At 46.1% G+C, this 63,018-nt stretch overlaps 1 protein-coding gene across 1 annotated transcript; it reads right to left on the bottom strand.

Moving 5' to 3' along the window:
- Nucleotides 1-3,825: 3,825 nt before the first annotated feature.
- Nucleotides 3,826-62,035, bottom strand: Scarb2 (scavenger receptor class B member 2). Its single transcript, XM_036201189.1, has 12 exons — nt 61,541-62,035; nt 40,493-40,650; nt 23,150-23,297; nt 21,608-21,796; nt 20,891-20,982; nt 16,828-16,947; nt 16,089-16,258; nt 13,526-13,644; nt 12,099-12,172; nt 10,132-10,183; nt 7,576-7,734; nt 3,826-5,402 (listed from the first exon to the last, which is right to left on the bottom strand). Exons 1-12 carry the CDS (start codon nt 61,655-61,657, stop codon nt 5,364-5,366), a joined length of 1,437 nt encoding a protein of 478 aa, XP_036057082.1. The 5' UTR covers nt 61,658-62,035; the 3' UTR covers nt 3,826-5,363.
- Nucleotides 62,036-63,018: the final 983 nt, after the last annotated feature.

The raw sequence follows: 63,018 nt of genomic DNA, 5'->3' as shown, positions 1-63,018 counted from the left end.
GGGAGGCAGAGGCTGGGGGCGGATCTCAGTCAGTTAGAGGCCAGCCTGGTCTATAGACTGAGTTCCAGGACAGCCAGGGCTACACAGAGAAACCCTGTCTCGAAAAACAAAAACAACTCACCAAGTAAAAGCTTCAAATAACAAAGAACTCTCCTAGAGAAAGCATGGACTTAGCACAGCAGCCTCCTAACTGATCCCACAGAGTTTATCTTATGTTGACTCCCTTAGTTCATTCTCCCCTCACCCACCCTCCCAGGACACTTCTGTTTACAGCCTTCAGTAACTCCCCATTGGTTTTAAAATAAGGCAAAACACCAAAATCCCTAAAGTGGCCTAATAAGCCCCAACATAAATGTTTCTTCCTAGCCTCAATGCCCACTGTTCTTCCCTTCCTGAGTCCCAGCCACATACCATAGCCCTGTGCAGTGTTGTAACTACTGTCCTATTGCTTTGAAGAGACACCCTGACCAAAGCAACTTACATAAGGAAGCCTTTCATTGGGGGCTTGTTCACCGTGTCTGTCCCAGAGGGTTAGTCTATTATCATCACAGCAAGCAGGCATGATATTGGAACAGTAACAGAGAGTTTGCATCTGCTCTACAGGCAGAGAGACAGACAGACACTGGGCTTGGTGGGCTTTTTTGGAGCTGAGGATCTAACCCAGGGCCTTGCACTTGCTAGGCAAGCACTCTATCACTGAGCTAAATCCCCAGCCCTTGGTTGGGCTTTTAAAACTTCAAGCCCCACCCCCACTAAGGCGTCTGCTCCTTAAGGCCAGTCTTTCTCAAACAGTCCACTAACTGGGAACCAAACATCCAAATAGATGAGCCTGCGGGGCCATTCTCATCCAAACCATCACAGGCAGGAAACCTGTTCCCTCCTGCTCCTGGGCTCATCCCACTCCCTCTATGTGAAATGCCCTGCTGTGCCCAGGGCCAACTGCTAGTCACATTCTCAGATCGTCAGGAATCATGGCTGGTTGCCACTTACTGGTGGTACGACCAGTCAGTCACTCTCCCCCACTAGACTGTAATTCCATGTGCGTCTTTCATGTGTGTAGTGTGTGGTATAAGATGGGTACACATTTAAACAAATGCACTGTTGTGAACTTATAGGTATGACATAGCAAATGCAGGCTGTGGCATCACAGTATAATTATATGAAATGTCTGGAAAGGCAGATCTCCACACATAGAATGTAGATGAGTGGTCGACAGGACTGTGGTGGGGAGTGTCTACAAACTAGGCTAGATCTTATTGAGATGAGGGAAATGTACAGTTCAGTTGACTAAGGCCATCGCATTTGACATGTCACATAGTGAATTTTATAGTGTGTATAGTGTATCTTAAAGGAGTTTAAAATCTTTTTACATTTCATAGGTGAAGAAATGAGGTTATTACTGGAAAGGAGATTTTTATCTTCTGCTAAGTCTATGTACATGTGGCTCTTATTATAGATTATTCTTTAAATATTGTTCCTAGGCATGTTTTAACACCTTATTGGTCTTTTGAATATATTTTCTGGATTTTTTTTTTTTCTTGAGACAGGGTTTCCCTGTGTAGCTTTGGTGCCTGTCCTGAATCTCGCTCTGTAGACCAGGCTGGCCTTGTACTCACAGATATCTGCCTGGCTCTGCCTCCCGAGTGCTGCGATTAAAGACGTGCACCACCACCGCCTGGCTTCTGGATTCTTATAATCCTAGATTTGAAACATTTGGGCTAGGTATGATACATAGGTCTATGTGTCTCTGTCTAGCTTTAGGTAAGAAGTCAGTATGAGGAGCTTCCCTTGAGATACAAGTAGCTAAAACTGGGTTTAGGGTTCCTAGAAAGGACAGATACTAGGGACCGGGGCCCTTCACATAGGAGAACATCTGTAACCCTAACCAGGAGACTTTAGGATGGCTCTGGCTCTGCTCTGATTTCAGGAGGAAGGTGTAATACCGGGATGGGAAGTTTTAAAGGTAATTGGAATCTTAGGATTAATAGCTTCAATCTAAATGTTCCCAGAACTAAAATAGGTCTGATCTCCTAGCCCCATCTTTGTGGACTATGAGCATTTCAGCTGGTGTGGTTGGAGGCAGCCCAAGGTAAGGACGTCAGTGCAGGTATATGGTGTGGTGTGGAAGAAACAGTACTGGGGAACTGGCAGGAAAGACCAGGAAATAATAATGGCTAGGAGAAAGCAGTTCCCACCTGGGGAGGGAGGGAGGGAGGGAGGGAGGGAGGGAGGGAGGGAGGGGAGAGAGAGAGAGAGATATCGAGATCGATCCTCCTCGGTCCTACTAGAGATCAGTCCTAGACCAGGGACCCTGAGATGACCCTGAGGCTGGGACACTGGTCAGAAAACTGCTGGCCCTTCAGTTTAGGGTTGCCTTGGTGTTTGTTATTAACTCTCCCTCCATTATCAGGGGCTTCCAAGTCTGAAGAAAACCCTGAAGCAGAAAAGCAGGGCAAAGGATCTCCTTGGAGTGAGCAGCCCCAAGCTTGTGAATTGGGGATGTATCAGCAGAGGCAAATTTCTCAAATGAAAACGCCATCCAATGAGAGACAGTTCACACAGCAACTTCATATAAACTTTTTATTATTATTATTATTAGTGAAACATTTCAGTGGTATGGGTAGAAATAAAACCAGGTCAAGAATTACAAGAAATGAGCCAACTGTGTAAGGTACATAAAGAACATAACGATCATCCTTGTTAAAATCAGACACAAGCAATCTACACCAGTAACAAGGCTCAGAGGGCCTTTTGAAGAATTCATACCGCAAACAAGTTAAAAATCACCCCCCTTAAGTGAAAACCCCAATAGGGGTTAGTTGGGCAGTGCTTGTTCCATTTGATATTAGTGATCTCTGTAGAACACGAGGAAGTAAGGTCTACTGGGCAGAGCCTGGCACCTACCCAGAAATGCCCAGACCCTTCTTACCCTGTGCGCTCCCCCTTCCCTGCCATCCTGTGGTGTGAGAACCCTGATGACTGGCCCCACAGCCTTTGGGACCCTTCCAGGAGGGTGGTCTCAAGGGAATGAACACAGAGAACAGCTTGCTATTTCCAACCCCACATAAAAGGGTACATTTGTTGTTATTCAGCCTATAATCCCGACTGCGGCTTGTGGGTTTGCCATGGGTCTTTTAGAAGGAAATACCAAACGTGATTTGAGCCATCACTATTAGTAACCATGGCACTAATAAAGGGTTCATCTGCCTCCTTTTCTATGTGAGGTTCAGTCTACTATGTGCATCATTAACTGCTGTCACGTCTGTGTTTAAAAAAAAAAATCTCCTCAGAGATGATTATATCCTGAAAATAGGAACGAACCAGTTAGTATGCACTAGCTTACCAGTTCATTAGTGTGGATAAGTAGTTGCATAAAGACAGTCAGGTGTAGTGCACAGCTATAATCTCAGCTCTTGGGAGGCTGAGACAGGAGGCTAACCATAAGTTCAAGGTCAACCTATGCTACATAGTGAGTTCTAAACCAGCCTGAGCTACAGAGTGAGACCCACCTCAAGGCATGAAGACCAGGACATGCTAATTACCTAGTTAAATATTGATATTAAAGTCTAAAGGTATTTGTCGTTGTTAAGGATCAAGTATTTTCAATTTAGCCTTCACATTTTGGTGGTTTGGGGTATTTAATATTTCTACCTTGATTGGTAGGAAAGGTGAAAGCTTAACAAACTGTCCCTTCAAAAGGGGGGACACAGTAGCCAGGCATGGTGGCTCACTGATCCCAGCACTCAGGAGGCAGAGGCAGCAGGATCTCTGTGAGTTCAGTGACATTCTGGTCTACACAGTGAGTTCCAGAACAGCCAGAGCTACATAGAGAGACTCTGTCTCAAAACCCCAAAATAAAAAAGAAGGGAAACATCACATATTGCTTTAGTGTCAAGAAAGGAAAATTTGGGCCTGTATATTAAAGCAATATTTTTACCTCCAAATATGTATATGAAATCTCAGGGTTTTTTTTGTTTGTTTGTTTGTTTTTACAATTTTTTTGTTTACATTGAAATTCAGTTTTCATGAAATTATATAAGAGGTTGGCCAGCCAACATATAGGGTTCCTCATTAAAAATCAATGGCGGGCTCTGAGAATCAAAGACAGTGCCCTCCACGATGGCTGAGGTCTGACGGCTGTGACGCCGCTCTCCTTCAGGGACCTTCTGAAGAGAAGCAGTAGCTGGCTTCCTTTCCAGACACCTCATCTGAAGAACTTCCTGTCTAACACTCTAAACACTTGTCAGAAAAGTGATTGTCACAGGAAGCAGAGAGCACTTAGTGAGTGACGGTGGGCCACAAAACACTGGCTGGGACTAAATCTAAGGGATGAATTCAAAATTTTCCAAGTCTCGTCCAGACAAAATGCCTTCCTGGATCTGTATGTAACATAAGCTATGGGCAGATGGACTTTGAGACATTTATAGTTTTACAAATACAAATTCAGTATTTGGCAGTCATTCTGTATCACCATCCTATTTGGTAGATGCCGGGGGCATACGAGCTATTGACTCCATTCTCCCAGACGCATCTCCATCAAGCCAGCTTGGACTGAAACTAGCAGTTAGCCTATAAATGCTATAACTCACACTGAACTCTAGTCTAAATGGACCATCTGTCTGACTTACCCTCACCAACGTTGCTGGGGCATCTGCTTGCTCTACAAAAGCAAAACTTCAAAATCCTCAGAAGCTCAAAGCTATCTACTTACAGACACCACCCCACCCAAGCCCTCTCCCGAGTGACTCCTGCCCACTCTAGAATAGTCCAAAGACAGTTACTTTCCTGAAGGGATGACACACTGGAGGGTAGAGCGAAATGCAGCATGTGATGTCTCCAAGAAGGGAAGCAGACACGTTTGTGTGGTGCATCATATGAAGCTATCACTTTACCCTGGTGCTACATGCTTTCTCTCGTGGAAGGAGTTGAACGGAGAATAGGAAGCCATACATACATATGTATATATATTTTGAACACAGTTTGGAGAACGAAGCATACTGAATCAGGTCAGGCCAACAACTAACGTTAACAAGCGATGCAGACTTTGTATCTACAATGGGGGTCACAAAATCCTGCAGCTCCCAGAGCCCAACCACAAAGTTTCTACACAAGTTTATTAGATACTTCCTAGACACATTAGAACAATTTCAGAGGCATGATTCTATAAAGCATTCCGGTCGGTCATGTCACCCTGCCCACTGCCCTCCGTCCAGGAAGCTCTCCTCACTTGCCAGCATTTCAGCTTCTCCCTCCTCTTGACAGGCCAGGAGCCTGTGAGGAGGATTCAGGGTTTTCCCTGTCCTGGTCCAGATCAGGGCAGTTCACATGTTCTCTCACCAAGCTCAGGCGACAGGTAAGTTCATTTAGGTTCGTATGAGGGGCGCTCTTTCATCTGCCGTTCCCTGTGACAGGCAACAGAGATGCAGAGGTTAAACGTTCACGTCGGGAACTTCTGGCCTGAAGTGAAACGTTTAGGCGAGGTGGGGATGGAGAAGGTAGGGGGAGAAGCCGGTCGGTCAGAAGGCAGTTCCCTCCACTCTCAGCTGCCTTTGCTCTTTACGGCTCTAACCTGACCTTGTTAGAGGACAGTTCTTCCTCTCCAGCCCCTAATATCAGACCTGCAATCTCCTCTCTGCTCAGGACTCCAACCCTTAGCATCCTGGACCAAAACAGCCTGATTTGTAACCTACCTGGGAGCAGTGTCTCAGAAGCTGAAGATGTTCACTAACACTCAGGAAAGACCTGAAGATGGCTAATGAGTGCTAATTAACATTCATAGGTCTGTTTATATCTAGGAAAGTTCCCTGGCAGATCCATAGGCACCAATGGTAAGAGTGCCTTATCGCTAATTCAGGCTTGCATCACTAGCATGAGTGAAAGTGGTACACCGGCTGGGTTATCCAAGCCAGTACCACTCATACAGTTTCAACCAGTTTAATTCATCTCCTATTCACATTGCTCCGACAGTTTAGCAGGATGACGGAGGGAGAAATATGTTCTAAAAGCAGACATTGCTGAGCATTTAAGAAGGGTGCCTAGGCCAGGCCTGGAGGTTCAGAGCTGTAATCCCAGGCACCAAGAAGGCTGAAACATGAGATTCACAAGTTCAAAGCCTGGCTGGACCACAAAGCAAGTTCAAGCCCAGCCTGAGCAGCTCAGAGCCAACTCATCTAAAAAAAAAAAAAGAGTTTGTTTTTAAGGACTAGGCATATGTCTCAGTGCTGGAGTGCTTGCCTGGTGTATGTCAGGCCCTTGCTTCAACTTCTAGTTCCACAGAAAAGAAAGGCTTCTACAGAAGAGCATCATGAGGTATTCAGACTCCTGGTCACTTGAGAGGCTGATCTGAGCTAGTTTATCCCATTCTTTCTGGAAATAAATGATTCTCATGTAGCCACCTGTTACCATTGCTATGGGATCTCAACCACAGCACCTTCAGATACAGCAGGGATACTTTTTTTTTTTTTTTTAAAGATTTATTTATTACACATACAAGTGTTCTGCTTGCATGTATGCCTGCAGGCCAGAGGGCACCAGATCTCATTACAGATGGTTGTGAGCCACCATGTAGTTGCTGGGAATTGAACTGAGGACCTCTGGAAGAACAGCCAGTGCTCCTAACCTCTGAGCCATCTCTCCAGCCCATACAGCAGGGATTCTTAACAAGCATGTCACTGCCCCTTTGCTCTACAATATTAGAATTATTTTATCATAAATAATAACTAAGTTTATTGAGTAACATTGAGCCTCCTCTGTGCTTTCTACATTGTCTGATCATCTCCAGAAACTCACAAGGAGACCCTATCATCATTCTATTTTACAGATAATAAATTGGGGGCCATCCCAAGTGTCATATAGACATTTAACAGCAGAACTGGGATTTGAACCCAGGCAGTCTAGCACCAAAGCATTATTCTTCTTTCAAGTTATTGTTTTCAAAGATGTGAGATTACCTCCTATGAGACATATCCAGGAATTCCAAACCCACCAAAAGTGCCTCAAATACCAAATGGCACCCTTCTATCACCCTGTCTTTCTCAACACACACCAGCCCTGACTACTACTTGTCCATTGGTAACACAACCACAAAAATCAGTGTTCCCCTCCTCCATAAAACCCCCAAATCTAACCAAAGGAGCCAGCTGACACCTCTTCAGTAAAGATTATTAAGAAATTCCTCAGATAAACTTATCAATAAGCGTGGAATATTCCTTTACACTATGTGAATATATGTTGCTGTGATTGGTTCAGTGAAGAAGCTGACTGGCCAATAGCTGGACAGGATAAGGTTAGGGGGAAGAGCCAAACAGAATGCTGGGAAGACCAAGGGCCAAGTCTTGAGCAGATGCAGAGAGAGGCAAGGTGGGCATGCCATACTGAGAAAAGGTACCAACCCATGTGGCAAAGCATAGATGAGAAATATAGTTTAATTTAAATGTAAGAGTTAGCTAGTAACAAGCCTGAGTTACTGGCCAAACATAATTAATATTGAGTCTCCCTGTTGGTTATTTGGGAACTGGTGGGCAGTAAAGAAAAGTCTGCCTACAGACAAGAGAAATTCTCCCAGCCAGCACTTACCTCATCCATGGACGCCTGTCCTCGGCATGCAAGCCATGTGAACACCAAGCCAAAGAACACGCCCAGTGCCATGATGATGTAGGGTATGTTGGTGACTATCAGAGTCGTGTTAGTCACGGACTTCAATCGATTTGCAGTCTCTTTGTCAATGAGAACACTCTGGAGGGGGAAGAAATAGTATCTTGAGAACTAGATAGCCTCTGTGTATGTGTGCATTTCAAAGAATATATTAAATTTGATTATATTTTATTTTTTAAAAATATTTATTTATTTACCATGTATACAGTGTTCTATTTGCATGTATCCCTGTAAGCCAGAAGAGGGAGCCAGATCTTATTACAGATGGTTGTGAGCCACCATGTGGTTGCTGGGAATTGAACTCAGGACTTCTGGAAGAACAGCCAGTGTTCTTAACCTCTGAGCCATCTCTCCAGCCCAATTATATTTTATTTTTAGCAAGCCAGATACACTGAAAATTCACTTAAAATCAGACTAACCAAAGAGGGAATTACTCATATATTTTCTCTTGAAGACAACTATAACTCAATATCTTTTCTCTCTTTACCAATTTATGTTAAGAAATGCTGAGATAATGTGTGTTATGGTTAGAGTATGAAATGTCCCCACAAGTTCATGTTTTAAATGTTGAACACCATCTTGTAGTACTGTTTTTGTTTGGATTTCATTTTGAGATAGGATCTCATTTTGTAGCCCTGGCTAGCCTCGAACTCACTATGTAGACTAGGCTGGCCTTGAACTTGTGGCACTACTCTGGAGTGCTGGGGTTACAGGTGCTGCCATGCTGCACTTCTTTTGAAGATCATGGAGCCTTTAGAACAGGGAGGCCTGGCTGGAGAAGGAGCTTCCTGATTCACTGTGATGTGAGAAATTCAGCTGGGCGCCCATCAACATAGCCTCCCTGTCACCATGGACTGAAGTCCTTCTGAAATCATGAGCCGTTATAAACCTCTCTAAGTTGCTTCTGTCTCAGTGACACAAAAGTAAATAATATAATAATATCCTCTGCTTGGCATCAGGCAGTTACTGCAAAATGCATCTCAGCATTCCTTCATTCTAGAAGTGTCTCTGGCTACCTCAGGCTTCTGTTAACTCTCCCTAGAACCTCATCTGTTGTCTTTGTCACCAGCATTAACTGTTTACCTGTTTATGTGAGTTCCTTTAAAGCAAGACATCTCAGCCACCTCCTCCCTGGGGAGAGCACCCAGTACACAGTAGGTGCCTAATTAATACTGGATGACTGAATGAATGGGTGAAACTCTAGGCAGTACCATTTCTCTCCTGAGTCCACACTACGGTCACCAGTCTCAACAAAAAACGGCCCAAGTGAGTTGTGGTGCTAACAAGAACTGAAGAGCGAATTTCTAACAGAAAAACGCTCCAGAACAGCATTTTAGTATGAGAACAGATCTTTCGTCACTCAGTGTGATGGGTGAGGCACCAAGAAAGCACGTCCCTAAGATGTCAACAATCCTGCGTAGTTTGCACTGACCAGAGGATGGGGTAGGGGGGCAGTTCTGTGGCAGGTTTTTCTGTAACTGTCCCAGAATGTCAGAGTCGGGGCTTCTTCCTGACAGCAGTCTCCAGTGCCACTTCCAGGCCTAATCTTGCTCTTTTCTCCCTCTTCTCCTCCCTTCCTTCTTCAGACAGGATCTCACCTGCCCTGCCTCTTCTCCAGTACCAAGATTAAGGGCATGTGTCACCATGCTTGACCTTGATAGGTAATTTTAAAAGCATTTTATTTGTTTGTTGTTGTTTGGTGGCGGCGGTGGTGGCAGTGTGTGTGTGTGTGTGTGTGTGTGTGTGTGTGTGTGTGTGTGTGTGAGAGATGGAAGTAAGAAGGCAGTTGTCGGGGTTGATCCCCTTATCCACCCTGTGGGTTCTGGAGACCAAATTCAAGTTCTTCAGCATTGTCGGCAGGCTCCTTTACCTGCTGAGCCGTCTCATCGGCCCCTGACACGTGACTTTTACAGCAGCCTGCTTAAGCTGTCAGGGCTGCAGTGGAGGCCAAGGCTTCATGGGACAGAGCTTGGAGTGCCTTCCTCACCTCTGCAGCTCGTTCCCCACATAAGCAACACCCCAGAAGGGCATTATTCAACTGCTCTTGAGACAGAAAATGTCCAAATAAACTCAGACGCAGGCCCCTCCCACGAGTGTTAAAGAGAGCTTTTCCGGGGCAGCTTCTATTTTAAAAGGTCACCTTTGAGCCTGGAGAGATGACTCAGCAGTTAAGAGTATCACTGCTCCTGCAGAGGACCTGGGTTCAGGCCAGAGAACCCCCAAAGAGCAGCTCACGACCCCCTGTAACTCTAGCTCCAGGGACTCAGATCGTGTGCTTTTCTGACCCTGTGAGCACCTGCATTTACACTCATGTGCACACACGAACACACATAATTAAGAACAAGTCTTCGTTTTAAAAGAGCCACCTTTTCCTCTTTTCATGACCTGAATGGCACACCACTACAACAATAAACATCATAATGGAAGTATCCCAAGCTTGGGCTGTTTAAACATACTTCCTCCTCTTTCAGGACTTACCTCATTGAGATACATCACTGGGAAAACCATAGTCCTAATGTCTCCTGTTTCCCTACAAAGGCAAAGGATGGCATTATTTCATAGACATCCTCCTGAAAACACCTCTCAATTGGAGAGACATGTTCACACGAAAATTACAGTACACTTAGTTCACTCAGTTACCTAGAATTGACTGTGGGCTTCTCAGTTGCCTTCGAAGACACATATACATCAGAAATCAAGACCATAACATTATCAAGCAGCCATGCAAAACTGCATGTCTATGTGGTATTTTATCAAAGCATAAGATAAGGAATACAACCATACAAGGAGCAGCACTCAGTGGGAGCCCAGAGGTTTCCTAGTGAGATCTGAGCTCGCTTTACCCAGCAGGGCTGCATCAGGGGCTGTCTTGACCACGTGCAGGGTCACCAGGTGTTTGGGACGGTCTGCACTTGGCTGTGCTGGGGGGAGGTCTTTTGCTCCACCCCTTGGCATTTCTATAAAAAGCCCTTTAGAAGGGACAGAAGGGGCTGGTGGGTTTTGACCCAGGCCCTCCCGAGGCTGTCCTGTGTTTCTACCTGTCTCTCTCCCTCTATATTTCTATCTAAATATTTCCCACTTCTCCCTGCTCAAGAGCACCCTGGGGGAAAAAGTAGGAGCAGGCCCTCCACAACTTGGGAAGTTTCTAGGCCACCTACACCTGTCTCTGCAAGAAGAGCCACTGACCACTGTTTGCCCACTCTGTACTCTGTAATTTAGGGGCTTTATTTTATTCAATTCCTGCAGCAGTCACATGCCACGGCTCTCATTATGTACAGGGCGAAAGAGGTGAAGACTGCTAATAGAGACTAGGTAAGATGCCCAAGACCACCATGAGTGAGCAGTGGAACCAAGACTGTCATTCCCTTTTGAGTCTAAGGTTCTAGCTAACTACTATAATATACCCCTCAAAAATACACACACGGGTGCCAGAAGACATCGCTCTAAACCATGTTTGCTTCTTAGAAGGAGCCCATAACAAGATTAAATCTGGAGAGTTCAGTGGGGAATATATCATTACAGATGGGTGGATAGATGGATGGATGGATAGATAGACAGATCAAATTAGATAGCAGGCAGATGAATGGACACATAGACCGACAATGCATGTGTGGTTTTATGTCCTTGAACTTGTGATCTTCCTGACTCAACCTCCTGGGTAGTTGGGATCACAAGTCTGTGCTGCCAGGCTCAGCAAGACCTTTGATTTACAGTGAGAGACTCTTACATTGAAGGGATCCCCTGTCACCCTCACATTCTTCTCTGGGAACTCAAGAGCAAAGTATATATACATATCTGGTACTGTCCACATTAATAATATATGGGTCACTCAGTACCTACAGAAGGTTTGTTAAAATGGTGTTTTTGATAAGTATTTTCTCAGATCTAAAAAAAATCCCACGGGCAAGTCTGGGCAGGAAGCTGTACTTGGGGGTTCTTACTATGGAGTTGCTTGTGATGAATGTGGAAAGGAAAAGCTGGTTTCAGCCTACTGCCCCTGTCCGGAGGAGAACTTGTAGCGGTTGAGCCCACGCAGAAGCAGAGAGAGTACCAAGAAAAGATATGGAGACCAGGGTCAGGAGTGGAGGGCATTGCTAGGGGACTGGGTAAAAGCCATTCCGGATCCACGGCCTCACCAAATGTGAGTCCCAGCAAGTCACTCAAGTGCTGTGTCTCCGTTCTCTCGGGTTTATGACGAGGACAGTGGGAAGATGTAAGCTGACACATGTAACGTGCTGACTGCGACACCTGACCCACGGACAATACCGCATAACGAGTGATTAGTACAAGGCCAAGGTACTGTGAAGATTGAGACCGTGCCCCACCAGGGACAGACAAGTTGAGGAGTTAGAAGTGGGCTCTACTCGCCCTGATACCATCTATGCCTACCCGAAAGTCACTAGGCAAACCCCACCTCTACCTCTGTAGGAAGACACAACACTTACACGAAATCATCCAGTTTTTTCACGTAAGTGTTGATTTGGAATCTCTTGGCTGCTCTTAAAATAATTCCAGTCAACTGCAGATAAAGAGAGAGAAAAAAAAAATTAGTATTTTTTCCCCAGCCACATTTTCAACGGAGTGTGCCTCTGTGGTTCTGACCCACAGGGACCCTTTGCCACGTTTGGCAGGCGGAGTGAACAAGGGAAAACTGGTCCCCACAACAGAACTACAAGTACTGATTGTACTGGGAGGCCTGGCCTTTTGGGGGGTGTGAACCCCTGGGAATCTGCTAAAGTGCAGATTCTGATTGGTAGATCAGGGTGGAACACAAGACAAGGCATTTCCAGTAAGTTCCCAGGAGAGTGCCACTTGGCAGGGCAAAGCATGGAGCACCCCATCAGAGGCCACAAATTTTATGCTGGCTATGGACACGTGGGCAGTTGTCCAGAGCTAAGGGGAGGATGGCTTCCAAGACTGGGGCTCCCTGGGCCAGAGTACAGGAAGCGTGAGGCAGAGCCGCAGATGTGTGCTGAGGGCACAGGACTTCACCTACCCCTTGGTGACAGGCCTGCTGTTTGGCTGACGAGAGGGAACTCAATGGCTAGTAGAGAAGAAGTACAGTCCCACTCGAGGATGGGGCTGCAGCTTAGTTGCCACAGTACTTGCCTAGCACTCAGGAGGCACGCCATAGCCCAAGCTGGCCTCGAACTTGCGATCTTCCTGCCTCAACCTGGGTAGCCGGGATCACAGGTCTGTGCCACCAGGCCCAGCAAGACCTTTGACCTTTTCATTTAGTTTCTACAGTGAGAGACTGTTACACTGAAGGGATCCCCTATCACCTCAAAATTCTTTTCCGGGAACCCAAAAGCAAAGTATATATATGTATGGTACCATCTACATTAATAATGTACCGTCTATGTTAATAATATATAGGACACTCGGTACCTAAAGAGGTTTGCCAAAAGCTAATGAAGCTGATCTGCCCATTTAGAGCTGTGCATTCTAACAGAGTACACAACTGATCTGTAATTCTGAAGGTGAAAAGCATTTGTGTCCAACAGCAGACTGACCAGGTTACATGGGTCCGGCCTCAGCTGGTTTTGGTGACTGAATTTGTACTGCTGTTTTTATTTTGTTTTGCTATGCTGGACTGCACCTAGGGGCTCACGCAGGCTGGGTCAGTGCTCTATCACTGGGCTCCCCTGGCCCACGGTCTTCCTCAGCTTTCTTTCTCTCCTTCGAAGCGGGTTTGCTGGTTTCTGCAGACATCATCCACAGAGTTAGGACTTCCCATTAGAGGCTTGGGGCCACAGTGCACTCGATCTCCTTCCGCCCCCTTGAATATCCTCAGGAGGCAATGTGTCTCTCGATGCTTTGCACTAAGAGAACCTGCGAGTGTCCAACAAGACACGAGGAAGTGTGTACTCACAGGATTAATGTCCACAAATGTCTCATGCTCTTCCTTGTTTGGGCGCATGCCTTTAATGGCAGAAACGAACTTCTCATCAGCTTGGTAGAAGTGCGGGAAAGACATGAAGATGGGTACACCTGCGTGGTAAGGGACAGAGAAATGAATGGGGCTGGTGTTTTTGTTTTTGTTTTTTGTTTTTTTTCCAGACAGGGTTTTGCTCTGTAGTTCTGGTGCCTTTCCTGGATCTCACTCTGTAGACCAGGCTGGCCTCAAACTCACAACGATCCACCTGCCTCTACCTCCCTAGTGCTGGGATTAAAGGCGTGTGCCACCACTGCCCGACAAATGAATATACAGTTCCTGACCACAAAAATTGGTTCCTAAAGGGAAAAGAAAAGCCAAGCTCACTCCCTCTCCGTAGCTCCTGGTCCAGTATTTACACTGCATTTTCCGCCACCTGATGTGTCCCACATAACTTTACTGAATATCTTACACCACAGTCCTGGTCACATTTATACATAAACGGTTACTGAAGCTATAAGTGTGCCTATTTGTCTGTGTTAAATAAGGCTCCACAACACTCTAGAAAATGAAAGCCCTTATCCTCATTTTGCATTTGAAGAGGCTGAGGTTCCCAAATGCACCCAAATTTCCCAGGCACTGGTAGCTGTGCAGGAAGTGTTCTCCCTGGCTGAGAAGGTCCCTCCTCAGAGCGTACCCAACTGACTATGAAGTTTGAGCTGTTGTTGCTCTGTTTGGGGTTTCGCTGTTCATTTGAGACAGGGTCTTATTCTGTAGCTCAGGCTGGCCTGGAACTCACTCCATAGATCAGGTTGGCCCAGAACTCTCGGAATTCTTCCTGCTTCTGCTTTCAGGCGTTAAGATTAAAGGTATACACTATCATGCCTAGGTTTTGATTTTGAGGAAAGAGAAAAACAGACCGTTTTACAACAATGGACCTTGTTCTCCTGGATAGCATAATGTAAGAACAGTTTAGAGTCTCCCCTGTTGTTCACGGTCGCACATGCCCGTCAGCCCGGCATTTGGCGGGAGGGTTAGCAGTTCAAGACTGGCCGTGCTCACAGTTCTGTTAACTTCTATGCTTCCTTGCTTAGAAGACACATTGAAGAGTGCCATTCCCAATTCCCGGTCAAGCTGAGTTAAGCCCAAACAGGAGCACTGGAAACCTATTCACAAACAACAGGCAGGCCTGGACAAGTCTCAAGCTTTGTCCTTATTTGGATATTATCTTGAGCTGCTGGCTGTGGGGCTGGCTCAGTGGCCCAGGCTTGGCATGTCCTATCTTCCCTGTCCCTGCTGTAAGGAGCGTTGAAAACTGATTGTCCCTTGTGTCCTCAGAAACTGCCTGCTCAGTTCCAAGAAGCAGGGACCGACGCCTAGTTCATAGTCGAGTTATTAGGACAGACTGCCATGATATTTGCTCGACCTTCTCAATAAGACGAAGATATTAAGTTGTGCCCATCGTCCCGGGACCCAGAAGGCTGAGCCATAAGGATGGAGAGTTTGATGCCAGCCTGAGCTACTCAGTAAGACCTTCCTCAAAGCAAACAAAGCCAAGAGCAAAAACCAGAAAAAGAGGACACTGCACACCTGTCAGGTAGGGCCCAGTGGGTAATTCTCCTGTGACATCTCACTGTTGAAGTGGACCTTTGGGACTGGAGAGATGGCTCAGCAGTTAAGAACACTGACTGCTCTTCCTGAGAACCAGGGTTTGATTCCCAGCACCCACATGGTAGCTCACAACTGTCTATGACTCCAGTTCCAGGGGATCTGACACCCTCACACAGACATACATGAAGGTAAAATCACCAACACATATGAAATAAAAATTATATGTAAGTATATGTATATGTTATAATTAATATATATTAAATATAATAAATTAAATATAAATATACTACAACATATGCATATATTATATATAAATTAACCTTCAAGACAAAGAAGACCCCTTTTGTCGGCTGCGGCATTGATGATTCTCTCTCATTCATGGAAAGGAACAGAGAGCTGAGGTATCAGGAAACGAGAGGGAAAGCAAGATGCTCAGAGGGTAGCCGGAAGACCCCAGGTAGCTCTTGGGAGCCCACATAAAGGTGTGAAGAAAGAGCTGACTCTGACATTCACCTGTGCTCCATGGCATGCGTGTGCACCCATTATACACATTCCAATAATAACACATTCAAGTCAAAGAGAAAAGAAACACTGGGAAACCCATGATAACAGCTTAAAACTAAATCTGCTTCAGAATCTTTGGGAATCTTAGCCAAGGCGTGTGCCACCAAAACTAGAAATTTTAAAATTTTTTGACAGGTATCATCATTATTGTTGTTATCATCATCATCCCACACACGTGATAGCTACGTAGCCCAGGCTGGCCTTGAGCTCACTATCCTCCTGCTTCTGCCGTCTGGTACTGGGATTGCAGTCATATGCCAAAATATTATTTTTGAAAGGTTGGCCTTGCACTATAGATCAGGTTGGTGACAAATTCTTTGTTGCGCACCCCGAATCTGTCTTCATTCTAGACGCCTGTAACCATGACCTCTCTAGAAGGTCTTACCATTCTTGCAGATGCTGACATTCAACACTCCCGAGTCCATGCAGTTCCCTTTGGGTATACAGAAGCCAGCATTTTCGGAGGTATTGGCTAGTATTTCTGCAGGCACCTTATACCGAAAAGCAGGTAATCCCTCCACACTCTCAAAACCACTGAAAGTTATATGTACCGACCTGATAGGAGGGAAGAGCACAAAGTCAGTGTAGGAATGTGGCTTACTGGCAGAATGCTTGCCTAGCACCCGTGGAGCCCCGAGTTCAAATCCCAGCTCTGCACAGACAGGGTATGGTGGCTCACATCTGTAATTGTAGCACTGGGGGTGGGGGGTGGGGGTGGAAGTAGGAGAGTGGGAAGATCAAGGTCATCAGAAGCTGCATCAGGCCTCTGGCAGGTTTGAAGCCAGCCTGAGATGCATGAGCCCCTGTCTCCAATAAATAAATACATACATCTATAAATAAATAAGAAAGACAGAAAGAGGGAGGAAGGGGAGGGAGGGGCGGGGAGGGGAGGAGAATGGTTAAATAACGTGCCCAGGGCCACACAGCTGCATGTACTAGTGTTAAGACCAAATCAACAGCTACCTTGCGGAGCCCATGCTGTGAGCCATGACACGCCATTCTCTCAGTGTGCCTCCGGCATGTCACAGTACGTGTGCATTCCCATGCTCGATGAGCGATGAGCGTACTCACTTCCATCCCGCACCCTTTGGCCTGCAGTCAAAGACCGTATATAAAGTTCCTACCTGCAGAAGTCAGACGGGAAGGCGTAGAGGACTTCGTCCTTGCTTATCAGCGGATGAAAAGAATCCCCATCTGTCCCGTTGATCATATTGCACTCGTCTGTGGTCCACCAGTCCAGCGACCTAGGGTTGAGAAGTACAAGAAAGACTAAAGATGGACTGTAGCATCTCCTAATGGTCAGGACTTTGCAGGTCTTAGAGGGGCTGGCGACCTCAGCATCTTATCCATAAGCAGGCACAAAAGTGCCAGGAACTAGAGCACAGGAAGAAAAAGTAGGCTCCAGACCAAAACCACTTTTGATAAAGACACCAGCCACAAATTCCTGTTTCCTTCCTCCAGAAGAAGTGCATCCTGCACAGGTGTTTAGAAACACTGATCTAGGGACCAACAAGATGGCTCAGTGGAAAAAGACCCTGGTCTGTAAGACTCACAGCCAGAGTTCAATTTCTGGAACCTATGTAAAGGTGGAGGAGAAAAACCAAGGCCACATAGTTGTTCTTAGACCTCTGCACTCACATCGGGGTACACTCCCCCCCCATCCCACATCATATACAAACACAACAATAGAAACACTGGTTTCCTTACGGCAGTAACCCAGGCAGGCATTAATAACAGCCTTGCTCATAGCTAGGCCAGGGACAGCTGGGCTTTGGATAGATCTATCCCGTTCTTTAATATTCATGAGAGACCATTAACTACTCTCTCAATAGTTCTCACTTCCAACAATAACAGACTTGCCTAGCAGCACTACAAGAAATGCTAATACTGAGTTGGTGTCTCACACTGGAAGCACAGTTGAGATAGCATGCTTGAATACTGGTACATGTAGTGGACTAGACGGTCACAGTCCCTCCAGGTTCTTATGTTGAAATCCTGCCTCTGTGGAGTGATCAGGCCATGAGAGGGGAGCCTGACATAAGACTAGCAACCTTAGATGAGACCTTAGGGACCAGCTCAGCCCTTCCTCCACGTGGATGAAGTTAAAGAGAGAAGACGCCCCTATAAGGAACTGCATCCCACTCCCCACCCCCCACCCCCATCATGAGAAGACAGCCCCTGTTGTAAGGAACCACAAATCATTTTTTAATTGCAACATGAAGGACAGAAAACAACATCACACAGAAGTTCGAGGGAATTCAGGCTAATTCCATAAATGTGTGCTTAGCATCACAAAGTGAACCGGTAACATTCTTAAGAGTAACGGAGGACAGAGGCTGAAGAGATGGCTCAGGCTTTAAGGACACTTGCTGTTCTTTAGAGGATCTGGGTTAGGGTCCCAGCACCCAAATGATGGCTCACAACCCTCTGTACCTTCAATTCCAGGGACTCTAATACCCTGGGGCCTTGTGGGCATCAGAATCACACACAGTGCCCAGGCTCACATGCAGACAAAGCAGTATAAAATAAACCTCTTTTACACAGAAAGCAGTGGAACTTAACAGTGCAGCTTAGTGTGTATCTCTTGGCTGATGTGCATGAGGCTCTGAGTTTGGTCTCTAATACCATAAAAAAAAAAAAAAAAAGAGGTAAGTGGGTGGCAATATTAAAAGGAAAAAAATGAAACAAAACCAAGAAGACTGAAAAAATAGAAAAAAAATGGATAAAAAATGTTTTGGAAAAAAATCAACAGGAATAAAACTCTAGACTGTAGCTGAAGAGAAAAACTCATGAATCAGAAGATAATTCTAGGGAATTTACATAAATACAAGATCCAAAAATGAAAATTTTAATAATCAAGACACAGAGACTGGATAACGAGGAATTCAGGGGCTACAAGGTGAGGAAACAGAACCGAGGCAGATGAGCACAGTGACTAGTAACCAGACGCTACTGGCTGGGACGCACGCACGCACGCACCTACACACACACACACACACACACACACACACACATGCACCTCCACACAATCATCAAGCAACCTGCTGGCAAGCTGGGACCCTGACTTGCTTGCATCAGGCTGAACTTAAGCAACGGAAATCAGTTACTTCCTTACCAACGCATTACTAATTCCTTATTTCCATTCCAGTGTATCCTGAACCAAGGGCAGTGGGCTGATCTGGTCCTCTAAATGCTAGTTTAGGGAGAATCTCTTATTATCTTATGCCTTGGTAGAGTTGGACTTAGATATGATTACAGTCAGATACATTATGGGATGGGACATGAGAGAAGAAAAGAGGTCAAAAAACAATCTATCAATCAAGATAAAAAACAAAACAAGCAGGGTGGTGTGGCGCACGCCTTTAATCCCAGCACTCGGGAGGCAGGGGCAGGCGGATCTCTGTGAGTTCGAGGCCAGCCTGGTCTCCAAAGAGAGTTCCAGGAAAAGCGCAAAGCTACACAGAGAAACCCTGTCTCGAAAAACCAAAAAAAACCCCACAACACCCACATATACTGTGATCCTTAGCAATCATACGACTTCCTGAACCAAAAAAGAAAAGTCCCAAACAATCATCTGGGTTTTTGTGTGGCCTTCTCTCATGTGGCCTTCTCTCATGTGGCCTTCTCTCATGTGGCCTTCTCTCATGTGGCCTGCTGAGTCTCTAAACAACATCATTTCATGCTGGTCATTTTGCTTTGAATAAAGTCTCCTTGCTATTTTGCAAATCTACATGTGCTTATTTCAACGCTTGGAATAAGATACCAAGAACCTGGAGTCACTTGGCCTAAATCCCAACCACTTGTAGCAAGACTCTGGCATATGCCAGTCAAGTGAACAGCTAATTGCTGAGTTTCCCCAAATCTCGGAAAGACTGAGGCCTCAGATTAGAGATGTGCCCCAGTGCCAAACAGAACCAAATCTGGATGCACTTCTGTGAAACCGCGGAAGGTCAAAGGTAGGACAAATGCTGAGAGCCCATGGAGAGCCGCTGTGGTGCACAGATGCAATCCCAGCACCGGGGAAGCCAGGCAGAGAGGGCGAGAGCTCCGGGCCAGGCTGGGATACAAAGTGAGAGCTAGAGTCATCCCCAAAACAAAGGAGCTGTGGGCATATCTCAGTGGTAGAGGCTTCAGCACATACAAGGCCTGAGTTTAAAGACCAGTACTGCCAAAAACAAACAAACAAATAAAAAGTAAGGCAAAAACATAATAAAATAAAAACCATCATAGCACATTTCTTTTAATCACAGCACTCAGGAGGCAGAGGCAGGTGGATCTCTGTGGTCTACATATGAAGTTCCAACCCAGCTTGGGCTACATAGTTAGACTATATCTCAAAAGCAAAATCAGGGTTGGGGATTTAGCTCAGTGGTAGAGCGCTTGCCTAGCAAGCGCAAGGCCCTGGGTTGGTCCTCAGCTCCAGAAAAAAAAAAAAAAAAAAGGAAAAACAAAATCAAGGTGCAAAGATGTGTATGTTAAGAAACAGGTAAGATTATTGTCTTATTTGGAAGGAAAAATGAGAAAAATGAAAAAAAATATTAATCACAAAAGTCGAAGCATAGAAAAGAATGTAAAAACAAGTTCAGACATGTCAAATAATATATCACAAATGTACCTATAATTATATCATGAATATAAAAGACTGAGCCACCTTATTATTGTTAAAATGCTAGAAAATAAGTGTTTGGGTATAAAACAAAAATTAGTTAATAAAATGTTTTAATTTCAAATATTATAATACAGACTTCAAATGAATTTCATCTTTAGAAAAGGTAATACAAACAATCCACACTCGTGAAGTTAAACGAGAGATGGGCTGTCCCCTGCCACCACATGAACACTGGTCTGAAAGTGTTTGACTGTGGCAACCACACATTATTCCACAACTACTCTGTGGCTTTTAATTCAGATCTGGTGGTGGTAAAGCCCACAAATCATCAATACCAATTCTCAGGGTATTTTTACCCTCATCTTAATTTTTAAAGAAATAATTTTAAGAACATTTACATTTTTATCCAAAAGACAAACACCAACTTCTTTCTCACTGCTGGCATCAAATTCAGACTTTGTGTATGGTTGGCAGATGCTCCACCATTAAGCAACATCCCCAATATTAAATTGGGGGAGGCATATTCTGTTTAAATGAAAATTGAAAAAACTTACACCAGAAAATCTTATTAGACTTACGTTTTTCCATTCCACTCCACAATTTTTGTAAAGTTGAGGTAATTGTCTTCTCCGGTTAGAAAAACATAGTCTCCGTCATTAGTTCCATTTTTCTGAAAATGAGTGAATATCCCAATTTTTAAAATGATAAAACATAAGCACTAAAATAAAAAAATACTTTTGAAAGACTGTGATAATCTGAGTATACTCTGATCCTCAAATTCCTGTGAAAGCTGCGTTCTGTGAGGCGGGACATTCTAGGGAACGTATTCCGGCTGCTCTCCCAGAATGAAGGAAGCAATGCTGGTGAGACCCGACTTCCGGGCCCCATTCTCTCACAGAAGTCGTATTTAAAACTTGCTGATAATTGTCTGAACAGCCTCTAGGTTTTGTAAACCCTTAAGGCTTGCCCTCTGCAAGAGAGGAAGTGAAACGCTACTGAGCATTATGCATTGAGCACGAGACCCTGAACAGTCACGAGCCAAAAGATGAGCGAACTGCTCCACACCTCCCTTAATGCTTTCCTCCTGGGGTTAATTTTATCTGTTACCGACTGTTCATTTTACTACAGTTCCCCCCCCCCCCCCCCCACCCCACCCCACCCCAGAACCACTCTCTGATTTTTCTCAGACTTTTAGAAATATTTAGAACTCCAGGCAGTTTGGGTCTTCACCTACAAGAAAGCCAGATTCAAGATGCACTCTGTCTTGCGTGCCCTCTTCCCATTGTGAACCTTACCTCATAGAACAGGCCAAAGTTAGGGGAGACGTCAGATTTGAAAATATGGATGAGGGACAAGATCTCATCCTTGTAGCCCCAGAGCAGTTCATGCACGGTGTGGGTCACAAACAGCTTCTGCTGGTAGGTTTTGAGCATGGCCTCGATGATCTCTCGGAGGAGGGGCAGCTGGGCCAGTTCCACAACGGTCTGCAGAGCAGAGGCAGGTTAACCAGTGACCCCTCCAAAACACTCACCTGTCTGTCTCTCTTCCTGCCCCTCGGCAGAATGGGCCAGAATCGGAGATGTAAATGTTTGCGACTCATCAGAAAATCCAATCCCTGTCTGTGTGGAGTAAGAGATCAGTGACAGCCCTTTCTGTGTGTGTGTGTGTGTGTGTGTGTGTGTGTGTGTGTGTGTGTGTGTACTTCAAGGCCTTGCACATGGTAGACAAACCCTCTACCATTGATCTCTATCCTGAGCCCCAGTCCTCGTTTGTAAATTTTGAGATGGTCTCATTTTGAGACAGTCTCACTAAGTTGCCCAGGCTAACCTTGAACTCACTCTGAGCCCAGTCTGAGCTTTTTAATCCTCCAGTTTCTGCCTCAGAAAGGATCTGGGATTACAGGCTGGGACCACCAGTTCAGGCTTTCGATCCATTTAATTGTAATGGAATTTAGAATTCCCATTCACAGAGATCTTATAAACACATTGAGACCTTTGGCCACGAGGTGGCTCCACTTCCCCTAGAGCAGATTGGTGGCTGAGCCTTTAAACTCTCTACATCTTTAGCAGCAGGACAAGGCAAGATTGATGGCCCTGGGTCCATCAGTGTCAAGGGGCAGACACTTGAGTGTGGGAGCCTCAGAGGAAGTTGGTGTAAGGGATTAAGGAAGTTCCCCAGAGAGCTAGGGATGTAGCTCCCTGGATAAAGCAGCCCCTGGCTCCCCACCCAGCCATTCAGGAAGTCCAGAGTTTGATCCCCAGCACCAAATTAAAAACAAACAAACGAACAAACAAACAAAGCCAGCCTGGGCTACAAGAGATCCAGTTTCAAGAGAGGAGAACTCTAGGTCTCAGGATGGCATAAGTACCCAAAAATTCGCTACTTATTTGCGTAAATGCTAATCCTGAACACAAAGGAAAAATCCCAGAGACCTAATCTTTGAATGACTTTTGAAAGGACCTTGTTTTACAGACCCGAGAAAAAAGTCTATATCTATATACTTAATAAAATACATAGCCATGAAAGCACTGCCGCTGGAGCATGTCCATAATTCAACCACTAGGCAGATGAAGGAGAACTGATGTAGCAAGCTGGAGGCCAAGAGGGCCACACACACAAACAAATCAGAATCTTTGTGTATGTCCATTTTTATTTGTTTGTTTGGTTATGGTGGCACTGGGATTAAATTCAGGGACTTCTCATGCTAAGCAAGATGAGCCCCCCCCCCAATAATATCTACATTTTATCATAAAATAATAGCTTTTAAATTACATAGAATCCTATCAGGCTTGCCATTTTTCCTTCTGCAAACCCAAGATACTACAAGGCCTACTTACCAACAGAGGAATGTTTACTGTCCTAATCAAGTCAACGTTAGGGTCGCCAACTGATTGGTTTCGTTCAAAAACATATGCCTTATTGCTGACAGCAGATATGGTGGTTCCATTCCCTCCGAACTGGATGTTTGCCTTGTTTCTGAGTTCCCTAAACAAACAAACAAACAAACAAACCATTATTTGAAAACAGATACCACGCTAACAAACAAGACCTTTCCCTCAGTATTAAAGTTACATTTTTTCAAAATGACATTTTTTAAAAAATGATTATTTACATAGGCTGTTGATATTCAGCCCTTCAAACTACAGATTAGAGCTGAGACACTGAGAGGGAATGAGGTCTAGGACACACTTCTCAAAACCTACTGTTCCCACTTTCTTTTTTTTCTCTCCCTGAATCAGAGAGATATAATAGTCAAGCAATAAACTCTTTCCCGAATTATAACTTGGTCCTGAAATATTTTCAATTCTGTTCACAGGTTCTATTTGTTTCAATCTGTATACTGGTGGCCTTGATTCCAACTTGAATTCTGTTCTAAATTTATTTTAAAAACTGAGGCCACAGGTGGGCAGTGGTGGCATACACCTTTAATCCCAGTACTTGCAAGGCAGTGGCAGGGGGATCCCTGTGAGTTCGAGGCCAGCCTGGTCTATAAAGCAAGTTCCAGGACAGCCAGAACTGTTACACAGAGAAACCCTGTCTCAAAAAAACAAAACAAAACAAAAAAATTGAGGCCACGGCTAGACATGTTTGTTGGCACATGTCTGCAATCCTAGCACTCAAGAAGCTGAGGCAGGAGGATCACTGACAAGTTTGAGGCCAGCTTGGTCTACAACGTAGCAAGACTATCTTAAAAAGTTATTAAAAAAAAAAAAAAAAGTGAGGCCTAAGGAACTGAGGGTATAGTTGCAATGGGGGGGGGGGCGGGGTGTTGTAGATCAGAGAGACAGAGACAGACAGTGACAGGTAGAGATGAAGAAATGAACTGGGACCAACATAGGAAGTTGAAGCTTATTCCTGTTTCTGTGTATAGTTCAGTTTAGTTTAAGTCAGTTCCCCAAAATGAGGCATTATGAAATCCCTTAGAAAGAGGTTGGTGTACAGTAACAATCACTGACATGACAAGTATCTGAGGTGATGGATATGCCTTTTACTCAGAGCTAATCTTTAAATATTTGTACCCCATAAATTACTGTGTCAATTAAAAATACATCTCTCAAAGTGCTTGGGCTGGGTGGGTGTGACGGTTCATGCCTGTGCTCCCAGCACTCAGGAGGCTGAGTGAGAGAGAAGACTGAGAGATGGAAGCCAGCCTATACTATGTAGTGAGACCTACCTAGTCTTCTACAGTGTGAGACTTGGTCAAAAGGGAGTGGGCAGGGCTGGGTGCATGGCCCTAGAGTGAATTCGAGGAAGAACTCACTGAAGGCATGAAGTGCAAGATGTATCAAAGGTAAAGATAACATTTTAATGCAATTTTTTTTTTTTCTAAATTTGGTGGGGCTTTTTGTTTTGTTTTATTTGAGATAGGATTTGACTCTGTAGCGCACACTGGCCTCCAACTGGGGGCAATCCTCCTGTGTCAGCCTCCCAAGTGCTAAGATTACAGGCATGTACCACTACATCTATCTAGAAAATCTTTAGTTACATATGTAGTTAACAAACGCCATCTAAGAGTCTATAATCACATACAGGTCAGAAGGCAAGCAAGCGGATGGTATTTCAAAAATCAAAACAAATGGCCCCGCCACGTAGTTCTGGCTGGCCTGGAACTCACTCTACAGATCAGGCTGTCCTCAGACTTGCAGTGACCCTCCTGCCTCCGCTGCCTTCTGAGAACTTAGGTACAGCTGTGCCCCCCTGCGCCTGATACTTTCTAGGTTTAAAGTAATAGCTAAAACAATAACAAAGGCATATGTAATAAACAGGCGAACACAAGAACAGAAGACTAGACAAGCCTTTGAAGGTTCTGTAGCACAAGGCTCTGCCCTGTGTACAGTAGCCGTGAAGATCTGACCCTTGCAGGGCCCATCCCAGGGCTGGAGAGAATCCAAATGTGAAGCCAAGCAGTGTCTGACAAAAGCCAGTGGGGTGTAACCAACGAATGCCTGTAACACAGGCCAAAGTGAAATCACTCTGCGAGAGAAAACAGTCACATGCCTTCTGGGAATATATAATACATCCGGTGGAGATGGCTGTGTTTAAACACATCTACAGTCTGAAGTTCAGAGCTTTGCAGGCACTTCTGCTGTTGAGTTCCAGCCCGCTTTCTTCTGTGGCAGCCTGGTTTCCTTTCCTCTCAGTCCTGGACCACTCAGGGTGCTAAGGGCCTGAGTGGAGCACGTCCTCTGGGCTCTCCATTTGGACCACAGTGCTTCAACACACATACATCCTCAAGGCCCTAGCATCCTCTTGGTGAGGCCCGTGGGATCTGATAAAGCGCACGCTCCTATGACTTAGATCTTTAGCTTATTTTGGGGGTTATTTCGTTTTGTGTTTTGAGACAGGGGTTCCCTACATAGGCCAGGCTGTCCTTGAACCAGCAATCTTGCCTCAGCTTTCTAAGTACTGGGGTTCCAGGTGTGTCCCCCAGACCTGGCTTGTAGCGTGGATCTTTAAACCCTGCCATGTGTCCTAAGCTGTTCCTTTTGTCTTCTGTTAGCCTACTTTACATCCTTCAAACAGGTTCTCCTGACTCCTATCGAAGAGATACTTTCCCTTGCTTGGGATCAAACATTCCTCCTCTGGAAATCACAACCTAGTCACTGGCTGAGAAGACAATTTGGGGACCAAGCGGGTTTAAAGTCTTAGACACCTGACCTCATATTAACTGCTCATTCACGGAAGTTAATTCAAAGTGATTGTTAGAAGACAGAGAAAGAGAGGAGATTTCCAAGCCAAACACTTGTTCAGCCAAAGCTGGTTCCGACACAGAAGGCTTCACCAGGCCCCCTCCTGAGTGTGCCTATGTTGAGGTCAAGGACAAACCTTCTTCAGGGGACTTGTGATGGTGGTTACTGAGTACCCACACTGATCCCCATCTCAGTGAGAAGGCAGAACAGTGGCCGGGTAATCACCAATTTGAAAGCAAAGGCAGCTGGTCCAGGGGGCTGAAACTGTCACTCAGATAGTCCGAGAAGCCCAGGGCTCAAAGTGGTCGTTTCCTGATGTCAAAATCAGGGTCTCTGCTACAAATGTTTTGCTTATTTGTCTTCTCTCAAGTTCATGAGCTTAAAGGCCTGAATGATCTCCAGGCTAAGGCCCGCTTCACTTAGATTGATGTATATAACATGGGCTGAAGAGATAACTTTTATTGTGTTGCCTTTATTGTTTACCCTGTGGAAATCTGACGTCTAAGGGGCAACTGAGACCAAAGATGCCATCAATGTAGGCCTGTAACCTGACTTGGTTTCTTAATAAAGTTCAACAGGTCAAAGGTCTTCTAATATTACTCCTGTGGGACGCTGACTCGGTCGGTCTACTCATGATTTCTCTCAGCTATGTGGAGTCCTCCACCCACCATGCTACGGCATCACCGACTCCTGGCCTTCACAGAACTTGGTACATGAAAAAAGGACAGTAAAATGTGGGGAGAGGGAGGAAGAGGGGATGGAAAGCCTTCCTCTCAAAACAGCATGTGACAGGCCAAAGAAAGCAAAGTTTTGCTCTGGCAATGCTCAGGCAGGCAGGAAGAAGGGGTGGTGACAACACCAACCAACCTGCTTAGCAACACGCATGTGCGTGTACACACATAGACATGTGTGCCAGCCACCAGCTGATCAACAACAGTCAATGTGAAGCAGTGAAGCTAAGGTGCTGGTAAACTGCAGACTGACAGCAAGGAAGGATCAGATTACCGTCAGCCACATTAGAGAAGACCCAAGAACTATCCAGAGACACAGACAGCAGCTCACACCAGAAACAAAGGCAACCGTGGGCCTAGACAACCGATCAAGGAATTGTATTTCCAATCGCCTGGTACAACTGCCCTGTGCTTCAGTAGATGACAACAATCTCAGACTACAGTTTAATGTAAATCACCATGGCACCATGGTGCATCTAGTCATGAGAGAGAGTCAAGAGTGGGAGCCACATCTGTAGTCCCTGCTCTGGGGAGGCTGAGGCAGGAAGATTTCAAGTTTGAAGATTACCTGGGCTATATGGTGATACTTGTCTCAGAAAGAAAGGAAGAAGAGGGAGAGAAGGGGGAGGGGAAGGAGGGAGGGGAGGAGAAAGGGAGTGGATGAAAAGCCTAGTGTGGTTCTTGCATGTAATCTCAGCACTACAGAGGCTGAGGCAGGAGGATTACTTGGACCTAAGAATCCAGAAGTTTCAGAACTTCTGGGCCACACAGTTTATATATACCAAAGCTCTATTAAAAACAACATCAAAAACCAAACAAAGAAAGAAACAGGGGAGGAATGAGAGAAGCCTGGCACCAGTGGAGGCTTCCACCATAGTCTCCGACTCGAGAGACTGAAACGGGATTGCTGTAAATTCTAGGTCAGCCTGGGCTCCAGAGCGAGACTGTCTCTAAAGCAAACAAAAGAAGAAAATGTTTGGGCTATACCCCGTAAACTCCCGAATCCCACAGGAAGGAAGAACACTTGGAATACAACCGAACCATTTTAATTCACTGGAAAGCTCAACAGCTGTGCATCCAGCACCTCGGAGATGCTGGATAAACTAGGCTGTGCAATGCTGTTAGGAAATCCTTATCTTGGCTAGGGATGGGGACACAGCTCAGTGTTGCAGGAGCATTTTCCGAGCATGCCCGAGGACAATCCACAACACCACAAGGAAGGCAAGCAAGCGATACCCTTACATTTTAGTCCTTTGCGTTCATCCATCCATCAGGTTCTCCATCGAAATTCACCGTGATTCGGTATCAGTGACGGAGCTCACTGGATAGGCGTGCGGTGAGTTCCCGACTCGGGTTTCTGTGCTCAGCCCTGTCTACACCGATACTTGGCTGTGAGACTAGGAAGTCACTCCTCATTTCTCCCTCTTCATCTTCTTAAGACAAGGCCTTACTACATTACTCGCTCTGTAAGCCAGCTGGCTTCCAACAGTCAGCCATCCCTCTCCCTCTGCCTCTCAGGGCCCCCCCCCCCCACCCCGTAGTACCTGCTCCTCGTGGCTTCTGTTTTTATTTCCTCCTCTGTGAAGTAGGGAGGACAGTGTGCCTATCTCACGGAGTTGCTGTGAGAATTAAGTCATAGAAATGTAAAGTTCAGCTGGAGCACCCCAGCACACACTAAGTTCTCGGGAACATAATGAGTCGTTACCATGCAGCATTACTGCTTGTACTAGGCTCTGGAGATGGGGGATGCTACCCCCTGTCTCCTGTCTCAAAGAATCCACAGGGAAGTACCAGAGAGCACCATTTAAGAAAGGATGCTAAGTGCAGACACCTTTTCCACCTGTTGCTCTCAGTTTCTTTGTTTGGATACCCAGTAGCTGGACGAATGGATCACGTGGCATAGCTCTCTTTTTAGTTTTTAGAGGGACCGCTATATGTTTTCCATAATGACTATTAATTTACATTCCCCCAAAAGTAGGAAAGTAGGAGTGAGATTTTTTTTTTTTTTTAAGGCAAAATATGATAGAAGCGGAGGCAGCAGACAGAGATGGCTCAGTGGTGGGCCTAGGCCGGCCTCCAGCATCTGTCAGGTGACTCACAGCTACTGTATCTCCAACCCCAGGGGATCTGATGCCCTCTTCTGGCCTCTGCAGGCACCCACACACCCGTGGTATATACTCACAGAGACACATACACATAAATACAAATAAATCTTAAAAGTTAAAAAAAAAAAAAAAGGCTAGACGAGCTGGGAGATAGTTCAGTCAGGAAAGCGTTTGCCTTGCAAGCGTGAAGACCCGATTTCAATCTCCTGAACCCACATAAAAATGCAGGCCACAGAGGCAGGCACACATTTGTAACCCCGGTGCTGGGGAGGCAGACACAAGTGGATCCCTGGGGTTCACTGACCAAGGAGCCTTGCCTGATGAGGGGGTTCTATCCAGGACAAGTGGGAAAAGCTCTCTCAAAAAGACAAACCCACTTCCAATTTATCATTCACTTCATTTTTTTTTTTTTATTGCTGTCAAAGCAGCCATATGAGCCTACAGTGGAGAGGGGCAACATGAAAGATGATCTAAGGAATAAGAAAAGACATTACCACGAGATACTGTACATTTAACACACACTTAACAAAACTAGGAAGATCAACTGAGCAGGTCTCAGACACATTATTATTATTATTATTATTTGCTTGTTTTTTTGTTTTTTTGAGACAGGGTTTCCCTGTATAGCTTTGCGCCTTTCCTAGTACTCACTTGGCTGGCCTCGAACTCAGAGATCCGCCTGCCTCTGCCTCCCGAGTGCTGGGATTACAGGCGTGCGCCACCTACGCCCGGCTGTTTTTGATTCTTGAAACAGTAAGTAATAGGGAAAATATTTGACAAAATAGTAAGTCTGCCAAAGGCTGAGAAAGCCACAGGCTATCAGAGATGTGGAGAAATTTCAATTGAGGGGCTGGAGAGATGGCTCAGAGGTTAAGAGCACCAACTGCTCTTCCAGAGGTCCTGAGTTCAATTCCCAGCAACCACATGGTGGCTCACAACCATCTGTAAAGAGATCTGGCGCCCTCTTCTGTATACATAATAAATAAATAAATCTTAAAAAAAAAAAAAAAAAGAAAGAAAGAAAGAAAAAAGAAAAGAAATTTCAGTCGAAGGTGTTACTGAGCAGAAGGCTCCTAGGGCAACTTAATTCTGACCACTAGAGCCCCAGCTTCAGAAAATGCAAATGCAGCACCGCATTTCTTAAACCGGACAGACTGGTTCTTCATATGCAGACCTGCCAGGTCTGCCAAGAATATTCAAACTCTGAATGCAACAGCATGCTAACCGGCTGGCTGCAAACTGTTGGACGAGCCAGGCCTCTGCAGCCCCAGAAGCTATCCCCCTTTTCAGAGTTCCCACCACAGTGGCAGCATCACCACGACCTCCCACAAAGTGCCCCAGGCCTCCGGCACACCGTGGGCAAGAGTCAGCTGACCTGAAGGTGTTATTCATGCCTTTGGTCGCAGAAACAGACAGGTCTCTGTCAGTTTGAGGCCAGCCTGGTCTACATAGTGAGTTCCAGGACAGCCAGGGCTACACATTAAGACCGTATCTTGAAAAAACAAAACACAAAGTCAGCAGACCTGTACAAGGAGGGAACGCACCGAACTACCAAACGCTGCGGCAGGTGCTGTGGTATGTTCTGTCTGTCAGCCCACAGGATAGGAGCACAATCAAGTCACAAGTGGCATCGGGGCCACCTGAAGACCACAGACAGCAAATGCAGACAAACAGGCTCCACCAAGAAGTTTGATTGCTCCCTGAAAAAGCCGTGTTTATCTCCAAACCCAGATCTCAGGGCGCTGAGCCAACCTGCGTTTGCAGCCCTGTTCATAACAGCCATTCACCCTCAGGACCTGGTCCCGCTCACATCTATCCTTGACTTTCCCTGACTGGGTCCTGTGGTCCCAGCTGAGCTACTCATATCCTCCAGTCTTCGTTAACTTCTCCACTTGTATCCTATGGCTTCTACAGCACAGTCGATAATGTTTCACTCACTTCTTCCATGCATATTCAGAGATGTTGAATATTCAAGATGAAAAGACCCAGCCCCTGTTCTTCACAGGCCTTCCAATATATCAAGAAATCAGATACGTATAGCCACTTTTCATATATTTGTATTTGTGTGTGTGTGTGTGTGTGTGTGTGTGTGTGTGTGTACTCCTGCAGGCCAGAGGTGGATCCTGGGTGTCTTCCTCAATTACTCTCCCCCTTATATATTAAGGCAGGGTTTCTCACTTGAACCCAGAGCTTGCCAGACTAGCAGGCTCTTTCCAGAGATTGTGTCTCTGCCTCCCAGCAATAGGATTACAGACCAGCCATTATACTTACTCGGTGTTTGAGTGGGTGATGGGAATCTGAATTCTGGTCTTCAGACATGTGGGACAAGCACTTTTCTCACCGGACCATCTCCCTACCTTGTTTCTCACACAGGGTTTCACATAGCCAAGGCTGACCTCAAATTCTCTATAGACTTCAGCACGACCCAGAACTTCCTTCTGGTCTTCCAACCTGCCGCTTCCTAGTGCAAGATTGCAGGTAGGCAACATCACCCTGGTTCCACAGAGCGCTGAGGACTGAATAAGGCAAGCACCCTACCGCCTGAGCTCAGGCTACGTCACCAGCCCCTAGAAGCAATGACTAAAATGCACTTCGTCACTGTTGCAATGGGCACACACACCACAGAGAGAGCATTTCCAGTCAGAAGGAGTCTCAGGAGGAACAGGCATGCTTAGCAGGAGAGGTGTCCTCACTCCCAACTGAGACATTGTAAGATGCCAGCTTACGAAGTGTTGGGGGGTGGGGCTTACAGATGACAGAGCATGGTGATAACCAAGCTGTGATTTGGCTGCTGTGAGACACTTATTGTGCTCCTGGAGAACTGGAAAATCAACTCTGTCCTTGAAGTGCCTGAGGTCTCCTGTAAAGCACCTTCTAAACAGAGAACCAAACAGAAACCAGAGGGGAAGGTCAAGGGCGCTTGTATTTAGCCCTTGAAATTTTTTTTCAAGGATTTCATTTACTTTTATTTTATGTGTCTGTGTGTTTTGCCTGCATGTATGTCTGTACACCATGAGCAGTGCTTGCAGGGATCAGAAGAGGGCACAGGATCCACTTAGGACTAGAGTTACAGATGGCTGGGAGCCCTCATATGGATGCTGGGACTCAAATTTGGGTCCTCTGCAAGAGCAACAAACGCTCTTACCACTGAGCCATCCCTCCAGCCTCCACTTAGTACCTTTGTTGTCTGCGTTTTTGAGGCGGGGTCTCACTGTGTATCGCAGATTGACTTGAATATACAACCGTTCTCCTGCCTCAGTTTCCCACGTGCTGCGAGTAGAAGTGTGAACCACAGCAACCAGTCTGAGGGAGCTGCTCGTGAAACCTGAGTGTTAGGGAAGGACAGCACGCCTTGAGATGAATGGGGTCGGGGTGACTCCAGAAAGAAGCAGCTGCCTTGAGCTGTGCCCCAAGTCTGTTCACTGAAGCCTTAATTGAGATGAGCATGAAAACTGGGTTCTGTGCTTGTCTTAGGGTTTCTATTGCTGTGAAGAGACATCATGACCATGGCAACTCTTATGAAGGAAAACATTTCATTTTAGTCCATTATTGCCATGGCAGGAAGCAAGGCAGCATGCAAGCAGACATGGTGCTAGACATGGAGCTGAGAGGTTTTGTTTTTTGTTTTTTGTTTTTCCGAGACAGGGTTTCTCTGTAGCTTTGGAGCCTGTCCTGGACAACTCTGTAGGCCAGGCTGGCCTCGAACTCACAGAGATCCACCGGCCTCTGCCTCCCGAGTGCTGGGATTACAGGCGTGAGCCACCACCGCCCAGCGAGAGTTTTTTATATCTTGACTCACAGAAAACAGGAAGTGGTCTGTCTCACTAGGAGTAGCCTGTGCATCTGAGACCTCAAAGCCCGCCCCCACAGTGACACACTTCCTCCAAGGCCACACCTACTCCAACAAAGCCACACCTCCTAATAGTGCCACCTAAAACTTAACCAGCAGAGGCAGGAGGATCTCTGTGAGTTTGAGGCCAGCCTGGTTTACAGAGCGAGATCCAGGACAGGCGCAAAGCTACACAGAGAAACCCTGTCTGGAGGGGGGGGTGTGTGTTAACAAACATAATGTCTGCATTCAGAATTATTAATATTTCATGTCTTCCCTTTTCATACTAAGTCTTTCAAATCTCATGTACATTTTTCATTTATATATTTCAGGGGTTTTTTTGGCAGGGCGGATAGGGTGCTAGGGATTGAACCTAGTAACACTTCGTGTATGCTAATGTAAGCACCCTACCACGGGGCTGTAACTCTAGCCTCTACAGGTTTCAGTTATTCTAAGCAGTGTGTCCTGGATTGGCCCCCTGTCACTACCCCACCTGCTGGCAGTTGAATTCCAGCCTGCAAGGCAAATGCTTTGCCACTGAGATCCACCCCTGCCCCTGTAGCCACATTTTTATGTGTTTGCGGTTAGGACTGACAAGCAGGACAAATCTCAAAAGAGGCGGTCTAAAACTTTGCAATGCTAACATGTCAGTATGCAGTCCTCAGCCTGCGTGATACTTCAGTTAAAGTGAACCAGAGGAGCAGGTGAGGGCCTTAGACTAGGCCACAAAGCTAAGGGGTTAACACTATTAAATATAATGAACTATTCTTCCTGTGCCCAAGCTAACAAAAGCTAAAAGGTAAACTCAGGATGATCAATTCAGGGAGCTGTTATCTGTGATAAACAACTGTCTGAGTCTTGACCCACATGTAACTGACGGTAAAATTAAAGCTAACAGCAATGGAACACATATGTTTCTTTGTGGGGCGTTTACCCACCAACCCCACAGCTCCCCAGAGTTTTCTTGAGTGTGAGCAGCAGGAAATATTAGATAGAAGGATTTATAGTGCGGAGATAAACAGATAGAAAATACAGGATAGCCCCAAGAGGGCCTGGAATCATTTCCAACAGGCCCTGACTGGCTCTGCCCCAGGGTATTTATAGAGACGCCAAGGGGTGGAGCAAAAGACCTCCTCCCCCAGCACAGCCAAGTGCAGACCATCTCAGACACCTGCACTCAGGCCCGTGGCCCTAATCATCCTCTGTGCGGACCTGCTGGGTAAAGCCACCGAGGAACCTGAAAACGGACTCCCACATTTCTTCATGTTGGACTAGGAAATACTGCAAAATTCTCACACCCAAGACTCATGTGCTCTGGGCTGCCCTTCCTCAGAGGCTCTTCCCTATATAATCCAGACATTTGGGTCACCCACCCCTTTGTACCTTTGGCCTCCTGGCTGCTGCGCCTGGTTCCCCTCTCTCCTCTCCCTGCCCCTCCATCTCTCCCCACACAGCCCAGCTCAGCCTGGTCGTGTCCACTCCGGGCTCTCCCAGAGAACTCTGAACCCTGGCTCTGACTATTCTCTCCCACATATCTACAGTAAACTTTCTCCTCCACCATACCTAGGAGCAGTCAGTCCTGTCCTGTCCTTTCTTCTTTTTTTTTTTTTTTTCATTCAATGCTGAAATATATTTGGGGGTCTCATTGTGTCAAATGAAATATAAATATTTTTATCTGTTTCTTTTTACTTTGCTAGATGTGGCTACTAGGAAAACTTTCAGACACCTGTGTGGTTTATATTAAATTTCTATTAGAAAGCTCTAACTGGAGAATAGATTCTTTGTTGTTGTTTCCTTCCTTCCTTCCTTCCTTCCTTCCTTCCTTCCTTCCTTCCTTCCTCCCTCCCTCCCTCCCTCCCTCCCTCCCTCCTCCTTCCTTCTTTCTTTTTTTCTTTTTGAGACAGCCTCACTCTGTAATCCAGGCTGGACTTGTGGCTAGTCTCCTGCCTCAGCCTCCCTGGTGCTGGGATTGCTGGCATGTGCTGAAACACCTGGCTTAGACTGTAAAATCCAAGCTAAGGAGAGCAGGGCTAGGTCTGGGTAAGTGTTCCCAGAGGCCCTTTAGGTCTCATCCTGCACAGTGGAGCTATGGGAGAAGGAGGAGACTTGAAGCTGGAGGGGGAGGGGGGGACCTGCAGGTCACCGGGGGCTTGCCTTTGAAGAGAACATGAGACCCAGCCCCCTTCCTCCTGTGCCCACAGCAGTGGAGCCAAGCAGTCCTCTCAGAGACCTCCCAAAGTGTGAAATCTTGTTCCTCTACAGTGTTTGCAAAAATAAAAATAAGAGGCTTAAACACAGAGGACACCAAGCCTCTACAGCCATGATTGTCACACAGGGAGAGTCACTATGACCCCCAGCAGGGAAGTGAAGGGAATACTATCAATAAAAAAACAGACTCTGTAACACTGGCCTGTAACCCCAGTGCCCCTACAGTGAGATGAGGGATGGAGAATCTCTGGAAGTTTGCAGGCCAGAGAGTTGTGCAGGAGTGGCCAATAAGAGACCCTGTCACAAATAAGATAAAAGGCAGAGACTGGCACCCAAGACTGTCCCCTAACCTCCCCACGTGCACACACACCAAACAGAAAAGACTCTATGGTTTAGAAGCAGAAGGCATGCTTCTTTGTTGATACTCAAGCAAGATGGAGCAGCTGGTTTGGTAACTGCTGTAACTTTAAAGTTGGGGGAACAGCGTTTCAAACAGCTACACTCAGTTACACACTAACACTGCTGCACACCTTTACACATGAAGGAAAATGCCTGTGACAGGCTGTGGGGGAGAGGGAGCTTCTCTCAATAATGTCACAGAGCACAGTGAAATTTATCTGAAGAGCCCTGAGGGTCAAACACACCTGTAAGATGTTTCTGAACTTTCCCCAAGAGCAACCGGTTAAGACCATCATAAAACTGGGATCTGGGTGGGCCTGGCAGTGCCGCACACCTGTAATCCCAGCACTCGGGAGGCAGAGGCAGGAGGATCTCTGTAAGTTCCAGGCCAGCCTGGTCTACAGAGCTAGTCCAGGACAGGCTCCAAAGCTACAGAGAAACCCTGTCTCAGAAAAACCTGGGATCAGGGGGCTGTAACAGTTTCAACTGTAGGAGTTAGTCACGTGACCGAATAGAAAAAGCAAATCTGTCCCACAGACACAGTGGCCTGAGACATTTTAGCAGAAGGCTGGGATTTCTTTTCAGTTATGATTAGAATCTGCAGCTTTGGTTCTTTGTGTGTTTTTGTTTGTTAGCTGGTTTAGTTGTTTTATTTATTTATTTTGGTTTGGTTTTGTTCCCCCACCCCCAGATGGGGTTTCTCTGTGTAGCTCTGGCTGTCCTGGATCTCGCTCTGTAGACCAGGCTGGCCTCGAACTCACAGAGATCCGCCTGCCTCTGCCTCTCCAGTGCTGGGATTACAGGCATGCGCCACCACCGCCCAGCTTATTTTATTTCTTTTAGACTGAGTTTTGCTATATAGTCCAGGCTGGCCTTAAATTCATGATCCTCCTGTGTCAGAGTGTGTAAGTGTTACATAGGGTATGCCACTGAACCCCACTTGTTTTCTGAGGCTTTGCTATTTCCTTCCTTCCTTCTTTGGAGATGGGGTTGGGAGGGTCTCTCTAACCCAGGCTGTTCTCAACTCCTGGACTGATAGAAGAATCCTGAGCCCTGGCACTTATTATTTAAAAAGATAAAAGAAGGCAGAGATGGAGGGAGGGAGGGAGGGAGGGAGGGAGGGAGGGGGTGGTGTTGGGGAGGGTGAGGATGAGCAAACACCCACTGGAGAGGTATGGATACTCTCAAACTCCGTCATGAACGTTCTTTTTGGTTTGGGTTTTGCTTTTGCTTTTATGAGACGGAGTCTCAGTGTAGCCCAGGCTGGCCTAGAATTCATGCTATAGCCCACACTAGTCCTGACCTGCCATACTCCCTCTGCTTTAGCATCCCAAGCACTGGGATTAAAGGCAGCCATGGCTAGCTATGCCTAGTCATATTATCTGTTTCTTCAGAAATGTGCTCTGTTAGCTTGTGCACTATTGTTATAATCATCATCATCATCATCATCATCATCATCATCATCATATAGAAGTTATTCGGATAATATATGCTATGTTGCCCAGGCTGGTCTTGAACTCATACACTGAAGCAATCCTCTAACCTCTGGCTTCTGGGTAGCTGGGATTACAGCATGCAGCACCATCACAGCAGCTGGCACAGGGTGGAAGTCTTTTTCTCTGAGGAATGAGGATAATGGCCGTAAGAACAGGCCAGGAGATGTGGTGAGAACTGATGTGTTGAGATTCTTTAGTTCTCAAGGGAGGCTTATTCCTATAAGGAGGTGGTGTCTCCTTCTCCCTCTAATCCTAACAGCAGACAGCTCAGGGTGAAGATCGGTGGTAGATTACTAACTAACATGTGCAAGGCCCTGGGTTTAAGCCTCAGTATTTCACATGTTCATGCACACTTCAGCATATGTGTACACACACTCAAAAAGATCATTCTCTAGTCTCCTTTGCCAATATAGTGGTTTATGCCTCTAATACCACACTCTGGAAGATGAAACGGGGTGATTTCATACTCAGGGCCAGTCTGGGCTACATAGTAAGTCCCTCTGTGTATATATTTATTTATTTTCTTATTGGTACTGAGGACAAAACCAAGGGCCTAATACATGCTAGGCAAGGCTTTATACTAAGTCATATCCCAAAGCTTTTTTTTTTTTTCTTTTTCTTTTCCTTTTTTTTTTTACTTTTTGTTTTGAGACAAGGTTCTCTCTAAATTGCCCAGGCTGACTTAGACACTGGACTTGTAGTCCTCTTGCCAGCCCCTCTAGTGACTGAGGTTACATGTTGTAGAATATTATTTTAAGATGAGTTACATTTGTTTATGCTGTGGAATATTTGTTCAATGATGTAAAGATGTGTTGCATTCTTTTATATTACATTTGTTTAATTCTGTGAAACTGTGTTGCTTTGCCTGTCTAAAACACCAAATTCGTCTCATCAAGAGCTGAACGACCAATAGCAAGGCAGGAGAAAGGACAGGCAGGGCTGGCAGGCAGAGAATAAATAGAAGGAGAAAGAGAGAAAAAAGATCTAGGAGGAGGATTCAAGGGGCCAGCCACCCAGCTACACAGCCAGTCATGGAATGAGAAGTAAAGGAAGGTATACAGAAATAGAGAAAGGTAAAAGCCAGAGTCAAAAGATAGATGGGATCATTTAAGTTAACAAAAGCTGGCTACAAATAAACCAAGTTACGAATGTAGTCAGAAGGTTTCTCGTCCCACCTTGTCCCATAGCTGCTCAGACTCAAGTAAACACACAGAGGCTTTTATTACGGCCTATGGCTCAAGCTTCTTGCTAGCTAGCTCTTATAACTTAACCCATTTCTACTTATCAATAAGTTGCCACATGGCCGTGGCTTACCAGTACTTTCACATCTTGCTTCTCCTGGTGGTGGCTCCCATCTCTCTCTGCCTCTACCTTTTTTCTTCCTGTCTCACTCATTTGGATTTCCTGCCTGGCTATAACCTGACTCACCATAGGCCAGAGCAGCTTCTTTATTAACCAATCATAGTAACACACATTCACAACATACAGAAAGACATCCCACAGCACTTCCCCTTTTCTGTCTAATCAAAAAGGAAGGTTTTATCTTTAACATAGTAAAATTACATAAAATAGACATTTATCAAGCAAGAATTACAGTTACAATATCTAGTCTATTTGTATTTGGCAAAATTAAAGAAAATATTCTATCTATCCTATATTTGTGAGTCTAAGGTTTCATATCTAATTTATCTTTTATCATAACCAATAAGACTCCGTGGATTTATTTGGGAGCTGGGTAGTGGAACCCAAAAAAAGAGCAAAAGCACCCAAGAGTAAAACAACCAACTACTGTTACAGGCTTGCACGGACAGACCCAGTGAGATCCCGTCTCCAAATGAACAAATACATGCATAAACCACAAGCGCCTAAGGGTTCTCCTAAAATTCCTTTATATAGCATGGTTTGTTGGTACAATTATGGAGGTGGATTTATATAGACTGAAACATTAAGTCCATTAATTAGTGATTACAGCAAGTACTTAGATATCACTATTGTGAGCAGGGACAGTCTGAACAGTTTATAAATACTGGTTCATCAACTCTTTTAATCCTTATAACAGCCCTTGTGGGGGGCTCATTTTGATCCCCTTACAGAGAAGGAAACCCAGACAGGAAGTTGCAAAGTTGTGATTTGACCCAAGTCCACATCTGATTTGAGGCAGAGCGTATTCCCCAAGGCAGGTATGAGTGTTTGATCTTTGAATTCCCAGCATCTGGAATAATAATGATTCATAACAGACGAATAAACCAGCAACCATTCATTCACCGGGCAATTGATTACAACAGGCCTGTGAGACATGTCAGCCAGCTGCAGTCCTGAGGAAACAGCTGACAGTCTGCTTCCTCTATTAATGGCTTTGTTTTTAAAACTGGCAAGATTCCTGGAGGGGAAGGAGGGGCTGCTGTGGCTATTGCAACACAGAGGTACCATGACTGGAAGACCCAAGATATCCCTTCCATCTGCTCAACTTTGAAAACATATGACCCAGGGCTGGGGAAATGGCTCGCAGCAGGTAAAGGTGCTTGCTGCCAAGCCTGAGGACTTGAGTTTGGTCCTTGGGACCCACACGGTAGAAGGAGAAAGATGACGCTTGAAAGTTGACCTTTGACCTCAACACATGTCACCGACTGAGCATGCGCGTGCACGTGTGCACACGCATGCACACACACACACCACCACAACATTCATACGCACACACACGTGCACACACACCACAACACTCATACACACACACATGCACACACACCACAACACTCATACACACACACATGCACACACACCACAACACTCATACACACACATGCACACACACCACAACACTCATACACACACACACACACACACACACACACACACACACACACGTAATAAAAATGATCAACGCAGTCCTTCAGTCTCCTTAGCCTTTGAAACTGACAGTCGCCGCCACAAACCCAGTCAGTCACTGCCTGTTATTGCTTACACACGGTGAGTGGGGCTTAGAAAGAAATGGGTGAACTGGGTGTGGTGGAATAAGTCTGAAATCCTAGCCCTTGGAAGGCTGAAGCAGGAGGATTGCCACAAGTTCAAGTTCAAGGCCAGCCTAGGCTACAGAATAAATTTCAAGATGGTAAAACTCTGTCTCAAAGGAAGGTTGGGATATGCATGTAAGGAGTCCTGGGTTCATATCCAACATGAACTAAAGGCTACAATCCGTGTTTAGGAGTCAGGAGGACCAAGAAGTTCAAAGTCATCCTTTGAGACATAGCGAATTCAAAGCCATCCTTAGCTACAGGAAATCGTGTCTCATTAAAAAGGAAAAAAAAAAACAAAACTGAATGAGTGAGAAACATTAAAAGAAGAATCTCAGAGCCGGGCGGCGGTGGCGGTGCATGCCTTTAATCCCAGCACCAGGAAAGGCACAAAGCTACACAGAGAAAGCCTGTCTCGAAAAACAAAACAAAAACAAACAAACAAACAAAAATCTCAGGAAATTCTAGAAACTGATTTAAAACTAAGTACGTGTGGAAGGAAATTGGAGGGCACCCTGAAAGGCCAGAGGTGGAGAGAGGCCGTGGAGGACAGGATGGGGCAGCTTCCTGAACAGGACAGAGCTCTGTGGAGGAATCTCCCCAGACACCAGCAATACCACACAGAGAAGAGAACCAAAGCTGTGTCTCCACTAGCTGTGCTGGCACAGCCCCGAGTCCCCACCGGGCTCCAACAGCGGAGGAGGGACTCACCTGTAGGTGTATGGCCCCACTTCTTCCACTATGGGGATTTCTCCTCGGAGGATCTCCTCTGGATTGGTGACATTGAAGAAATAGAACTGGGTGTATACAGGTAGAGGGGGTTTCTCCCAGGAGTCAAAGACCGCGGTACCGTTTCTCAACACCATATTCTGGGGAGAAAAAACAAACACAAGAACAAAACTGGTTTACAAAAAGGCCACTGCTTCTGAACATAGGGCAGAAAGAGGGGCCTTCCCTATCCTGGGGGCAAAAGTCCAGGTCCCAGAAACCACAAGAAGCTCATGGTGGCAACCTGTGCCAACCCATGAATTAAAGAGAAGAATAACTGGAAAAAGCATTATCGATGTATTGAGAAGAACACATAAAAGAATCCTATGGACTCCGAATTCATCTTTGGGGTCTTGACAGAGCTTTACAAGTGTGGAGTTTAGCTTGGCTTTAAGGCAGGGTTTCACTCTGAAGTCTAGGCTGGCCTGAAATTCATTATGTAGCCCTGGCTGGCCCTCTGAGGCAGTCCTCTTGTCTCAGCCTCAGGGGTGACTACAGACACGCACCACCACGCCTGGTGAACTTTAAACAGAAGGAGAATTAGCGTGGTTCTGCCCATCTCTGTCGCAGATCTGACCCTGCCAGGGGCTTCGGTATGTTGATAAATTAATTGTAGTACCAACTGGTTCCTACCGAATGATTCACTCTGAGACATAACTACTCCATCATACACAATGGCTCTCATGTTCGGGTAGGTGAGCCTTGAGGGGTTTGAGCTAGGTAGGACAGATGGAGATTCCTCAGGGATGATCATGTCTGTCCTGTGCAGACTCAGCAGGAGTCTAATCTGACTAAAAGCAAGCACAAAAGGAGGGCAGAGTGGCCAGGCTTTCATCATGCTTCGAGTTATCTCATGGCCCAAATTAGGACTCCATGCTTGTTAGCAAAAGCAGATTCTAGATGCCTGTCATGCTCTGCCCTCCTCAGCTGCTTATTTTTATTAATTCTTCGGCATCCACTTGCAATCTCCTGAGAACAGGGCCATCTCTTACACTAACAGGACCCTCTGCCCTATTAAGCCGTAGGTCTTCAGTAAATATTTGCTCTAACATTACGAAAGATATTGCAGACAGGGCTCATGGATGGGAGCACCGGGTGGCTTTAGTGGTTGGAAGCTTGCACCAAGTTTTAGAAGTCACTGAAAAGCACACTACACCCCCAGCTGGCCTCAGAGAAGGAATCAGGCAGGTCAGCACCAGCTTTGACCCTGCTGTTGACACAGAACCACATCCACCCAGCAACTCCACCATCAGGGGCTTTTGCATGCTCCTGAGTCAATCCCTCGCAAATTCATAAAGTAGAGATGGCGGTCTCTGGCTCAAACTCAAACTGAGGTTAGTGACTGTTGTAGACAATCTCTTCTCCCCACAATCCTTCCTTTACTTCCTATTTTTACCAAGGCATCATGAGCTAATATCCCTCATATCCCAAATTCATATTTCTATCAGAAAGCATGGATAAAACACCTTAAAAACGGTACCAGGAATTTAAGCTAGTTAAAACTAATTTATGAGAATGAAGAGCCTGTAAATAATAATTACTTCATCTTCCAAAGAATTTCCAAGACCCATGGATGTTCAAAAAGTTAGTCAGCTTTGAGAAGGATCGCTTTTTCTTGTCCAAAACTGTCTAGAAAAAGGCTCGGTAATAATTTTCTTCTCTACAAACTCCTCGAGGAAACCTGTACTGGAAGAAATCTATATTTGCATTGAACTCCATGACAAGGCACATAAGTATCACTTAAGGATGGTCAGCATAGGAAACATGCACTAATGGAAGTCATTAGGAACCAGCAAGAGGCATATAAAACCAGCAACCAGAAATGAAAATGCAACTCTTCAGTATGTAGCCAACAGGGTTAGTGGCTGGCTTCTCAAATGGAGCATCCTATTCACCAAAAAACAGTAGGTTTGTTTTGTGCTTTTACACTTCCTATGACCCAGAGGACAACACACTTCCTGCAGAAATGTTGGTTCGATATAATACTAGAAAACTTTTAGACTAGCATCCACTGACTTTGCTTTAGACATGGGAAGAGAAGATGGGGAGTGATCCTTTGTCCAGGCACAGAAAGACCTTGGGGGAAACAGATGACAGACAACCCCAGGTGTGACACAGCCAGCCACTAGCCTGACCCTCAAGAACAGCCTGAACTGTTTTTATCCCTACCATCTGTATTCTCTCCTTCTGCTTGTTTAGTGAAAAAGTTGAAGCTACTAAATGTTTGCTGAAGGTCAGAGGAACAAGTTCAAGTCAAAGGCTACAAGGTAAACTCAGTGTAAAGGTTAGCCAGGCTTTCTTTTCTGCACAGAGCCCAGTGGGGGCTGGAATGGCTGCTCCTGTGGAGGGGTCAGCTGACCTCGGCAATGCAGCACCAGACTCATCATCCTTTTCCAAGACTAGAGGAAGGGAGTCTGCTGAGATAGTTCAGTGACTAAGAGGGTTGTTGTGCAAGTCTGAGAACCTGACTCGGATCCTCAGTTCCCACACTGGGAAAAAAAAAAAATGGCATGGGTGGTGCACATGCCTGTCACCCCAGCACCGACAATCTGATCCCAGCCGGCCTACATGCAATAGTGACCATTAGGCTCAGTGAGAGACCCTGTCTCTTGCAAATAAAGCAGAGAGTGAAACGCAGGGCATCTGGTAGTGTCTTCATCCTACTGTAGCTTCTACAGGTGGGCATACAGGCAGGCATGCTTGTACACACACACACACACACACACACACACACACACACACCAGTGCACATACAGGCACACACACACACACACACACACACACACACACACACACATACACACCAGTGCACATACAGGCACACACATCACACACACACACACACAATAAAAGTAAATCCTACAGGAAGGTGCGGAGGCCCACAGAGGTCTCCTAGTGACATCTGAGCTTGCTTTACCCAGCAGAGCTGCACTGGAGGATGGCTTGACCACATGCAGGGTCACCAGGTGTTTGGAAGGGTCTGCACTTGGCTGTGCTGGGGGGGCGTTCTTTTACTCCACCCCTTGGCATTTCTATAAATAGCCCTTTAGCAGCAACAGGAGGGGCCGGTGGATGAAGACCCAGGCCCTCCCGAGGCTATCCTGTGTTTCTGTCTGTCTCTCGCCCCTCTATATTTCTATCTAAGTCTTTTATCCCTCTCCTCTCAAGAGTACCCCGGGAGGAAAAGGTGGGAGCTGCATCTGTATGTTATGGCCCACGCCTGCAAACAAGTGCTGGAAGATGACCACGAGTTTGAGGCTGTCCTGGGCTACAGAGTGAGACCCTATCTCAAAGAGAAGCAAAACAAAACACAAACAGTACAGAAATGCACCCTCTCAGGTGTCAGTCCAACACAGGCAGTGTAGCACAATGGTCAAGACGGCTACATAAAAAGGAGGAGGAGGAACCGGAAACATGGCTCAGTGGTTAAGTGCACTTGTTGCTCCTTCACTTGTTGCTCCAAAGGACCCAGGTTCAGTTCCCAGCACCCACATGGAAGCTCACAATTGTCTGTAACGCTAGTTCCAGGAAATCTTCTGGCCTCTCTAGGCACCAGGCATGCACACACTGTACACATACATATGCAGGCAAAACACTCATAAACATGAAACCTTCAAAACAAAACACCCACATAAATCTGGGGCTGGGGATATAGCCCAGTGGTAACCTTTCCCTCGCCTAGCACTGGAAGGCCTTAAGTTCAATTCCCAGCAGGGGTGGGTTGGCGGGGGAGGGGGAGGTGGACAATACAAATCTGACTTGGGTCAGGACAGGCTACTTGAAAGCATTACTGTAAGGAAGAAAGGGACTATTGCAAATGGCAAAGCTAATAGTGATGTTTGCGGAGTCTCAAGGGTTAGGCCAAGAGTTTGCTTTCCTGGGAGGAGCGGGCAAGGCTAGAGAACGTGGTGTCGGAGAAAGTGGGGTGCTTAGGAGTGACAGGATCAGCCAGTGAGCAGAGGGCCTCACCAGCTATGGCCCAGCACCAAGGCATGCGGAGAATGCGAGGGAGAAAGGATCCAGGGTCTCATTTATCTTTTAAAGAAGTTCATCTACCAATTACAAACCCTCAGAGACTCCACGAGTGAGAGCCGAACAGATGCGCAAGCAGCTGGGTTTATCTTGCTTGGTTTCATGCAGCTCTGGCAACCCAAGGTACAAAGGACAGTGGGGAGTTTCCAGGAAGAAAGGGGCAGAGCTGCTTCCAGAAAGGGTGGAAGCCAGTACCTGGGCATCTATAAACATGTCTCTCTGACGTATAGATACAAATAAACCTTTAGAAGCCTTGTCTCCTTAAACAAGGCAAATGGTTAACCACTCACAGTTCTCCCCATGGTCAGCCTGACCCCACAGCACTTCTCTGTCCTGGCTAGAACAGAGAAGAACAGAAGTTGTCCAAACCCACTGTTCTAGCTCCTTTTATTGCATTCAAATCTTCCCCCTTTCCTGCACTGTTGACATGTCTTTCCTTTGTCTCACATGGCTGCATGCTTGTGTTGGAGTCCTCTATAAATCCCAGAAGAGACCCTGGGCACGCATGTGTGTGTGTGTGTGTGTGTGTGTGTGTGTGTGTGTGTGTGTGTGTGTCTGCCTGTATATATGTATGTAGGTATGTATATGTGTGTGTATGTGTGTGTGTGCCTGTCTATATATGTATATATGTATGTATGTATATGTGTGTGTATCTGTGTGTGTGGTCTGTCTGTCTGTCTGTATGTGTGTGTATATGTGTGTGTATGTGGTCTGTATGTATGTATCTGTGAGTGTGAGTATGTATGTGTGTGAAAGAAAGGGAGAGAGACAGACAAACAGACAGAGACACCAAGGAGGGAATGAGAGGGCAGAGGGAAGTTGTGAACACAGCTGCCAACATTTCTAAAACAGTTTCATCTTTATTTTTATCCTTTCCGGAGGCCAGCTCACAGGACAGTCACCATCGCCACCACTGCCTACTACTGTGTCCCTGCCAGAGTCGGGGACTGTGTTAGGGACTCACTGCTTCTGAGACTTAATGTAAGTCCTACAAGATAAGAACTTCCAGTTTTCCAGTTTGTTCCAGAGTCAAGCACCAAAAAAAAGAAAGGAAAAGAGACTACAGTTTGTAGACAAGGAGACAGTAGCACAGATGTTCCCAAGTTACAAAGCCAGTATGTTAAATCAAGCCTGGACAGGCCCTGGGCTGCAATGTGGCAAAGCCTGTGTTTGCCTACCACAATCTGGTGGAAAGACCAGATTTAGCAAATGTAGTTGAATTTCATGGAAACAATTTCTTTTTTTTTTCTTTTAATATTTTATTTTATTTTTATGTGCATTTGTGGTTTTTCCATGGGTGTCGGGGTCCCCTGAAACTGGAGTTACAGACAGGTGTGAGCTGCCATGTGGTTGCTGGGAATTGAACTCGGGTCCTCTGGAAAAGCAGTCAGCACTCTTAACCCCTGAGCCATCTCTCTAGCCCTCATGGAAACAATTTCTTAAGTATAACTATGTCCCAGATATTACATGAGCTACATAGAAAATAATTTAATCTTTTAAACATTTTTTTTTAAATTTTAACATGTATGCCTCTTACACTACATGCATGCCTGGTACCTAAGAAAGTCAGACAGGGACACTGGATTCAGCGGGACTGGAGTTACAGATGGTTGTGAGCCACTATGTAGGTGCTGGGAATTGAACCCAGGTCCTCTGGAAGAGCAGCCAGTGCTCTTAACCACTGGGCCATTTCTCCAGTCCAGAAAATGATTTAGTCTTAACAGAGACATACTGAAGGATCTAGGGACAAAGTGCTGTGATACCTGCAACTTGTACTGAAATATTAATAATAATAATAATAATCATAATCATAATAATAATAAGTGTTTCAGAGAAGTATGACCAGGCAGTAACAGTTTTAAACTGATACCTGGAAGTGAATGGTAACATCACACACATATATACTGAAATAATTATTTTGCTGTTTATCTGGACTGTAAACTAGACTAGGCATCTTGTTTTGTATCTAGCAACCCTACCCTAGAGAAGGCATAACACACTGGACTCCGAGTTTCCCCGGCAGTCAGGCTGAGTTCTTGAGGAAGAGGGAAGTATGGCAGCTGTGGGAGGTCATGCTGAGCTGAGCTCCATCCACAGGCATGTCAGGACCCAGAGAACTGAAGCTCAGAGCCCCGACAGCTGCTCAGCCCCACTACGCTACCGTATCCAGAGAAAGCAAGGGAACCTTGTACCACAGGACGGGCCAGTTGTGTGTCCCTGTTGACCGAACCTTCTAGATCTGCACCAGATACACAAGGCATTGGCGGTGCAAGGCCAAGAGCTTCCTCTGCAAAAGCCGTACTGACAAACGAACAAGTAACAACCTTAAGACCAGAGAATGCCTAACACCGGAAGTCACTCATTCCGCCAGACACAAGGAACCAGGATCACAACTGCCCTGGGCCATTCTAAACACAAAGCCTTACATGGGGACAGCTGCTGCCCATGACTGAGAGCCCTGCTTTGGCAATGACAGCCCCAGATAAAACTTTCAATTAGCCGAGCTGTCTTAGTCAGACTAAACAAAAAACCAGCAAAAGGTCCTAAATCAGTTTCACAGATGATGTGAGACAGTGCTTACTCACTTTCGCCAGGTAGAATGGGACAGATTTTTCAAAGCACAGGACTGTGGACTATCACTAAAACAAATATTGGAATGGATCCCTTGTTATGTGGTGAGTAAAGAACAAAAGCCAAACTAACAATTAAGGCAGGAAAACACACTGTTCTGTACATCAGCCAAAAGGTACAGAGTGAAGTCCTTCCTGTGCCTGACAAGAAGCCACATTCTCAGGACAAGACTTAGTTTAAGGACACAAATGTCACACGGAATTGTAAGCAAGACTCACTTTTTTTTTTTTTTTTTTTTTTGGTTTTTTGAGACAGGGTTTGTTTGTTTATTTATTTATTTGGTTTTCCGAGACAGGGTTTCTCTGTAGCTTTGGAGCCTGTCCTGAACAAGCTCTGTAGACCAGGCTGGCCTCGAACTCACAGAGATCCACCTGCCTCTGCCTCCTGAGTGCTGGGATTACAGGCGTGCGCCATGGCCACCCGGCCGCAAGACTCACTCTTGCCTAAGATAAAATGGTCATATCAGATTTAGAAGAGACATGTGACACAGCAAATGAAAACAATAACAACAACAACAAGCTACAGATGTGCAGGTTAGAGTCGTGTGGCTGGTACTCTCAGCTCCCAAATGAGGCTCCCATTGGTATCACTTGAAATCAGGAAGTCCATGCTTTGTTCTCTCTCTGCCCAGGACACCCTGCTGCCATAGAAAATTTGGACAATAAAAAAGTTTTCATATGCAAAGTCTTTATACTCAAATTTTGATTTAAAAAAAAAAGTAACAGGAAGTCATCCGTCACGGTGGCCCATACCTGCGTCTCAGCACTTGGGAGGCAGAAGTGGGAGGATCAGGAGTTCAAGGCCAGCCTTGGCTACATAGCAAGGATCAAGAAGCTAGCTCAGTGAGTAAAAATGCTTAGAGCGCAGACCTGAGGACCTGAGCTCCATCCCTGGAACCCACGCAGAGTTGGAATCGGATGCCGTGGGAACAGCAAGAGGAAGAGGAGATGCCGCCTCAATGAGGAAGGAGAGGACCAGCTCCTGAAGAATTCTCCTCTGAGCTACACAAGAGCAACATGTCACATGTGCACCTCATGGCACACGCATGCTCATGCACCCCATGCACACATACAGATAAATAAGAAAAACAAGTGACAGAAAATAATAATAACACCCTTAATAATCCACTCTCCTACTATTAACATTTCTTCTTCAAAAATACTAATAATGTCTTTTTTTTAAATTGCTTTTATTTTGTGTGTACACATGCTTCGCCTGTGTGCAGAGGCACCATGAGAGTGACTGGAGCCCATGGAGCCAGAGAGTGTGTTGCATCCCCTGGAACTTGACTTACAGCTGCCATGTGGGTGCTGGGAACCGAACCCAGGTCCTGGAAGAGCAGCCGTTACACCTAACTGCTGAAGCACCTTTCTAGCCCTTCCTGATATTTTAAAATCTATACATACATACATACGGGCATTTTGAAAAAAAATTATAAACTATCCTCATTTGGTTTTAGAAGCAATATTTGTCTGTATACTTATCTGTTATACAGTGACCAATCAGCTTACCTAGTCATTCTCTTTTGGACGTGTACTCATGTCTGTCCTGCATAGAATGTTCTGGAGTATTTTTGTCTAAGTTATTGATTAATTACTTTTTAATGAAGTATTACTGTACGTGTTTGTGCATGGTTGGGAGGGAGGTTGCATGTGTCAGGTGTCAGAGGACAACTTTGTGATGTCATTTCTCTCCATCCACCCTTACATAGCTTCCAGAACTGAACTCTGGCAGGCTGGTGAGGCAAGTGCCTTTACCCACGGAGCCACCTCACCAACCCTATTAATTTCTCCAAATCACGTGCCAGCATTGGAATGATCTGATCAAGGTTTTCATGAACTCACATTACCAGCTGCTTCCAGAAACTTCATCACGGAGCAAATCCTTCCCAATACCAGCTCAAAGATGTTTGGAATTTTGCATATTTAATAGTGGAAAATAGCATCTTAGATCCCAAGAAAAGTATACTTTTGCTTTGTTTTACAAAGCTATCAGTGGAGTCTGCAGAATTCACAAAGAGCGGACCCTTGACTGCATGGAAAGCTGGAGAGAGGAAGAGAGTAGTAACCCTGAACTCGGCGACAAGGAGCCCTGGACCAGGTCAAGCCTGACGTAGGTCAGACGTAGCTGGATTGGCTTCTCTACTGAGCACCGTGGGGCAGCCTTGCAGTGACCTTTGGGGAAGAAATGGCAGTGGAGTTGTTGAACCAGCTGTTCCAAATGTCAGTTCCAAATGATAAAAATAAGCACTTGAGGAATTGCGTCAGATTTGACGGGAGTCAGAAATACTTTTAAGGAAATCACCAGGGCTCAAGAGCACTATCAGCGACTCTGCAAGGTCAACAGAAGGCTCTTTAATAATTAAACACAACTCAAGCATCCATATTGCCATCCATTCACCCACATTTAATGCAACCAACTTTGAGAACCAGGCCGACGGGTGTATGGCTTTCCTTGGATTGCAGATTAGTGAGACTCACCAAACACCAAAACACCACTTGGTTTTGTTTTGAAAAATTGCTCCCTTAAGTTAAGCAAACCCAAGACAGACTTTAAATAATTTTCACTACTTCCGCCTAGTCTCGTTTGCACTAAAAGATAAAAATTCTGCCATTAATGTTTTCCCCTTGATTCCTGACTTTAAATTGGAAACAAATACTCCGGCGTTCACTGTCTTTGTATCATCATTTAACTCACTCTGCTGTGACTGTAACTGTCACAATTTTTAGCTACTGAAAGCTGACAGCGTAGTTCCAAATGCTAGCCCACTGGCCAACTGTTGCCCTGTCTATAAATTACCCAGCGGTCATTATGCTGAACTAGCTACACTGAGGTGAACTCCTACTGGGAAACACTGGCTGCGTACTCCCAAAGGTCTAGGGTGATCAGAAACTGCAGCCAAGGTGGAGAAGAACAGGTCTCAACAGGGAAGGGTTAGCTGCCAAAGGAAACAAAACGAAGAAGAGAGGCGCTCAACACAGAAATCTGGGAGAGGCGTGAGCACTCAGACTATGGTATCCACTGTTCCTCACAGTCAAAGTCGGGAACTTACATGGGTGTAGGGAGGGTGGGCAGTGATCGAGAGAGTGGGTGAGAAAAATGACTTCAAGATGGAGCAAAATAAGAACTACAGCCGTGGAAACAATGAACATGCTCTGTGTGGAACCTGTGCCGCCTACCTCATTATCTCAAACCTGTTTGGTTATGATTAGATCTTATATACGAGCCATGCAATATGATCCTCACTTGCTTATTTATTTATGTCTCCTCTCCCATTCCTGGTAATTATCAGACATGCAGTGTCCCTTTCAATGGGACTTTCAGGGTGGAGGATAGAGGAGAAATGTCAAAACACAGATTTCAATACAATAAGAATAAGTTCAAGAGACCTTTTGTCCAACAGAGCGACTGTAGTTAATGCCAACACACTGTAGGCATGCTCTACCTGAAAACAGCTGAGTAGGTTTTTAAACTGTTTTAGTCTCCCACACACACACACAAATAAGTACATGAGGTGATACATGTGTTAATTAGCTCCATTTTCCCATTCCATATTGTATACACATTAAAAACAACATCATTGTATGCCATGAATAAATACAATCTGAACTGTCAATTTAAAAAATGCATTTTAAAAACCAGGACTTGTGATGGCTGATGATATTGCTGATGACATTGGCATTCATTGTCTCTGGAAAAGTATAAAACTCAGGGTAGACGGCGTAATGGGGGGGGGGGGGCAGTGAGAGAGGCAGGCTGTGGGTCTGCAGCCGTCAAACCGGAAACAGCAGTATTCACTTCGACACAGAAACAAGCCTTTGCCCACATCCCTTAAACGCGTTAAGTCTCCCCAGCTACCAGCCCTTGCTTTGCTTATTCTTATTGGATTTGTGTTTTGACATTTCTTCTCTATCCTCCACCCTGAAAGTCCCATTGAAAGGGACAATGTATGTCTGGTAATTACCAGGAATGGGAGAGGAGACATAAATAAATAAGCAAGTGAGGATCACATATATAAGATATAATCATAACCCAACAGGTCTGAGGTACAGAGAGAGGTTTCTCTAAGAAAGACAAGAGAGCAAGCCTGACTGATGGCAAGGGACGTTTGCTAGGCACTGGGGGCCAAGAGAGGTGTGAGAACAGCGGGCGTCATAAGCTGAATGCCCATCTCTTCAAAATCTCTGTGTTGAAATCCCCAACCCCAAGGTGAGGGTGTCAGGAAGTGAGGCCTTGAATCTGAAGAGGATTAATGCCTGGGATAACTAACCTTCATTATCAACTGGACTGGATTTACGTCAGGTAGGAAATTCTCACCTCCCGACTTTCCTTTGTTCTGGGGGTTAAATTCGGGTCATCAAACTTGCACAAGAACACCTTTACCCTCTGACCCATCATCTCTCTGGCCCACATTTCCAGACTTTAAAGGGATAAGCCATTCAGGGGTAACTATGTGGCCACTGTCCTACAGAGCTCCAGGGTGGGATCAAATGTAAAACCACACAACAACAAGCAAACAAAATCAACCTCCCATCCACCCAAGAACTTCCTTAAGCATCTTCTTCATGGCTGCCTTTCTTCTTTTCCCTCCCTTTTCTTCCTCTTCCTCCTCCTTTTTGTGGTGCTAGAGATTAGACCCAGGGCACAGGAGTGCCCTACACTGAGCTACACTCCAGCCCCTGACCATCTGGTTTTGTATAACTCATTGAATTTGGCAACAGGAGATGATACAGAACTAATGACAGGACCCTTACCTTCAAAAAACTCCCAGGCTAGCCTGAAATACGAAATTGTGTGCTACCAACTGGAATCGCCATGGGACTGATGCCAGAGAAGGGCACCATGAGTTATGGAGACCCATGTTCTCATCCAGTTTCAGCAGACACAATGAAAGACAAGCGATTCCCAGAACCCGAATCATTATTGGCCCCAAACCTGGGACTTCTGTTTGGTTTGGCTCCTTTTTCTTTTTTCTTTCAAGACCGAGGAACGTTGCATAGCACAGGCCAGCCTCTGCAGCCCATGCTGGCCTCAAATTTGCAGTGATTCTCTTGCCTTAGCTTTCTGAGTCCTGGGATTACAGGCTTGGGTCACCTCACCCATCTCAAAATCCTGTTTTGACACTGAACTCATGGGCACACAGGAAAGACACAGTAAATGATAGTGCACTGAGCAAACTCTGGCTGCTTTGAAAATATTAGTAATAATAATTAATAATAGCAATAATAAATAATAATAAAATAGATAATTAGTAGTGAAAATAACCAAATAGATCATGGCCGGGTGGCGGCGGCGGCAGCGGTGGCGGCGCATACTTTTACTCCCAGCACTCAAGAGGCAGAGGCAGGTGGATCTCTGTGAATTCAAGGCCAGCCTGGTCTACAGAGTGAGTTCCAAGAAACGCTTCAAAGCTACACAGAGAAACCCTGTCTCAAAGAAAACAAAACAAAACAACAACAAAAATCCAAATAGGTCATATAGAAATATAATCATGGATATGGATAATTATTATAATTCTATATTATTCATGTTATAACAACAAAGGTGAATATATGTGTTTTATATATAATAATATGTTGTTATAACATGGATAATATAATTACTATATTAATAATATAATGTATTATATATTTTAAACATTCCTAAAAAAAATCAACATTATTAATTTCATTGAAACTGGGTGAACATGGCCTATGGACCCCAGAAGTCCCTAAGACCCTCTCAGACACTCTGCAAGGCAAAAGCAATTTTAGTAACAAGTCATACATCATTTCCTCCACTCCCCTCCCTGGCTTTGTGAGTATGGAGTAGAGTTTTCCAGAGGCTACCTGACCCAGGAAGAAGTCCTTGCTTTGATAGGGTAGGTGTGTTGCTGATGTCGTCTTGCATTTTAAGTTTCTCAAATTTTTAAATTTTTAGTGTGTGTGTGTGTGTGTATTGTGTGCTTGTGTATGTGTGTGTGTATGTATGCATGGGTATGGGCAAATACATGCCATAGTGTGTGTGTGGTCAGAGGACAACCTTATGTGTCGGCCCTGGCCTTCGACCTGCTTTGAGACTCGGTCTCTGTTGTTTGTCTCTGTGCAGCATGTGTCGGGCTATCTGGCTTTCGAGTCTCCACGGATTCTCAGGTCCCCACCATGCATCTTGCTGTAGAAACATCGGGATTACAGAAGTGCACTACCGTGCCTACCTTTTATGAGTTCTGGGGATTCGAACTCGGGTCACTCTGCATAGCAAGCACTTTATCCACTGAGCCATCTCATCATCTTTGGTTTTAATTCTGCTATGATGAGCGTCAGTACGATCAACCCAAAGAAACAAAAGCACAAAAGTTCTCTGGAGTCCTTAGTAATTTTAGAAGTATAAAGAGACCAGAAGTTGGAATTGGAAGACAACAAGCTTAGCTGGTTTACTGTTACATGCACAGCGCTCAGCATGCTGCCTTGTGAACGGTTCACATTCTGTTTACACTTTCTAAACAAACAACAAAGACAAAATGTACACAGAAAGTACTTTGAGAGAGAGAGCAAACCGCTGGGCATGGCCAGCACTTGAGCTAAGGAGGCAGCAGGAGGATTTGGCCAGGTTAGAGGTCATCCTCAACTACACAGTGAGTTCAAGGCCAGCCTGGTCTACATCAGATCCTGTGTCAAACAGTAAGAGAGTTAGAACCTAGGACAGCGTTTATTTTCGTTGGGTTGTTTCTGATGGGTTACCAGCTTTGATTCAAGCCTCTTTCTTAATACTGTGAGTGTGTGTAATAATATATTTGATGATATGGGTTGTAAGTGTCTCCTCACTTGGCCAACATCCCATGTTTTCATTAATGAACTTGTTCCCACCTGCTGACTCTTCCCCATGAAGCAAGCGAATGTCTGGCAAACCAGATGGCCCCTTGGCTATGGCCTGACAGAATGAAATTTTGAACTTTATTGAACAGTAAAGCAAAGTGGTTCCCACAGCTAAGAATCTTCCTACACCTCTGTTTCTTTTCTTTTAAATGTGCTAGATAATGGCAGTATTAGTAGTAATATCCTCAGCCAGAATTCCCATCTCAAGGAATGAAGATCGGCTAAAACCTAGCTATCCACAGCTCCTTAACCTGGTACTGTTCCTAATGAGGCAGGTCTGGGCAAGGTCTGGCTTCCTCTACACTGTGGGCCCCTAGAGTCTAGGAACAACACAGATAACTACTGGCTGCTCCACTGTCATAACTGGTAATTATGAGTACATTTGTGGTCAACACGGATTGAAGAGGTTGAAGGAAGCATTCTCTGAGTGTGCTACGACAAGATCGTGTTTCCAAGAGAAGAGAACGACGCTACTTTGGAGCCCAGCATCATTTCAGGAAATTAACGACACTGCCTGTTCATAGTTCTGAGTCCTCCCTGGGTAGATTGCCAGTCACATCACTGTTAGGAACTTGCAAAGGAGAAACAGAAATGAGCATGCTCCTGGGAGATTCAGCAGCTGGAAAGCCACACAGAAATGGGGGAAGCCCCAGGTCAGTAAACAGCCAGGGCAGGATGAGTAAGCAAAGGAAGCTGGGATTCCTGCTGACCTTCCAGTTTCTATCATATTCTCAGGAGGTCTGACAGGGCCGTTTCTAAGCCAGAGTTCCAAAGGCTTTAGAGGAAGGAAAAAAAAGTCTCCCTGCTTGAAGAGGTCTCCCTTCCTTAAAGAGTGTGCCCCTCCCCACCTGCCAAGACGAGGCAGACAGGATTACGTGAAGACAGTGTGGCATGGGCTCAGGTGAGAGGTATCCATAGCGTTCATTATCCAATCGGCAGTCTTTTGGGGGAAGAGGCTGCTAATCCTTACAGCAGAGCAGTGAGTACACACTAATCAGACTGGGCATGCCCAGGAAAATGGGATGTGGTCCTTCTTAAGGCGGGACATAGGTTCAGCGTCAGGAGACCAAGCTGGCACTCCTAAGTCTCCCCTGGGCTTTGGATAAGCCACTTACTAATGGAAAATAACAAATATCCACAGCAGCGATCTCAAAGGTTGGTTGGTTTGTTTTTAATAGAAACGAAACGAAAACCAAGAGTCTACATCTCCTCAACTTTGGACAGAGAATCTGTCTTACTGTTACATTTGTAGCTCTTAGCTCTAAGTGGGTGATCCCTCCTCCTCCTTACTGGTCTCGGGGATTGACTCTAGGCCCTTTCCCATGCCAATCAAGCATTCCACCACAGGCCATAGCCCAGCTCTATGTTCTTTGAATGGAGGTACCTAGGGAAATGAGGTCATGTGCAAGAAAGAGTCCTTGGAGATTCTATTTAGATACTGGAGGAATAGCCCAGTGATAGCTTGTTCGGTGTGTACTAGGAGCCCAGGGCCTGCTTCCCAGCAAAGAGGAAAATTAAATTATTATGCACCTACAAAGTTGTAGGCATATGTCAGGTATCAAAGTGATGGGCTGGGCTATGGAATAAATACCACATCAAATCTCATCCATCCGGGCTCTCTGAGAAAAAAGTGGTTTGCTTGTTTGTGTTATTTTTTGAGACAGGGTCTCATTCAGCTCTGGCCAGGTTTGAACTCTCTATGTGGTGGAGGATAACCCCAAACTCCGATCTTCCTGCCTCTGCCTCCCAAGTGCTGGTTTGACTGTGCAATCACCACACCTGATTCTCAGAGGAAAACAGTCTACCAGGTCTCTGGAGCTCTGTCTTCAGAAAGCCTCAAATGTTTGCCAAAGGTTTTCTTGATGCCTTAGCACCCCTAGGGAGTGTGTGGGGGCTGAAGAGGAGCAAGGTGCTTCTATGCCTCTTCTGTAAATAAGAACTGAACCAGTGACTACATGGTTTCCCAGGATAAGGCAGTCATTAGAGGGGCCCAGCATACCTGGATCCCACAACAGCAGCTCCTTTGAAATTGCCCTGACCAGCTCTCTGCAATCCTTTGGTTGAAGGAACTCTCTGTTCTAGTTGCTGTGATAAGACACTGACTAAAAGGAATGGATTTGTTCGGCTTGTATTTCCACATCACAGTCCATCCTTACACCAGCAGCGAGCACACACGAATCAGACTGGGCAGGCCCAGGAAAATGGGATGCGGGAGATGGGAGAAGGACTCAAGGCAGGAGCCTGGAGCAAACCCTGGAGCAGAGATCGTGGAGAAACACTGCTTACTGGTGTGCTGTGGTGGTCTGCATAGGAACAGCCCTCACAGACGTGTGTGTGAATGCTTGGCCGCAGGGAGTGGCACTGTTAGGAGGTGTGGCCTCGCTGGAATAGGTGTGGACTTGGAGAAAAGTGTGTCACCATGGAAGTGGGCTCTGAGGTCTCACATATGCTCAAGTCACACCCAGTGGGACAGTCTTTCCCTGCGGCCAGTGGATCAAGATATAGAACTCACAGCTCCTCCTGCAGCACCATGCACCTGCATGCCACCATAATTCCCACCATGACAATAATGGACTGAACCTCTGAAACTGTAAGCCACCCCCAATTAAATGTTTTCCTTGATAAGAGTTGCCGTGGTCATGGTGCCTCTTCACTGCAAAGAAACCCTAACTAAGACACAAGCCATCCAGGGCTACATAGTGAGACCTTCTCTCTCTCTCTCTCTCTCTCTCTCTCTCTCTCTCTCTCACACACACACACACACACACACACACACACACACACACATACACACACACTTCAAGATCTATCATGAAGTTCTGGATAAAACGCAGGCCCTACCTTCAAAGGCCCTGCTCAGCTGCAGCCTCGCTGTCTCTTCCATCCCCTCCATCATCTTCCATCCTTCTATCTTCCATCCCCTCCATCACCTCCCATCCCCTCCATCATCTTTCATCCCTTCCATCATCTCCCATCCTTCCATCATCTTCCATCCCCTCCATCATCTTCCATCCCCTCCATCATCTTCCATCCCCTCCATCATCTTCCATCCCCTCCATCATCTTCCATCCCCTCCATCATCTTCCATCCCCTCCATCATCTTCCATCCCCTCCATCATCTTCCATCCCCTCCATCATCTTCCATCCCCTCCATCATCTTCCATCCCCTCCATCATCTTCCATCCCCTCCATCATCTTCCATCCCCTCCATCATCTTCCATCCCCTCCATCATCTTCCATCCTTCCATCTTCCATCCCCTCCATCATCTCCCATCCCCTCCATCATCTTCCATCCCCTCCATCATCTTCCATCCCCTCCATCATCTTCCATCCCCTCCATCATCTTCCATCCCCTCCATCATCTTCCATCCCCTCCATCATCTTCCATCCCCTCCGTCCATCTCCCATCCCCTCCATCATCTTCCATCCCCTCCATCATCTTCCATCCCCTCCATCATCTTCCATCCTTCCATCTTCCATCCCCTCCGTCCATCTCCCATCCCCTCCATCATCTTCCATCCTTCCATCTTCCATCCCCTCCATCATCTCCCATCCCCTCCATCATCTTCCATCCCCTCCATCATCTTCCATCCTTCCATCTTCCATCCCCTCCATCACCTCCCATCCCCTCCATCATCTCCCATCCCCTCCATCATCTTCCATCTTCCAACTCCCATAAAAGCCCCCAAGACATTGAGAAGCGGGTCCTACTAATTACTTCATGGCCAGCTTTGAATAAACTTGATTACTTCCAACCAACATTTATGTCTAAATTTTGCTCATACCAAGTAGCAAGCAACTGGGATATATCGTTCCAATATCTACTCCATCCACTATATTTACTGGCAAAATAAAAGTCCCACTTCATCTGCTGTGCCAATCTAGAACTCAAGGACAATGATCATTCAAGATAAACTCTTTTCTTTCTTTTTGATGTGTGTATACGGGTGTATGTGGCTATATGTGTGACTACATGTGCTAGAGGTCAATGTTGAATGTCTTTTTCATCCAAGTCTCTTTATCTGTTTGTTTGTTTGTTTGCTTGCTTGCTTGCTTGCTTGCTTGAGACAGGGTCTCTCACTGAATCTAGAACTCACCAATTGGTCAGACTTGCTGACCAGAAGTCCCAGAGACCCTCTGTCTCTCTGCCTCCAGAATGCTGGGGTTACAGGTACATGCAACCCCATCCTGTCTTTCATATGGGGACAGAGGTTCTACATTCAGGTCCCTGTGCTCATCTGGCACTTTATTTTAGGAAGTCATCTCCCCATCTTTGAGATCAATTTGTATAAGAATTATCTCACTAAACTTCCCACAATTGGCTAAACCGGTGCATTTGAATCTCGACCTTTCCCCCATTCCTCTTTTTCATATTATACAAGTCAGGGAATGGACAATCTTCAAAGGAAAATAGTAAGAACTGGCAGTATCCAAGTGAATTATATTAAAGTCATTATATTAACTACAATATATAAGTATTATATTAACTACATTAAAGTCAACTTACAAATGAACCATCCCATAGAAATACTATTGGAAGCAATGATGGCTGCCACATATTGATCACCTAGTCCTCAAGTGATATCTAAGTGCTCTATGTTTAGCCTACAAGGTCCAGGTTTTATGGGCCCTGAAGCTTCTGCAATTCAAAGGGCCCTTCCCAGGAAGGAGAAAAAATGGACATAAAGTTAAACACAGGGCTTTGGAGGGACCCAAAGCTTATACGTCAAGAGCTTCATGGAAATACAACTGGGTTCCCAAGATGGCTCACGTTTCCCATCTCCGCTTTCACAAGAAATGAAATTGAGGCTCACAGAAGTTAAGTGACTTGCCCAAGGTTAAAAGCTGGAGAGTGTCACATTTCAGATCTGAACATAGGTGTCTAATTCCTAATCTCATGAAGTTTCACAGTGTGGCTTCTAATAAAAACAAAATTGTTATCATGTCATTAGGCACTGACTATATGGTGTGGAAAATTCCTTTACACTGTGTGAATATGTGTCACTGTGACTGGCTTACTAAAGAAGCTGACTGGCCAACAGCTGAACAGGATAAGGTTAGGCAGGAGAGCCAAACTGAGAACGCTGGGAGGAAGAAGGGCGGAGCCTGGAGTTGCCAGCAGATGCAGGAGAAGCAGAATGGGCATGCTGTACTGAGAAAAGGTACCAAGCCACATGGCAAAACACGGATAAAAATTATGGGTTAATTTAAGCGCAAGAGTTCGCTAGTAACAGGCCTGAGCTATTGGTGGAGCATTTATAATTAATTAAGTCGCTAGGTGGTTACTTGGGAGTGGCTTTTGAGACAGAAACTTCTGCCTACAATATGGACATAATAAGGACTTTTTTCTTGGAAATTTTTATAATCTTTCTAAATGCCTTGGTCATTATTATCAGTGCCTACAGACAAGGAAACATGAATAAATAAATATTATAGGCTGGAGGTAAAGCTAGTTGGAAGAGTGTTTGTCTAACATGCAAGAAATTCTGGTTTGATCATAGCAGTGCATAAACCAGGTACGACCCCAGCACTCAGGACATGAAGGCAGGAGGATCAGGAGTTCAAGGTCATTCTCAGCTTGACAGTGAGTTTGAGGCCAGCCTGGGCTACAAGAGAACCCCCTCCCCTCAAAAGAAAAAAAAAAGATTAACAGAGCCAGGGTAGTGATGCATTCTTATGATCCCAGCAAATGGGAGTCTGAAACAAGGGCTGTGTGTTCAAGGACCAGCCTGGGCTACACAGTGAGACTTTGTCTCAAAAGGAAAAACTAAAAGAAAGATTCAATAAGTAGTCCCAGGTCACTCAACTGGCCCAGATGGAGCCAACATCCATTCCCTGCACTTCACATCTGCGGAGTCCGTCTTGGCCTTTCCCTCTGTTCAGTGTGACCCTCAGGTTACCCAGGCAAGGGCACACGGGTAATCTCTAGTTGACTTAAGCCATCCCCAATCCAGCTGCTGAAACTAATGCATTTCCTTTCTGTCAGGCACCCCGTGGTGCACAGCTCCACAGCTGGGGTTGTTCAGTGTTCTAAGTCTCCTGTATTGTAACATATCAGCCAGGTCCTTCCAGGAGGAAAACCACTTGTGGCCGACAGAAACTCAGGTCCTGTGATGCTGCCTCCCACATCTCCCTCTGTGGATGAAACCAAATTCAAAAGAACCAGAGTGGTTAGAGATGAGGTATTGGGCGAACCACCTATCCTACCAGACCCCCCCCCCAAATATTTTCTTTTCAAACATCCTGACTGTTGTATCCCTTAGCTCAAGCCACCAAAGCAAGAGTCTAAGACTAGCCAGGAATTTAGATGTAGGGGGTTTTTGTCCTTGAACACACAGGGTGGAGGAAACAACAGTCTTTGAGAAGCTGAGACAGTGGCCTGGTCTTCTCTTGGCAATGCCATCTCATTAAGACTTGAATGCAGCTTTGCCTTGACACTTAAAAAAAAGTCTTTAATTGCAGGATTCCAAGTCAGCGGTTACTGCTGGAAGTCTCTGTTGAGGGGCCTCATCGACGACCATTTGGAATAACTGGACTAGGCTGATTCCCAGCACACCAAGCCTAAGCGTTTGTACCTGGGTGGAGGCAATCAGTTCAGCGGAACATTGTGCACAAGCAAGAGGCTATTGAGAAAGGGCTACTCCAGTGACTTGTTTATGCATCCCTTTACTTTTAAAGGAGAGAGTGATCCAGCAACTCTCTGCCGTTCCTCTTTCCACTGTGCTTGGTGGATGTGGGTGAAAGGGTATAAGGAAGAAATGGCGTGGGCAGTCCCAGGATGGAGAAGTTTTCCACAGCTTCCACCAGCTCTGCAGCCGGCAATCATCCACTCTGAGAGACAGGCCCGGATCCTTAAGGGGCCTAAAGGCGCTCCCAAGTAATGACTGAGAAGAACAAGGATGAAACAGACAAAGCAACAAGGTTGTCTGAGAGACACAACGCCGCTAAGCACTGACTGATGGATAAAATGCCCCCCAACTCCAAAAGCCTGGCCTGTTTGCCAACCGCCTTGCCCTACCCTGCCCAGGAAGTCAAGAACACAATAGACCTCTCACCCATTTCTCATCCTCAGCCCCACTCCGCTTCAAAGGCCGGGCTGGCAGCCAACAAAACCTGCCTCTTCGGTGGTGCTATTATGCATTTCTATTTCTTAGTGAAGTGGGAGGAAAACAGGGCTCAGCACAGACGGGGCGCGCAGAGGGGTGGGGGGAAATGCAAACGATGGAACGTAAACACAAAGCTTTCTTAAAAGTCGAGACCTGTAGACTTACGGGTTATTTAAAGGGAACAGTCACCACAAGCCTCCCTGTGCCAAGTCCGGGCGGGACACAGGGGCTGTGTTCTGCGGGGTCCGCGCCAGCGCGACTCTCCCTACACAGAGTCCGCAGTGGGAGGATGGCTTGGAAAGGCACGCGTGCGCGAACACACACACACACACACACACACACACACACACACGCCTGGCCTGCCTCACCTTCTCGATCGTCTGGTCCACCGCCTTCTGGAAGACTCGGGCCACCAGCAGCGTGACACTGGTCACCAGCAGCAGCAGGGACAGTGTCCCCGCCGTGTAGAAGCAGCATCTGCCCATATTGCGCGCGGCTCACCGGCCGGGCCCGCGACCCAACTGCGAGCGGGAAAAGGGCCAACGCCGCCAAGGCCGCGCAGCAGCCGCCCGAAGTCCCGGGGCCTTACGGCTCCCGCGCCCTCCCCGTGCCGGTTCAGCCGCCGCCCGCGCGGTGCGCACAGCTCTGGAGTCCGCGCCCGGCGAGCGCAGGGCGAGCACGGCCCTCACAGCACCACGTCGGCGCGATCGCGGGTGCCGGGGCCGCCTGGGTTTCGTTTTCTTGGGCTGAAGCAGCCGGGGAGGTGCAGGGAGCGCGCAGAGCGGTGACGCGGGCCGGTGTGGCTCGCCAGCAACCCGCGGCGGCGGCGGCAGCGGCGGCAGCGGCGGCAGCGGGCGACTGCGCTAGGGGAGCGGGCGGGGCGGGGCGGGGCGGAGGCTGCCAGTCATGTGCCCTGCAGCGGCTTCAGCGATTCGGCGGGCGCAGCGTCTGCATTCTCTCCCTGCAGGCGGCGCGGTCATCCCGGGAACTGAATCGGCCTTCCCGATTGGCTCATCCGCTTTCTTTATTGGGCGGGCGGGTCTGGGCTGAGGGCCTACTGTGGGCCAAGCCTAGGGAATTCGGGATGGACGGCTGTTTCCCTTGCTCCAGGGAAGCTCCGGGCTTCGTTGGAAGACTTTAGTACAGTGTAACGAGTGCTTTTGCAAGGTGCATGTTGATTTGTGGCGGCAGCAGCAATATTTGCCTCGTTGGGTTGAACTGGGTCTCCAGGAATCTAAGAGTGTGTGTCCCCAAGAAAGGGAGGAGGCGTTTCATGGACCTAGGGCAAGGGCATTAGGAGTGCTTTCGCCGAGAGCAAAACCTGAAAAACAAGGACTTTCCTTTTGAGTGGACTCAAGTGTGTAATGTATGTCATGCAAAGTATTCGGAGACCAGATTTGAGATGCTCTCTGTGTCCTGATGAAGGGTGTTGTTAGTAGAGAAGCAAGTTCGACGGATATTTATTGTCTGCTTTGCTCACTATTATGCCCAGGTACCCAGGCCAAGGCATGCACACAGCAAGAGCTCAGTAAATGTTAGTTGAATGAGGGTTAGTCCTTTATTAGTACACACACACACACACACACACACACACACACACACACGAGCCCTATTATGAAGCGGCTAGCTATCCCAGTTCTTCAGAGCCCATGCCAGAGAGAAATGCTGTACAGGTTTATAAGGGGAACCGGAACTGGGATACAGGTGTGATTTTCAGTGATGGGAAGAGGCGAGCAGGGAAGGCTGGCTGGAAAGAAGTGTCTGGCACTACACTCCAAGTTTGACAAAGCCCTGGTGGTCCTTGAGCCAAATTGGCACGTCCCAAAATTCTGACACATCACAGACT

This window comes from Onychomys torridus, chromosome 10 (assembly GCF_903995425.1).
Source record: "Onychomys torridus chromosome 10, mOncTor1.1, whole genome shotgun sequence".
Taxonomy (NCBI): Eukaryota; Metazoa; Chordata; class Mammalia; order Rodentia; family Cricetidae; genus Onychomys; species Onychomys torridus.
Note: the sequence above shows the minus strand (reverse complement) of the source record. Positions and strands in the feature narration are given on the sequence as shown.

Excerpts from the sequence above, each read along its gene's own strand:
- Scarb2 (XM_036201189.1), bottom strand. The coding sequence starts at position 61,657 with ATGGGCAGATGCTGCTTCTACACGGCGGGGACACTGTCCCTGCTGCTG. Across the intron at positions 40,651-61,540 it reads TGGACCAGACGATCGAGAAG|AATATGGTGTTGAGAAACGG; the intron begins GTGAGGCAGGCC and ends TTTTCTCCCCAG. Across the intron at positions 13,645-16,088 it reads TGTCAGCATCTGCAAGAATG|GTGTACCCATCTTCATGTCT; the intron begins GTAAGACCTTCT and ends CTTACCACGCAG.